Source organism: Parus major, chromosome 24 (assembly GCF_001522545.3).
Source record: "Parus major isolate Abel chromosome 24, Parus_major1.1, whole genome shotgun sequence".
NCBI classification, from domain to species: domain Eukaryota; kingdom Metazoa; phylum Chordata; class Aves; order Passeriformes; family Paridae; genus Parus; species Parus major.
Window position 1 is genome coordinate 6,553,624 of NC_031792.1, and position 64,470 is coordinate 6,618,093.

The following is a 64,470-nucleotide window of genomic DNA, read 5'->3' on the forward strand; positions in this document are numbered from 1 at the left end:
CCCTTTGTGATGTCCTGTCTAGGTTACAGTAAATCCCCCGCTGTGCATAGCGACTTTGGGGTGGATTAATGAGTGGAAAACCTTTCGTTAGTGGGTGTTTGCTGGGGCAAACAGCCCATGACCATTTATGGTCTAGACATCCCACTTGGTGCGAGAATGCCGGGAGTCTGCGATAATTCAATTATGTTGCATTTAAGAATTACTGAGCAATCAAGACGAAAAAAAATTTTGAAATGTCCTTTCTATAAAAATGAATGCTCAGTGTTAACAGCCCTGATTTTTTACCAGAAGTTTTCAATCAGAAACCCTTGTTGACAAGTCAATGCTTTGCTGATAAAGCCATTAGCTATAATTTTCTTAAAAGACACTGACATAGAAAAAGCCTCAAATGTTGAAAAAGGATCAATCTGAGCCCTTCAAAATACTTAACTTTCATATTATGATCTTCTTCTTTTCCCCACAAAAGGAAGAACTTCACCTCCAAGCCAGTTACTTGTTTCCTTCTGTCCACCTCCAAACTCTCCCATGTTTGAAAAACCTGTTCTCTTCCCACAGAGAATTTTAATTCCATCAGACCAGCATTTCCCAAAATAATGAGCAATTCTAGGCACTGTTAAGATGCTCTCCTATTTAAATTTACATCTAATTGATTTCCTCATCTCTTCTTTCTTCTTCTCACTCAGCCATTTAGTTATTAAAAGTATCCAGATAGTCTTTATAACCCCTTACATAAAAATGATCTGTAATTTATTAAGGATTAAGGTTTACCTAAACCCCACTACTTTAGTCACATATCCATTACATCACTCTGAATTTGTCTTAGAAGTGCTTTTTGGCTTGCTGAGCTCCCCGTGGGAGGAAGCTTAAGTTCAGACCAAATTTATCGTGTCCTAAATGCCTGGTGGGAAGGAACCAATGTCGTCACTCAAGATTTCCTGAAGATCACTGTGATTTAACAGGGCTTAAAGTCCACCATTAGAAATTCCCAGGAATTTGTTGTGCAAGTGAAATCTTGACCCAATGATGTTTGTAGGTAAATTTTAGTTGGTGGCTCAGGAGTGGGTTTTCAGGAAATGCAGGTCTTTTGGAGTCAGGAGGGATGTAATGCTGTTCCAAATTAGAGTGGACTGTTTTGGAAGGGACACATCCAGGAATCCTGGCTCTGGAGCTCTCCTCTTCCCTCCCTTGCAGAGCTTTGGCCCTCCTGCCCTGCTCCTCACTCCTCCTCTCCTTTTAAATAGCAGCTCTGGGTCGTTGGTTTTCACCCTCATTCCTCCGAGCTGCTCGACCAGTCCTCCCACCTGGGAGGCAAGTGGGAACAAAAAGGCTTTGTCTGTTTTCCAGAGGACTGTCAAAGCCCCACGGCATAAATATTATTTGCCTGAAAGGAAAAAAAGGACTCTAGAAAAAAAGGAAAATAAATATTTTCTCCTTCCTCTCTTACACCTTTGTTTTGTTCCTTGATGTGTTTGTTGTACAAGTCGTGTGCTCACTTACTGCTTATCTTCCCAAGGAGTCTTGAACTATTTTCCTCTTCCCTTGATTTTTTTTTGCTTTCAGTGTCCTTGGGGGAAGAAAAGGTGAACAATCCTCTGGCTTTTAAAATGTTTCTGCAGGCCAGGTTGGACAGGTCTTGGAGCAACCCGGTCTAGTAGAAAGTGTCCCTGCCCATGGCAGAGGGTGGAACTGGATGGGCTTTAAGGCCCCTTTCAACCCAATCCACTCTTGGGGATGCTTGGGGAGGCTGGCCAAAAGCCTCTGTGTTTGAAGAGCTTTTCTCTCAGGTTCACTGCTCACCTTATGATGCTGCAGCTGGATGTTGTAATTAGGAGGTGTTGATTGACACACATCCTAATATTGAGGAACAGACAATACAGGGCTTGGCAAAATAAGTTTCAGGTTGTTTCCTGCATTCCTACTGTTTCTTGTGCTGTTCCAGGCACATTTTCTAATTTTTTTTTCCCATGGGCACAAAAGATGGGAAAATAATTGTGAGCAATAGCTGTTTTTTTTCCTTTCATTCTCTCTCCTTGCAGATGTGAAGGCTGTCTGCTCCTTCAGTGCTCCTCCTCTGAAGAGGGATTTACTTGTTTGGGTTTGTGTTGTCTCAGTGCTTGGCACAGAGGGTCTCTAAGGCTTTATGGGTTCCACAAGAAATACCATAACTCATAGTGCTACTAATGCTCATGTAACTCCAAGAACTGGGATGTGATGAGAACCCCTTTCTGCCGCGACCTGAGCAATGTCATCACAAGTCATGGCAGCATCACTGCAGAAATGTAGGTCATTCTGCAGCAGAAATGTCATGCTAGAACCTGCACTCTCATTTGTATTCTCCTCCATTTTCCTGGTCTTTTCCTGTCTTTTTTTCTTGTTTACTCCACATCCTCTGCCAGCAAAGCAACAAAATAAATAATCCCAGGTGGCATTTCCTCTCTCCTCAAGAAGAGATGCTAGAACTCCTCAACCCACCAGTTCGACTCAAAGGCAGCAGGACTTGGGGTGCTGCATTTAAACTGCCAGAGGACAGAGTTAGGTGGAATATAGGGAAGACATTCTTCTCTGTGAGGGTGGTAAGGCCCTAGTACAGGCTGCCTAAAGAAGCTGCAGCTGCCCCATCCCTGGAAGTGTCCAAGGCCAGGCTGGACAGGGCTTGGAGCAACCTGGGATAGTGCAAGGTGTTCCTGACCAGGGGAGAGAATAAAACAGGATGGGTTTTAATGTCTCTTCCAACCCAAACTGTTCTATGATTCTATGTCACCCCTTCTTAAAAGGGGTGGAATGCTCAACTATAGGTTGACACTGACCTCCTGTGCAAATCCTCAGGGTGGGTTCGATATCACAACAGATATATTTTTTCATCCCATGAGTCAAAGCAGCAATTTGGGGCTGCTGAAGGTTGGGCACAACTCATCCCCTGTGTGTGTCACACCTCGCCTGCGCTTTCCAACTTCCATCTGCCATAGGGCTGGACTAAATACCTCACAGAGCTTCATTGTTCTTCCACAGCACTAAATAATTCACACCCCGGGGCTTCATTGTTCCTGTGCGCCAATTTCCCTGTTGCACTCCAGGGCTTCCTGTGGATTTTGTGGGCACCGTTCATAGAAATGGAAGAGTGGGGACAGATAGGGAAAGACTTTCCCCCTCTGCCTTCTCACTTTCCAAGTCTTTCTCTTTCCAGGCACACATGTTGGGGCAGTGTTCACAGTGATCAGTGATCTAGGTGAGGAGCTGGCAGAACAGAAGCCCCAATCTCAATTACCTTCCTCCTTGTCCGTTTGCACAGGATCCTTATCTCCCCCCATGTAACTCTGTATTTAATTATACATATAATACTTCATGCACTAAGTGCATTATTAAGCAATTCCTAAGATAAGTAGCTTTCTGGATCCCAAATTATGATTAAATATTGGCAATCAAGCTGTCTTCCACTCTTCCTCCTGCGGCTGGACTGCCAAGTCAGGCTTGTTTGGGTAGGTGAGACCTATGTGAGAAGGAGAAATTTAAGTAAGAGACTGTTCATGGGCAAAAGGTATAGTTGTCCACACAGGGCTCCATGAAGCTTGATCAGACAGGATTTGGGGATTACTTTGCTATTCCAGGCTGGCCAGGTGCAGCCAAGTGTCCTCCACAAGTGTTACACATCCTAATCCATCGTTTGAGTTGTGGCAGCCACAAAGCTCTTGCAGCTCTTACATTCCGAGGTTTCCCACTGTTGTGGTTTTAAAGCATTAGCTAAAAAATTACTAGAAAATGTACTCATTTCTTGCTGTGAGATATGGATTAGGAGAAGGGTAAAACAGGCTTAAAACATAAAAGGAATAAATAAAGTTTAGTAACAAAACTACAAGAATAAGAAACCAGAATAAAACCTCCAGGAACCCTTTTTCCCCACTATTCAACTATTCCCTTGTTTAACTGACAACATAGAGACAAAACCTGGTGTTTAAAATAGTCTCCACTTTGCTATTGTCTTTTCATCAGTCTCTGTAGAGAAAATTAAGTTTTCTTTTGTCAATCTATGGAGTCTTTCACAAGAAAACCACTTTTTCATGGCTTCTTATTTCTCTGATGCCAGACGCCTGGAAAACTCTGCCATCAGTCATTTTCTCCAATTTCACACTACTCTAAAGTGTGTTCGTGAGCCGTAATTCAAGACATGTCATTTTAAAGATGAGTTATTCAAAGACAAAAATTTCTTCATCTGTCTCTGTGATCATTTCTGAAAACAGAAGTTTTCTCTTTGTTTCTCTTTGTTAAAGGCCACAAACTTTCAACAACTCTCACTTCTCCTTTTCTGTTTCAGCATCTCATAGGATCACAACTACTACATGATTTGCTTAAATACACATTTTTAAATACTCCATTCTCCCCAAAATACTCTTTCATGAATTAAAAGTTTTTTCAGAACATTACCGTCCATCCTCATAGCTTTAACACAAGAATATTTCAGCTTATTAAAACATTTCTTTATTTCTCTCTTCATCTGAAGCTTAATTCCTTTCTTCACTGTCTTTAATAGTTTATGTTGTCTCTTTACATGTTGATCACTCTCTCTTCCCTTCTCTCTAGAAAAAAGATTAATCTGCAAGTCTCATCTAAGTAGTGAAAGAGTTAAAATCTGGCTCAAGCCGCAGCAAGTATTCAAAGTGCCGAGTTTCAGTTCAGCAGTGCTTAAAGCCGAGAACTTCCCTGGAAAAGGCTTCAGGCAGCCCGAGAATCTTCCCGAAAGGCCGCAGGCCCCATCTCCAGCCGGGAGCTGCGGCAGGCCCAGCCCAGCCCCGGCCCGGCCGCACAGCTCTGTTACCTTTCAACACTGGAAACCAAAGAGAAAGAGAAATTCCCGGACTAAAGTTCTAAAGGGTAATGTTCACAACTTAATCTCACTTTTCAACAGTAAAAACTACTGTCAATTCTCAAAAGTAGCTAGTTATTTGCCAAGAAAAAACACCCCCATCGGCCTCCAGCAGCCTTAACTTCCTTAGCCGTTTCCCTTTTTTTCTTAAATGCCAATCTATCTCACCCATGCAAACTTTGCCATGGCAGGCAGGATGGGAGAGATTTCTTCTGGCAGTCAGGTTGTGGTGTTGGGTTTGTTGCAGCTTGATGCTCTGAAATAGAGGACCAGTGGAAATTAGTTTCTTCCATTTCTTTGCATAGTTTATGTTCCCTGGTCCTCGCACCATGTCTGTTGAGCTCCTCTACTCCCTCCCAGTATATAGAACCCTAGAACAATTTGGGTTGGAAGGGAACTTAAAAGACCATCCAGTTCCAACCCCCCTGCCATGGGCAAGGACTTCTTCTATTAGAGCATGTTGCTCCAAGGCTCATTGTACCAGTGCTAGTGTTAAGAACAATTAAAAGATTGTTAGCCATGTTTCTTGTTGGCCATGTTAGCCATGTTACTGTTTGTAAGTTAATAGAAACCCCTTATCTTGTGCCCCTGTCCCAAGTTGCTGTACTCTGTGCTCCTTGTTCCTAGTTGAGCCAGGCCCTGCCTCCACGGCTCCCCTATACTTCCACATGGCAACAAATGGCTCCACCTGGTATGCTAACCATGCCAACTCACAGGAGTCTGAGCCACAACAGCGAGACCACCACATGTGGACCCCTAGAGCCAGCGAGCCATCATACGACAACTCACCGGACCACACCGGAGGACTGACAGGACACCAAGCTACCTTGCAAAGCCATTTCATTGTGTCACCATGACAGTGACAGGACCCTCTTACAGTCACCCCCCGGACTTGCAGTGAGCCAGAATAAGAAAGGTTCCCTATGAGACTCCTGTGAGGCTGGACACCCCAGTTCTGCTTTTGGGCAAAGCTGTTTGCACTTTCTCCTTGTTGTCCATAGGGAACAGTGCTGGTGAGTGTGACCTCTTGAGCTCCCAAGCAGGCTGATCAATAAAGGTTTTATAAAAAGGAGAAGAAGGTCTCCTTTCCCATTCTTTTCACTAGGAAGATGAACTGAAAGTTTTGCAGCTTGGTAAAGTCTTTGGCACTACGGAATGTTTAATTTTTCTGGAGGGGTTTCTCCTTGCCTTCCTAACTTTTTCCCTTCCAAATACAGCAGGGGAGGGATGAGGGTCAGCAGAGCATGATCAGACTGGCAGAGGAGCTCCCTGATATCCAGCAATGGGGCATGAGCAGGCTCTGTGGCCAGTGCATCCCTTGGAGCAGTCTTCCCTCTTTTGCCAACAGCATTTCTGGTGCATTCTCAAGTTATGTCTGTGCAGTTCCCTCATCCAACTGATCTCCCACCCTGCACGCAGGCATGGGATTGCTGTGCTGCAATGGCCAAGGGATTACAAAGACTGCTTCCAATTCTGTGAAGGAAAATGCTGTTTGTAAGTGTAATTGAGAGCATGGCTTTAGAGTTGATGGCTCTAAGCTCTTGTTTTAGATGTATCATGTTTCACCTCTTTAAAAGCATTTAAGAGCTTACCAAAAAAGCAAATGTCATTGCTCAATCTGTGAAGTGCAGATATGCACTATAAAATGCAACTTGCTGTGTCAGTTCCTTCCCTCCAAGACACAGTGGAAGCAGATTTAGTTTGCTTTCCAGGCCCTTCAGAGGTCACAGCTGCCCCCACCTTCAGTGTTAATATGTGTGTATTTGTGTATGTGTGTAAGGTGCACACGGTCCATGTACCTGCTAAGACTGCATTCATCCACTCTCCAGTTATTCCTGGTGAAACAAATATCTAGTCTTAGCTGTTTTAAGGAAATCTTCAATTTTAATTTGTACCTCTATCATTTGCTTAGAGCAACCTGGTCTAGTGGACATGGCCATGACAGGGGGTGGGACTGGATGAGCTTTAAGAGATCTCTTCCAACCCATACACACTGGAATTCTGTGTACGGAGGCTGTCCAAACTTTAGGGACCTATGTAAATCACTTGCAGCGCCTGCAGCTTGCAGGTATTAAACAGGGATTCATGGACAAAAGAGCCAAACCCCTAAAATTTGATGCTGGATTTGCTGCTTGAAGATGAATTGCAGATTTAGAAGCAAAGATGTCTCTGGCAAAGATCAGTAATGCCCCTAGTAAGGCATTTCTTGCTCTCCTGAGGATTAATTTTGAAGTGGGAGAGCCCTGGTTGGGACATGTGTTTATCCCACAGTCAAGACCAGGTCCTGCCATGCACCTGAGCTCTGCACACCCAGCATTCTGTACCCCAGCACCACCCTCTGTGTCCTCATGCAGCTCCGTCATTACCTCCCTTAATGAAGGAGCAGTTTGCTGGCAAGCAAATAATCAGGTTTCACACCCCACTTCCCTTTGGGACGATAACATTTGTGAAACAGCAGGTAAGGTGAGAAGATAGAGCTCGAAAAGCTGTGCTAATGTGCCCTGGAATGCCAACAATAATATACCTTCTCCCTTAATATCTGTATTTTGTGAGTGCATTTCATTGTGCCTCTCACAGCATTCTGCAAACATTAATTAATTACAGTCTCATTACATCTCTGTTAGATCCATTTATTTATAGATGGAGAACTTTCCATCCCCAAGCACTCTGGAATCTGTTAATCACCTGAAGGCAAACAGCAGCTCTCTCTGGAGAGATGAGCTTTGTTGTGGAAATGTTGGGAATAAACACAAAGATGTTCTTGTGAGCAAGGCTGTGTGTTAGGAATTCAGTTGGAGTTTGATTCTTGCTTGTGCAAACCATGTCGCTTGAATCCTGCCATGGTGTAAATGGACAGAGTTTTTTGGAGAGGATGATGGGATGATGGTCCCATCCCACACACCACTGTCCAAAGTCCTGTGATGAACTTTTGTAAAATGTGCTGTGGCACAAATTAAAAGAGATTCATTTAAATCACAGCTGAGACAGTAACTTCCCAGACCACTGGTTCATGTCTGGCATGATAGTCTGAGTGAAAAGATCATTTTTCTTTCCATCTCTTGCTTTGCTCTCTGCACTAAAAGGTCTTTGGGATGAGAAGAGGCCATTCCTTATTCTGTGTCACACAACATGGAAAATAGTTTTGGGTTTGTTTCTCCATGGCACTATTTACTGCTTTAATCTTCCAGCTTTGAGCACTGAAGGTGGGGAATACCATTTGGAGAAGCTTTGGTTGATAGTGAGTAGTGAGGCTGGCAGAGGTAACAGCAGAATTATCTGGATTTACTTTATGTCATCTCCTTGCCACATGAGTTTTAATTCCCACGTCAGCAGGGTTTGTTGAGCTGCAAAGCACAGATGCATCTGCAAAGTACCCCCCAACTGTAAGAGTGGGAAGAACTGAATCTGGGAACAGGCTGAGCGCCCTTGGCTTTCCCACAGTACTCAGGTTGTGCTGGAAGTTAGCTGACCTGATATTATCCTGATGCCCTCACTGCCCAAGAGGTTTGATCATTACATGGACATATTTCTCCAGGTTCTGGAGAAGTCCCTGGAGAGAAAGCAAGCTGGGACATGCTGGAATAAAGCCAGCAGCACACCCAGGAGCAGGTTTCCAGCCAGGCAGGGTGGTACCCAGAGTTGTCCCAAGGACTGGGCAGAGCTGAGGCTCCGGCAGTGCCCTCACCGCTCCCGCTTCCAGCCTGGTTCTCCTCCAGCACCAACAGGCCTCTATGCAGACGTCCTGAGAGGCACCACAGCGGAGCAATTAGCTCCCATGAAATTTTCCACCATTAGGAACAATGGCTGGCTTAGTTCTCATTTGATTGAATTAATGATATTCTAACAAGTGACATTTTTTTCCCTTTTAAATTCTCTCATTTGGAATGAATTGCTTGTTGTAAATTACACTTATAAAAATTAGGCTGGTGTTTTGTATTGTTTACAACAAGCACTTCAGGGTTATGGATGTTACTCATTGATTTATAATGTTTAATTCTTCTCCCTTTCTTTCCCCCTCCTTTGAGCTGTTCATAAATCAAGCAGCCCTATCAAACCTGTGTCAACATTTCACTCAGCCTGCAAGTTGTGGGCAAGTTGGGACAGTGGATCTTACAGAGAAGGTTGACTCTTCTCCTTCACTGTCTCTCCCATTTTGATGAAACAATAAAAAGGTGAGGCTGGCACTTGTCAGTTATTTCTGAGTCACTTTTCATTAGGCCTTTTTCAAACACTCCAGAGAACAATGTTGGAGGCAAGTGATGCAAACAACTCATGTTCCCGCTTGTGCACTTGTGGATTAGGGCAGCAGCTGCTGTGGAATTACACTGAGAGGCTCAACAGGTGTCTGATGGTCCTGGACCAGATCCGGATGATGTCAGGCAGCCTTATCTGACAGCCTCCTCTTCCCCACCAGCCTGAGGTCATCATTTTAAAAGCATGGGGAGGTGGTTGGATTTTTTAAAGGGTTCTCCAAGAACTGATGGGACTTCCAGGAGTATCCAAAGTTGGGTAGAGTCCTTGGGGATTTTCAGGTGCACCAGAGCTGGTGCTTGGGTAAACCCCAAGAGAAGGAGAATTTAAGGGGTTTTAGGGACCAACACAGAATCCTAGATTGCAGTGAGTGGGAAGGAACCTCAAAGAGAATCTAATTCCAACCCCAAGCACTGTGGTTCCAACATGAGGGTTTCAACATTGAGCAAGTGGTCTGTGGTGTAAGGGACTGACATTTCAGGGAAATGAATGGGAATTAGGGACTAAAGGTCCTCTGAGACACTCTGGTAGCAACTTGCTTAGTCATACGATAAATTAGCTCCTTTGGAAATCTGGGAAGAAAACCTTCCTTTTTGTCTGCTGAGAAACAGCAGAAGTCTGGTAAAGAATATCCAAAGATGTGGGTGCATTATAAAATTCCCTGTATCAGGTCAAAACTGAGCATTTTCAGACCTCTCCTCAGGTGAAATATCAGGGAGTTGTTGCTGCGCCCTCAACACTGAACTGCCATTGTGAGAATTCCCAGTGTCTGACCTCCAAAAGTCAAAAGGTTGGTAGTCATGCTCCAGAAAATCTATCCTACAGAATAAACATGGATGTTTCTGCTGGGATTGAATGTAACATGAACAGCCATGTCAGCAGGGATGGCTGACTCCCATTTCTCCCGCCCATCTGCTCTGTACCCATGTCATCATCCATGCTTTGGGAGGAGCAAGGCGTCACATCAAGCCCAAAGTGCCTGCTGGATGCTGGTGTATGTGTGTGTGGGGATATCTGGGGTAATTCCTGCCCACACCATGCCTACACCAGGTGATTTTACCAGCCGGCCCCTTTGCTAAGCATAGGACTCACCCAATTGTAATAACAAAAGTGAATAAATACATTTTAATGATCCAATGGTGGTAATTAACAATGCTGAAATACAGATGTCTCCCCAAAGAGCTCACGAGGCAGCCGATTGCATAAACTGCCCCATTATGTGGATATGAGTTGATTATTAAAAGAAAACATTTAGCTAATGCAGAACAGGATATTCATCTGCTATTACATAATGGTAATAAGCAACTGGATCCAGGCAGAAATAGTCTTCCAGCCCTTACCAAATGCCAAGTAAAGTGCGTTTATGGCCTCCTCTGTGAAATAGTCCTCCTTGTTTTTCCAAGAAGAGGAGAGATCTTTCAAGAGATAATAAATAAAATAGAGTCTGCTTGCTTTACCATGAAGCAAGATGAGTCCTTGGGATTAGTTTGGATTAGTCTGTTGCCAGTGGCATGGAGCTTTGGCACTCAGCCATTTATTCACCTAGAAGACATACAGCTAATTAGAAAAGCACCTGTGAGGAGATGTAGCTCACCACCTGCGCTTTGCTGAAATGAAATAAGCCTATATAATTGACTACATTACCTATTAATCTTATGAAATCACCCTGAGGCATTTTCATTATTATTATTATTATTATTATTATTATTATTATTAATAATAATAATAATAATAATATTATTATTATTAATATTATTATCTCCTCTCTCCCCTTTTCTCCCTGAAGCTTTTAAGAATCAAACTTTGGTGTCTTGCTGTTTCCTTGGAAGCCCCAGGACTGTATCAAGACCAGGACTGCTCTGACTGACTTGCTTCTCCCTGCAGGGGAATCCTAGGAGATTAATCTGACCTTAGTCTGACATTTAATTCCTTTTTCTCATGGGACACAGCTTCCTCCTGGTCTCTACCTTTTTCTCTAAAAAAAAGTCTGGTGGGAGTCTTTTGAATGCCCTACCAGTTGTTGGGGTAATCCAGAGCCTCATGATGATAAAATAACTCCGTGTTGGCTTTTTTGTTGACCCTGGCCAACAGCACAAGGTGGACTTTGCCCAGACACTGTTGGCAGGAGCTGTTGTGAGCTTGGTTTGAGGGTGGACAGGTTCCCTGCCTTGCAGTGAGGGCATTGGAAAACAGATTGGCCACATGTAGGAGAGCATGGTGCTATAAATTGCAAAATCTCCATGTAACAGAGGGTGACAGGCAGGTGGTCACAGGGACTCCATGCTTATGACAGCTCTGCTCCTGGCAGTGCATTAAAAAAGCCACAGAGGAAAACCTGTTACTGCATAACTGCAAGGGAAGTGAAGACAGAACTGGGAAGACTCATGGTGAAGAGCCATCAGAAATTCCTCCTGTTTTATTTTCTCCACCTCCTGGCAACTTTGCCACAAAGTCAAACCAGGCTCAAATCAAACCATCTCAGTGTGTCTGCAAAACAGATGATGAGTTTCAGGGCATTTCCTTGGCTTTTGCACATCCTGATTGGAGAGAAAGGACACCTGAAGTTCCCGTGATCAGAGACACCATGCCAAAATGTGGGCCTGGCTTACAAAAGTTCAGAAGCCATGCTTGTTTCTAAGTTAGCCAAAGTGTTTAGCTTTGCTCATGAATCCTTCATCCTCATGGGCTTCAAGTTGACTGAAAAAAAACCAGCTGTTCTTTCCCATTTCACATCAGAGGGAGTGCCTAATTATTGTCGCTGGTTGTTAATTACTGCAGTTCTGTATCAATAATTACTCATGTTACTGCACAAATTATTGTGTTACTTTTGGCCAAAAATAATCAGTGCCAGTGGGAGGATTGGTTTAAGCCCTTTCAGGCAGTGAAGGAGAGTAAGACAGAAGCCTCCTGCCCATAGCATGGAGCGTATAGGCAGGCCTGAGGATGGTGAGTTTGGCATGTGAGAGAACATACAGAGTGGAATTTTGGATTAAAAACATAGCAAACAGGTCTCTGCAGACACCTGAACTCTTAGAAGCACTAAACTTGTAGTGGTTACAGTGGGTGCCCAGGGAAGGAAATCTGTTTTTTTTTTCCATTCTTGCATTGGAGAAAAAAAGGGTTTTCTGCAAATAATTTATCTATGTACACGTCAGCCCTGACTGCAGAAACTAGTTGACATAGCTCCATGGGAAGGGATCAGAGTCCCACCTGTTGACTCACTGGTTAGAATGAGAGGTGACCTTAGTGCAGCTCCTTGAAGTTCAGAGAAGAGTTTCAGTGGGAAAGAGCCTCAAAATCCACCACACACCTGGATAAAAGGGTTATTGCCACATAGCCTAAGAAGTCCTAATGTATGAGGGGTCCTCTGAAATAAATGGTGCTTGGGTGTGCTTACTGGGGGTCTATAGGGGATTGCTGTTCCCCTCAGTCTTGTGCCCAGCCACTGGCTTGGTTCTGCTGCTTGCTCTCCTCTCAGCAGGGACATTCCTGGCAAATGCTTGGAGGTGCTTTTCTCCCTAGGCATGTGTGCATGTGGCAAACTCCAGTTTGGATCTGGATTAAAACATATGCTGCTTCCCGTGCCCCTCCAAGTTTGCATTTTGTGGACAGCACCTAGATATAGTACACAAGGACACCAACAAGATCCCCGGGGGATCTACCTTGCACAGCTAATCCTATCCCAGATATGTGGGCAGGACTCAGAATCACAGAATGGTTTGGTTGGAAGGGAGCTTAAAGCCCCACCCAGTTCCACCCCCTCTCCTGGGCAGGAACACCTTCCACTATCTCAGGCTGCACTAAGTCCCATTCACCCTGTCTTTGGACACTTCCAGGGATGGGACTGCCACAGCTTCTCTGGGCACCCTGTGAACCATGGCACGAGGTGCTCAGCACAGGTCTGTAGAAGGCACCAGTGGCATCTCAGGGTACATCCAGGCAGGAAATCAGAGGTGATTAAGCTCTGTTTTTAGCAGTGCTCTGATTTAGCAGTGCTGAATTACCAAGGTTCACCTGGAGAAGAGAAGGCCCCTGAGAGATCTTAGAGTCCTTTCCAGCGTCTAAAGGGGATAAAAGAGAGATGGAGATGGACTTTAGATAAGGGCCTGGAGTGCCAGGAAAAGGGGGAATGGCTTCACCCTGCCAGAGGGCAGAGTTAGATGGGATATTGGGAAGGAATTCCTCCCTGTGAAGGTGGGGAGGCCCAGGCACAGGATGCCCAGAGAAGCTGTGGCTGTCCCTGGATCCCTGGAAGTGTCCAAGGCCGGGTTAGATGGGTCTAGGAGCAACCTGGGATAGTGGAAGGTGTCCCTGCCCATGGCAGAGCTGGACTGTGATGAGTTTTAAGGTCCCTCCCAAGCCAAACCATTCTGGGATTCCAGGATTACCAGCAGGAATGTGGCTGCAGCAAATCCATTTAATCCATTGTTTGCATCCCATCCCTGGGACAGTGATGTGTTCATGGCCAGTGTCCACCTTGCAGTTGCCATGGCTTTTCTCCATCTCTGATACTTAGATCTCACCTGCACCTTGGGGAAGATCCAGAGATACCAGGAACTGACTTAGACACACACAGAAGTTCAGGACTTCATACCAGGGAGACTAGAACCAAGCACTGTGAGGTAAATAATCCATAACTCAACCCCCTGCCATTATTGTACTAGTTTTTTTCTTCCTGAGGCTCATAAGTATTTTTGCTGTCATTATTTTAATTGACCTCTGAAAAAAGAACAGTATCAAAACAGTATCAAAACAGGAGCTCAGATTACTGAGCATCAGATTAATGAGAACATTACCCTGTTATGTGCAATGAGTGATTATTTTATATGTAGAGAGATATAGGTATGTATAAACTTTTTTTTTTTTCTATAAAGGGAGCAGTTCAATAAATAATTAATGTTTCCCAATCCTGTAGCTGTTTTTCTTGCTGTAAAAAATTAATTGGTTTTCCATTATCTGTTTCCTTCTGACCTGGAGGTATCTGGCACAGCAGCAGTGCCCCTGCTTAAACATGCTCCTTGTAATCTTTGTCATGCCCATGGTGCAGAATCTGAGGGATAAACAAACTAATCAGAGATATTCAAGGCACCTCCAGGAAGATTTAGTCATCGTAACACTTTGCGCTTATGCAGCATCCATCCATCTGGGAATAATTAAACCTCTCAACCCCTCATGAGGTAAATGCTGTGCTCGCTGCTGTGGTGGCTGGTAAACAGTCACAGAGAGGTTACATGGTTTTCCTCAGACCACACAGAAAGGCAAAATGTTTCTGAGGTAGAAAATGCTTTTGCACCACCAGTTTACAAAAAGTAACTGAAATATGGATGTGGATGAGTTGAAATGATGAAGACATCCCAGACAAGCCTGGAATGAATTGAGGACTATCTTCTGCTCTCTTGGCTGGTCATGAACCCGTGACCTGAGCCACTGCCTCCTCTCCTTCAGTGGGAAACAACCAGGGAGGATACATGGGCTCTTTGGGAGTGCAGGTCCTGACCCCTCTCCCAGGGGTTATCAGGGTCAGTGTGCTCATGTCACACAACAAATCCCCCTCTCAAGTCCTTGCATGAACCTGGGGCCTATTTGGACTTCACATTTGGAGCCCATTGCTGCTGAATTCTCCTACTCTTAGCCCCAGTCCTGCACCACAGCAACATGTGACAGACCCAGCAGCAGCGAGGAGCTGTGGCAGGAAGGTGGCATTTACTTTTTTACATACTTATCAATAAGCGTGTTTTGTTTAATTTTTAAGAAAAAAAGATATTTTGGGAGGAAAAAGGACTTGTTCTCACTGCCTGCCAACTTATTTTCAATGCTTCAGGGCTGCTTTCGTCCCAGCCTGCTCCCCAGAGCATCTCTGGTCCCTGTTCTTTCTTTGTAAACACTGTCACCCTTTTGATCTTCTGCATCCTTCAACTTTCAACCCTCTTTGACACAAATTTTACAGGTTGGTGAGGGAAATGGGAAGCCCTCAAGGTCTCTCAGTGATGTCTCTGACAGCCCTCAGGTGTTTGCTGCAGAGTGACTTTCAGATGTGTTTTCTCCCAGCTTCCTTTTCCTCTTAGCTGTAGGCAGATGCTGAGCATCCCCTTCTCTAGGTGGCATTCATAAATCATCCCCAAGTGCTCCTGCCCCGCTCCCAACAGCAGTGCTTTGCCTGAAGCCTTTGCCTTCCCCTGGAGCATCCCCTGGATGCAGGTCCTGAGAAAGAGTAGGATAGCTTGCTGTAGCAATGAGCTACTGCCCCCATTAAACAGGGAAAACCGTGGAACTGCAGGGACAAATTAAGTGCTGGAAAGCTGGAAAATATAACATTTACACCTAATAATTCATGTCTCTGGCTGCTTTCCATCAGCTGCAGAGAGTTAGTCTTGGGGTCCAGTGTCTCCAGTGTCATAGCTGTCTCCATCTCCTGTGTCTTTAAGTGATGGCTGAAAACTGCCATCACTACTGTTGCTTTACTGGTGTCATGGAACTTAAAAATGGGATGAAAGGTGCTATTTCAGGCTCCTGTGGTCTTGCATTAGCTGGTGCTGTCACTCCCATTTCTTGTGGGAGACTGGAGGGCTGAGCTTGCTGAGGTGCCTGAGGAAAGGAGCTTGCTGTGCTTTGCCAGGGGGATTCACTGGTTGGTTGTGCATGGATTGAGCCCAAAAGAGTTAATTGATGGGGAAACAAGAGCCAGTTCAGCCTAGGGGAGCCAGCAAGTACAAGCATTTTCCTAATATGAAGCTTTGTTTAATTACATCTGACGAAGGTTTCGGTAGGACCCAGTGCTGCCATTGCATTTTCTGGAGCAAATTCCTTCCCTTTGATTTGTGATCTGCTCACATCCCTACCAGCCAATCTTGTACAAACAGCCCCATGGGCTGTTAAATCAAATGGAAAATGTAGGCTCACATGGCACAGTTCAAGTCTGAGCTGAAAGGGCAAGACAGGGAGGGCAAGGAGGTTACAAGGTAAATATTCATGCTCCAAGTGGCCTCTGCATGTGTCCAGACTGAACTCACACAGATGTCTGGAGATCAGGTCCAAAGCCCAGCACCCCTGAGACCAACAAATTCATCCAGATGTTCCCAGCATCCCCCAGGCCCACAGGAATCACATGGTGCCCCAGTGTGGGCCCTAGGCATTGTGTCACCCCACAGAGCAAACTCATCAGCCTCATCCCTAAAGCACAGCTTCAGCCTGAGACATCTCTGTAAAGCTGAGTCAGGAGGAGCTGAGACTGGTTCAGAGCACAGATGTAGTGGCAGAAACACAAGCTGGTTTGGGTTGGAAGGGACCTTAAAACTCATCATATTCCAGCTCTGCCATGGGCAGGGACACCTTCCACTATCCCAGGTTGCTCCTAGACCCATCTAACCTGGCCTTGGACACTTCCAGGGATCCAGGGACAGCCACAGCTTCTCTGGGCATCCTGTGCCTGGGCCTCCCCACCTTCACAGGGAGGAATTCCTTCCCAATATCCCACCTAACCCTGCCCTCTGGCACTGGGAGCCATTCCCCCTTTTCCTGGCACTCCAGGCCCTTATCTAAAGTCCATCTCCATCTCTCTTTTATCCCCTTTAGATGCTGGAAAGGGCTCTAAGGTCTCTCAGGGGCCTTCTCTTCTCCAGGTGGACAGCCCCAGCTCTCCCAGCCTGGCTCCAGAGCAGAGGGGCTTCCACCCTTGGAGCATCTCCATGGCCTCCTCTGGACTCCTGCCAGCAGGTTGAGGTCCTTTCCACGCTGGGACCCCAGAGCTGGAGGCAGCTCTGTAGATGCTCATAAGGGCAGAGTAGGCAGGGAGCCTCTGTCACATAGGATGAATTCTAGCACAGCTGTCTTCCTGAAGCAGGAATGTTAGGGAGATGGATGCCCTTTATCAGAGCAAAGAGTGTAAGAGCAGTAACAGTACCAGGCACCTGGCATGGGCCACTCCCCTCCTACAAACAGGGCACTCAGACAACAGAGGTTTGAGCCAGCAGGTTATCAACAATGGAGTTGCTTGGACCACCAGTTTATAGGTGTTTCTTGGCCAGTACAAGTTAGACAACCTGAAAGTTTTTAACTCAAAATTCCATAGATTTTTTTTTTCCCCTAGTACATTGACCCTCCCCAAATCACAGATGACTTTGCAATCCAGTGAGCAGGAAGTGCTTAATATGGTCACACTGGTTTTACAGCCAGAAGCTGAGCAACACAGAGTCTCCAGGCAGGTGCAAAGGACAACTGCTTTATTGCAAAAACCAAGCCTTCTTAAGCAGTTAGCTCTTTATCAGTTACATTCCTTTTAAGTACAACAAATATAATTAAACCAACCACCATAAACCATGTGAGCTCATAATGGTTATAGTAATTTTTTTCTACGTCCAATTCAGCTGAGTCACTTTCCCATAGTCCTCTTCTGCTTAGCCAAAGTAGCAGGCCTGAGCCATGATTTTACAAGGGTAACAAGGCCCTTATTTTATAAGGTATATACAACAAGAAGCAAATGTAATTGGCATCAAGACCAGCTTCTTGCTAAGCTCAGACCAGCAAGGGAAAATATGAATCCCTACATTAAGCCAAAAGCTTTGAATTAATCTATAGTAGCACAATTGAAGAGAACATTTTTCTGGGAACTGGCAGAAGTACCTTGTGCTAGATGAACTCTTGATTACTGAATTACTTTGTCTTTTACCACTTACATCTTACTGCTACTCCTGCTTCAGTTTTTGTCCTCAAGCAACTCAGATCATCATCCTGGATGTCATGAAGCACAAAGACAGCAGCATTTGCTAGTAGGAGCTGAGATCATAGCATCATTCCCCATGGGAAAACACATCTAGGAAACATCACCCAGACACAGAATTCATAGGATCATTCTAGATATATTTATATGTTAAAACATAGCAGAAGTGGCATATGCTCACATAAATAACTGCATTCTCAGTTGAGTAATGAACTCATACTTTGCCTTTGGATTTGTTCACCTTATATTGCTGTTTTACAATAGTAGCAGAGTAGTAGCAGTAAATCTACAGCACCCCTTTCTAATTACATCTTGATTTAATTATTGCCCTTCTTCATGTCTCCATCCTAATGAGGTCTTCAGTTTGTGACAGTTGATGATGAAGTGGCTGGAAAGGTGTTATCTGCTCTTCACCTGAACAGAGCCATCCAAGCCAGAGACCAGAGAGGGCCCTTGACAGGGCACAGCCTCACTCTGTCTGCCTGGTACACACAAAACAATCCACATTGTGAAAACCTGTTCAAAAGGCAGATAAAAGATTTAAACAGCCACAGGGCACCCAGGTTGGTGGATGGCTTCCAGAAAAATTAGGTCATAGATAATTTCCACCCCCCTCCCAAAATACACTCCAGTACCTTTCCAGCAATTATCAAAAATCACTTTTTATAGCAAGCATGTCTTCTACAGCACAGTCCTCCAGATTCTCTTTCATTTGCTTTGTTGTCATCAGATTTCAAAGTTTTTCTTTATTTATTTTTCTTTAAGGTGGAATGGTTCTAGAGGTAAAGTCACTAATTTCCCTCCAGACCCCCCACCAGTCTATGCCCAAATGAACACCCCCAAAGAGCAGTACATTTCTACCAGAACAAATTGTCTTTTCTGGAAGCAGGGTAGATACCTTGCTGTGCTTGCTTGGCTCATGCTTTGTCCTCTGGCACTTGGGACTTTTCTTCCATTGACATCCCAAAGGCTAAATAGCGAGTGAGGAGGAACTTGTTCCATTTAAATAATTATTCCCTTGAAAAAGCACAGACCCAATTAACACTTATTGCAACAAAAGTGTGGAATTCACCTATGGTGTGTTACCACACTGAGCAAAATCTGTTGCAAATGCAGAGCAATGAGATTCCTTTCATTCTAAATAGTGTTGGTAAAGTGCTGCTTGAACTAGGAGTTGTGGTGAGCTTTATAATGCACTTCCAGTCTGGAAAGTGGGAGAAGTGAAGTGGTTTGACAAAGCCAATGGGAATTAGTGTCAGAATCCAGGGGAAATCCACCAGTAAAGGAGTAGGCAATGATCTCAGAGTTCACTTCTAGCACTGCACAGTCAACAATCTTGTGCTGGTGTGTAGGAGCAACAATCTCATTTGTGGCTGTTCATAACTCCTTCTGTCCCTAATGGCAGGGTGACATCATTCAACTCAAGTAAGGAATCACATTCACAGACCATCACTGGGTGTTCCATTTCAGAACTTCTAAAATCCAGTGAAGATTTCAGGTCAGAGGCAACATAACCATCCTAGTTCTTATTTCTGAGCAACATTCCTGTTGTGTTTTCCTACTTTAATGACAGATCAAAGGAAGGAGGAGGGATGCTCTTATAATATCTGCCATTCACTTTAGCAGTCAAAATCTGCAAGACCAGTTAAGAACATGTCTAGCCATAAATATCCACTTCAGTCCCAATATTGATAGTGTTGTGGCCAAATGATTTCTTGCCAATTTATGAAGCAGAGATGAAGAGCAGCCTTGAAACACCACCTAACCTACCTGTCCCATGTTTTTGTCTATTCTATCCTAAAAACCTATCAATTGCTCAAATTCTGTATTTCCAAATCTCTTCTGTTTCTTCATTATACTTAGGTGTTTTGCAAAGTTCAGTCTGAACCCCTTTGTTCCATTTTTACTTTATTTCTTACTCAACTTATTGAGAGTCAATAGAGGTTATTTCACTACCTCAAGTATTTTTGCATATATTAGCCCTCCCTCTCCAGCCCCCCTTTTCTCAGCTGAGCAACACCATCTTTCTCATTCTTCAGATGTCATGTTTTCTAACTTCCCATCAATACTCTGTTGCACAAAACACACAGATGATTGTCCTCAATCCACACACTTAAATTTGTTTAACTCTAAGTAGATAATTGAGGCTTGTTGGATCAATATCAGGTAATGATCTGATATACTGACTAGAGATCTCTATCTGTGTAGTAGTGGGTTACTTATCAATACATGCAGGAATGACAGGGCAGCTGTGGCCAGATCCAGCCTGGGCTTACACCATCTTATCCAGATCATCAACATCTGTGATTTGAGTTCCCTCTGAGTCCACAAGGATTTGCCCAGGGATGGGAGTAAACCAAAACCTGGTAGCCATCAAAAAAAGACTGCTGATATCAAAGATAATCAGGACAGTTTGAATTACTTCCTATCCATCTGCTACAAAGAGAGCCCAAGTTTTGGGCTACAAAGAGAGCCCAAGTCCTCAGATTAACCAAGGCAGCATGAACCTGATGAGAACCGTGGGATTTGGGAGTGCTTTCACACCTAGCAAAAATCTTCCCCAAAAGTCCTTACTCCTTTCACCCTTAGTCTGGGCTGAGCAAAGTTCAGTAAGAACCTTTCCAAAAAAAAACCCCAAAAAATTGTGTTGCATGCTTAAAACATCAAATTCAGGAGCTCAAAAGCCACAGGGTATCTCCTCCCACCTTAAGTAGCTGGTGAGACACAGGAATCTGAACATGACCCAAATAGCCTGAGATACACATGATGTAGATTTAAGAGAAGGAAAAAAAAAAATATTAGCATACAAAATATTAAGTCATTCATACTTTCTGCAATTAATTTATCTGTCATCAATAGACTCATAAAGTATTTGACTTTATGACAGCTTGGAAAGAGAAGATGCCAACTTTTCCTGCAGGTGTGCATCTGTTTGGGAAGCAATTGTACGTGCAGGGAGAGAAGATGATAGGAGAGTGACAGAGGGGTTGTGAAATAAGATGAGAGTGAAAGGCTTGGCAAAAATGCTGGCTTGCTGCATTTGTCCTCCTTGGAGATGGGAAGACAGGGTTTGCAAACCCCCTTACTGTGCATTTTTATTGATCTGGCTTCAGGAAATGAACCCATAAAAAGAGCCCAGAGCACTATAGAAATGGTTCAGCACATTTCCTATGTTCAATTTGATACTTCAAATATTTATTAAGGTACAGACAGCAGTATGCAAAGGTGCTTGCATACTGCTGTGATGGTAAATCGAATTTCGTAGGATGTGAAACCTTTCTGTGTTTTGCATAATTGCCCTTCAGAGTTTCTCCCTTGGCACCTGTGGGAGGTATCTCCATGCTGGCCCTGTTTAATGGCCATGAACTGGGGCTTGGGAGATTGGGAAAATTATCCAAGTCAAGGCAGATTTGATGGGTCCTTTTAAAAGTCAAGCTGGGGTGGGTGAGAAGGGTGCTATAAAAACACTAGGTAGTATTGTGACTGAACCCCTACTAGGCTGAAAATATGCAATAACCCCAGAATATCAGCCCAGAATGTTTTAGCTGATTTCCAGGGTTTTCTCTGAGCCAGGGCAGCATGGCTTCAAGGGGATGGGAGATGAACATGCTCAATGGCCTTGGTGTTTTCAAGTACCTCCAGGTGAAACCCCTCTCTGGCAGCAGCTACTAAAATGTGAGTCAGCTACAGCCTGCCTTTCCTGCAAGAGCTGAAAAAAACCTGGTAGGCAGGCTAGGTTTCATCCTTTCCAGATTGAAAACACCCCAGACAGGTGATGGAGGAGACCTTTGGGGCTGGAAGTGGGACCAGAGTATGCTCCTTTCCCTGCTTGTGCTTGGCCAGAATTTGTGTTTTCCAGAACTCAGTAAGCTGAAAGTACTCATAAAGGTAATTCAGTGGCTTTGTGGAATATCTTGAGGTAAAAGTTTCTTGACCTCCTTTTCTCCTTTTACTGAAGTTAATTAACTTTATTAATCTGAAAGGTTCTCGTCCCCACACTGGGTTTGTGTACTTCCCTCATTCCCTGGAGGAAAATTGTGGGGTTGTGGCAATTTTTCCTCTCTGGAAATTTTGGTAACATAAAGTTCTAGATAAACACCTGCTGAATTTTTTTCATACTTTTTTTTTGTTTGTTTTCTTAAACATAACTGGTGTTTGAATGAAGCTGATGCTCAAAAGATTGAAACAGTTCTATTTTCCAATGGTGAAAAGTCATTCTTTGCTCACTTGGTGCAAAAGAAGGAAAAAGCAAAGCTATTACAGCCACAGAAAGGAATAACTGGGGTGGAAATGTGGAAAAGTCCTGGTTTGAAAGCACTGTCCGGAAATAAAATGCATAATGAATTTCAAGGGCCAAAGAAAAACTAGTAGTGAGTAGTGTCCTGGCTGTCTTTTGGCAGAAGATGAAGGGGGAAGGTAAGAGGGGACACTGCTGGGGTTTGCGTACCAGAATGGGGAAAGAGGAAAAATCCACAGTGAGAAACAAAGAAATTAAGATTTGGGCTTATGAAGTAATGAGGATGTTTCATTTCTACTGAAGCTCAAGCAAAGCTAAGGGTGCTTTAAAGTGAAACCTTCAAATTGTTTCAGTCTGCATGGTCTTTTAACAAGGGCCTTCCTTGAAGGACAGGACAAGGGGCAATGATTTTAAACCAAAGAGCATAAATTTAGGTGGAATATGAGAGAGAAATCCTTCCCTATGAGGGTGCTGAGGTCCTGGCACAGGGTGCCCAGAGCAGCTGTGGCTGGCCCATCCCTGGAAGTGTTCTAGGCCAGGCTGGATGGGGCTTGGAATGACCTGGGCTAATGGAAGGGAACCCCACACATGGTCCCTTCCAACCCAAACCATTCCGTGGACCTTTCCCATTTGTATCAGCCATAGAAACATGCAGGGAACCACTGCTTCCTTCAGTCCCCTCAGCTCTAGCAGCACATCCTACCCTCATAAAGGAATTCAATAAAAACTTGGGGAAAGGGGAAAAAGTGAGGAACCAACACAAAGAATTTTGCTCCACAACTAGGGAAAGACCCACACTGGCGTGTTGCTGCAGACAGCTTAAGCCACGAGAAAATTCTTTGGCAGTGACATCAAATCAGCAGTAAGTAATGCATTTTCTAGGGCTGAGTTTCAATTTAAGGTCTCTCCAGTGAATGGAATGATTGAATGGTACTTGAAAAAAAAAAAAAAATCCAACAAATGAGAATTATTGTTAAGCTAGTGTCAGCCCATAATTTAAAAGTGGAGGGTTTTACCCTCTTTTTCCACTTGAACTGTGGTTTATGTACTAAAGTCTGCTAGAACTGCCTTTAACTTGGCTTTCTCTAGAAATCACCCCCATCCACCAAACACAGAAGTTGACAAGAATGGGTTTAGTGCTCAGTGATTCATCCAAAGTTCTGAGGACCTTTAGCCCCTCCACACTCACCCCTTCTACTTACAAGCTGAGACCCAGCATAAACTGCAGATTCACTGAACATCAAGAAAAGGGACAATTTTGGGCTGTGCATCTTTGAGAAATATGGCACAGAACAATTTTTTTATTTCTTTTTATTTTTATTTTTCTGGTAAACTCTGCAGCAGTCAATGTTTTACAACCTCCCTAAACTGAAATCTGCCTGCAGAGCTCTGGGTTTAATAACCCCCAGCAAATCTCTCCTCCAGATTTTATCACAGTTTTCCCTCCACAATAAAAAAAAAAATCAGAAATTGCTGAAATTTTACAGGGAGCTCTCACTGCTTATGAATTAAAAACTAGCTTGAATAATGCTCTGGTGAAAAGGCTGTAAAAAATAATTTTGTACCAGCAAAGCAAGGGCTTGAAAATTTATTTTCTTGCTGAGTGACTGGAGTTAGGCAAAATAAATCCCCAACGGTTTCCTTGCTGGTGATGCAGCTCTGAGGATTGCCAAGTACATACCAAACAGAGGACTACTTTTCTAAAAATAGTGATTAGGTCATTAACTCTATCCCCCTGTCCAAATGAATCTGGAGTGGTGGGAAAGGATGAGGGGATGGCACTGAGCACTTCTCACAGTTCTGTCCTCTTGTCTCCTGCAAATGAGGGCTTGGAGGGAACCTGCTGTGATCTGTTGACACCATCATATCCTCATCATTAAATACAGCGTTGTTTAGGCAAAGGAGAGAAATGGGGAGAACCTCAGATTTGGGTTGTTTTGGGGTGAAGACATGTATATGATGTGGGTTTGGAGTGTATGCTATGTCATGCAGGTGACCAGAGTCTGCCTCTGGCTGGGAAATGCGGTTTCATCTCAGTGTTGTTTGAAAATGAGTTCTTTAATCAAAACTTCTTCACTTTAATCAAAACTTCAAGTCCTGGCTGCAGCAAAGGGGGAGACAGAGGGAGAGAGAGAGCAAGCGGTTAAGCGAGCAGCACATCCTGCATCTGTCTGGCCATGGTGTGCTCATCCCTGGTGATGCTCAGTGGGTTTCACTCTTCTGGGTGTCTGCTGGTGGATTGAGTTGGGTTTGTAGTGGATTCAGATGTTTTGAGGTGGTCTGAAGGTGGATTGAGTGGGCACAAGGTGTGCTGGAGGTTTTCCCTGGGCAATCCCCAATTCTACAGTGACATCTCTGTGTCACTTGACCTCTGAGCAATGTGAGACCTGACTACTGAAGGCTTCTGACCTTGTAAACTGTGCCTGAAAAATCCATAATCTTGGTCCAAGTCAGAACCAGAACTCTTTCAGACAGGTTTAGGAGGGCCTGGTTCAGAGCCAGTGCAGCCTCTGCCTTTGGAGATGGTAATGTGAGGTACAATTGGAATGATCTCTCCCAGACATGATCCTTCAGGTTGAGTTTGGAGCACTCCGTGGGACAGATCGTAGAAGCAGTTTCCATAGCTGAGCTGCAACCCACTCCCAACGTGCCTTATCTTCATCTCTCACTGTATCTATTCACATGCAATCAAAAGCAGAGGGGGTTAGGGATTAAACCTGCTCTGACTTACCCTGGGGGAAGCAACAGCTGGGTGTAGAGTGTTTGTTTTGGGTGTTTGTGCCATGGCAGAGAAAGAGGAGGCTTTACTGTGAAGTGGCTGCAAGGTAAAGCACAACCCAGCTTCATGTTGGGGCTCAGCTTTGCTTGACAAGTCATCTTTAATCCCTCCTCGCTTTGCTGGTGGCTGCTGTGAATACTAGACGTGGAAGTTCTGGGCAAAAAATTGTAATGCTACTGCCAGGATTAGATCAAAATAAAATAGGAAAACCCCATTTAGGAATTAACTACCACTTGTTAATTCATCTCGTTGCCATGGACCCCATTTTCCTTCCTTGTGCTTCAACAACTTAAATGTCCTGGTTTGTGGAATAGTTTGAATTAAAAGGGGGTGGAATGAGAGAAGAAATTTGCTTTAAAAGTAAATCAAAAGCTCTAACATGTGTTCTTGGCTGGTTAAATTCAAGATGAGGGGTTTAGGCTTCCCGTGGGACCTCCCTTTCACAGCTCCCCCCTAATCCTCTGGAAATCGCCTGTTACCTACAGCTGTTGAGTCACCACACGAACTATTCTTTCAATTACTCTTGGTCGCACTGGCCCGGGCTGCCTCAAATCTGCCGGCTCCAGCCCTCGGCCCATTTCAGTCCCGTCCGGAGGAGCCCCAGGCCGTTTGAAGGCCTCTGTCCTGCTGCAGGAGCGTGTCCGCTGCCGCCCCCGCTTCCCTTTTTATCCCGGCCCGACATCCCCGAGAGCGGCCGCCGGTGCTCCCGCGGCTGGGAGGGCGGCTCCGGTGTCGGAGCGCCGGACTCAGAAAATAATTACAAATGAAAGAGAGAAGATTAGTACAGGCTGTTGCGACAAATGCTGCCGAAATGATTTCTGGAGCGCCGGCGGTCCCTTCTAACAGGAGCAATCGGCTGCAGCTGCCGTCCCAATGGCGATGCGGAGAAACGCGCGTCCCGCTGGGATTCCGGAATGAAAACCTAAAACCTGGCAACCCACAGCTCAAGGGGATGAGATGACGGACCGGGGCAGCTTCACGTCATACAAATGGACTGGTAATTAACAAAAAAATTTTTCCACCTTTGTCTGCCCCCTCTGCCTCCATCCCCCTGCCAGAAGTGTTCAAACCCGCCTAATAAATGGATCACAGCTGCTGAAAGATGGCTCTTGCCTGGCTCTGGGAATCCTCAGAGTTCACATTGCAGGGGATCTGAGTCTTCGGCCTGTTTGAGATGTCATGAAGTTTCTAAGTGGTTTGTCCTGGCTTCAGGAAAAGCCCCATTTCAGTTCACCAAACTTCCATCTATCTAACCAAATGGTTAGGACAGCACATCACAGTTATCCAGAAATTCTGGGTGTACAGGACATGCAGGAAAAACCATGATGGTCTTTAGATGAGACCTGAAATAGCTGATTATTTATGAAAGGATGGGAGATGGCTTTGGGAAGCTGTTCCTGATGGGTGCAAGGCTGAAGGCATCCCCACATATGCACGTGCACGGAGTATTTGGAGGCAGAAGAAATATACAGACAAGAGGAGCTGTTCTACATTAGGCACTTCAACTCCTGCAGTAGTTGACTTGGAGAACAAATTCACTGTGATGGCCAAGGCAGTGGTGCCACATAGTGAATAGGAAGGTCACTGGGATGGATATGCTGCTGACCATCTCTGGAAAGCTAAATGTGGGAAGCGTGCATGCAATGGGCTTTAGCAGCTTGCAGAAAAGTGATGGAAAATAGGGAGCTGGGTGATAGATCTGGAAGAGTTGCCCCAGCTGAGTATCCCCTTTTCAGCAGGTTGATGCCCCATCCCTGGAAACACCCAAGTTTGGATGTGGCCTTCAGCAACCTGGTCTAATGGAAGGTGTCTTTGTCCAGCGCAGGGAAGGGGAATTAGCTGATCTTTAAGGCCCCTTCCAAACCAAGCCATTCTGTGGTTCTGTGAGTGAGCTCTCAGTGACCATGCTGACACTGGGAGGACAGTCCTGCACACATAAAGGCAGAACAGAAGAAGAAGAAGCAGAGCAGCAGAACAAGAAGAGGACAAGATAACAATAGAATCCTTGTCTTCTCAGCCATCCAACCCTTAGCTAACCAGAGGGAATGGCAGGTTGGGCCCTGATTATATTCTAATCATTAGCTCTTACATTAGAGGCAGCATCAAAGTTTTCTCTCTTCTCCTGGCGCTATGGGGAAGCCCTGCCTGGATGGCCAAGGCATGGCCAAAGCTTGGTTGTCCCATGGGATTGTGAGCTGTTAGTGTTTCTTCTTCCAGACTCTGAGCTTTGCCCTGGTGAGCAGAGGCATCACCTGTGTCACTGTCAGAAATATCACAGGGCAAGGAGAAATGTTTTGATGAGATGTGCTTCCTTTGGGTTCACAGAATCCTAGAATGAATGGTTTGATTTGGAAGGGACCTTAGAGATCATCTTTTTCCAACCGCCTCCCCTGGGCAGAGACACCTTGCACTATCCCAGGTTGCTCCAATCCCTGTCCAACCTGGCCTTGGACACTTGCAGGAATGGAGTAGCTACAGCTTCTCTGGACAACCTGTGCCAGGGTCTCACCACCCTCACAGGGAAGAATTTCTTCCTAATAGCCTAATAGCCTTCTCTCTTTCAGTTTGAAGCCCGTATGTCTCTGTTTCCCCCATCTGGGACTTGCAGCAGCGGAGCGGAGGCACTGCAGCACTCCCTGCTTTGGTCCCACCCCCCGCCCTCCACCAGTTTCTGAAGTCAAAAGAAATATACAACATCACCGTGTCTGCATCCCCCCTCCAAACCCTCCTCTCCTGTCTCCCCATCTCCCACCCCTTCTCCCTCCATCACCCCCAGGTCTCTTCCAGCTGCTTCCCACATCTCTCGAGTCCCAGCAATTGCTCTTCGAACATGTCAAAACACCATTAGCCCGTGGCAGGCCAGCCTGGCTGCTTTTCCCCGGCCGAGTGGGCCAGGACAGGCTGGCGCTAACACATCCCTCCTGGCACTTTGAAGTCCCCGGCCGCGCTCGGCGGGGACAGCTGGGGCGTGCCACAATCCCCTCGGCCCTTTGGGCTAAGCCGGGCGTTTTAAAATAGTCCCCCCTCCCCTGCCCGGCCGTGACAACTGCACAATTATTTCAGACGTGCTTTATGGACCCGCGGCGTAACCGGAACCCGCGGAGGAGGACTGGAGGTGAAGGGGGAGAAGGCGGCAGCCCTAAATGGGTTTTATCCTAATTAGCAGCCCCCTTGTTTTTCACCGGGTGCTGGAAAACTCATCCATGCATGTGAAATCTGCAGCAGCAAAGAGATCCGTGGTGAAAACCGGCATTTTGTCACTATACTGATGTTTTAAAGGATGGTTTGAACCCTTTGCATTTGTTTCAGGGTTCCCCAAAAGGCAATTCTACCTCCGTATGGAAAAGAGATGCTGCCAGGTGGGTTGGGAATTGCCTTGGGTAATGCCTCTCCTTGTGCCTCAGTTTTCCCCATTGGCAAAACAGGGATGTGATGTCTGGTATGAGCCCAGGAAAGTGGGGGAAGGAACTGGGACAGAGCCGGTCTTGAAACCAGTGCGGCAGTCCAGCTGCTGGCCAAGTTCCTTTGCAGGGGGAGGAATGTGACAAAGTGACACGAGGAGCTTCTCACACCTGGAGTTGGTCTCCCAACCAACCCCAAAATGAGTTGCAGCCCCTGCCCCCCCCCTCCCTCCAGGCCTTCACCCTCGCACTCCGGAGCATCCCTTTGTGAAAGAATGGAATCCTTTCCGTGAACCCTCAGCACCACCTAGTGTTCCCAAATATTCCCGAGGTTCCGTTCTGCACATCCGGGACGCGATAGCTGCTCCCCAAGTCTGGGGCAGCATCCCACATCCCTACATCCACAAGGAGCCCCTCCAGCCCCCAATTCCCACCTCTCTTCAGCCGTTCAACACCACAAATTCCCACTGCAAGCTCTCAGGTGTGGAGGCTGCTCCCAAAAACTTCAGCACCTGCTTCCCAAAGCATCTTCCTATGCGGGGATGAATTTACAGGGAAGGCTGGATTGCTTTGACATCCAAAGTTCTTTCTGCAGAGAGTGTGGGATATGTTGGTTTACCATCAGAGCTGTGCTTCCGTTGCTTAAAGGTCAATAAATGCCTTTAGAACTTGCTCTTCTTCTCTGACCCTAGGTATGGTTTTTGTGGTAGTTTTTTTTTTTATGGTAATTCAACTTTTAGGATTGAAAATTAAATGAAAGGTAGCAGAAATTATAAATGTTTGCTTGGGAAAGATAGTTGGAGCAGAAGTGCCGGAGAGGAGGATAAGGGCCGGGTGGGGGGAGGGGAGGGGAAGATTGTAAAGATGATGACTACAGGAAGAAAAGAAAAACAAATATCAGTATGGATGACACTTCCCAATTTTAATTTCAAAAGCAAAGGGCTCAGTGTTAACGTGTCAAGGTGATGAACTGATTTTCTCTCTTTTCAGATGAAACTACCCACCACATCTGAACCTTCTGGTCCCTCACAGCTTCATGTCCCCAGTAATCTCACCATGACTCAGAGGTATTTCTTCCAGTTCAGGTGTTGAAGATGAACGAATTCCTCCCCCCAAATTCCTCTTCCTTTATTAGGTGATCTGGGTATGGGTAGCAAGGCCTAGCCTGGCTGGGGAGGTGATATTCCTCCCTCTGCCACCGAGATGTGCCCTTGCTCCATCATTGCTGAATGGCAGCTGGATGGAGGGGGGAAATCCCCAGATCAAACCTCCCAGGATGTGTTTGCCTGGCTCCCAGGGACAATGTTGATGTCACAGTCCTGAGGACTGTCCAGCTCCCCTAAAACTCCTCTCCCATAAGTGTTGCTCTCCATGTGAGGTGTTTTAGGGGTGTATTTCCTTCCCTTCCCACTTACTATTTTTTTTTAACTGCTCATCAGCTGTGGGTTATTTTTTATCCTGTTAAAATTTCCCACAGAGTTTGGCCACTTTGTGCTTCCTTTTAGGTGCTGTTGTTTTCATCTTTAACCTTCACCACCTCTCCCTGAACCTCCCTCTCTGTTGCCTGTCACTGTTTTCTCATGTTCTGCCTCCTCTTTCTCTTCCTCTTCTTTCGTCTGGCTATACAAATTTCCTTTTCTGTCCCTTATTGATTGTCTTGCTATGTCCAAGCGTGCTACAGCTCTGGCATCCAGCTGGGGCTGATGCAGCTGGAATCACATCAGGGTTGAGCCCTCCCTGCTTTTATTTAATTTTTATTTAATTCTATTTGTTCTTACCCAGTTGGAGTCTTGGATCTTTTCACAGGGGGTTAACAGAAGCACTTCTGGGGGTTGTCTTTGCTTATGTTACCTTTCCTTGCCCAATTCTGCCCCAAAGCAGTTCTCTTTTCCTCCTGGCTGTGCACCAATGCTGTTTACTCTCCACAGCTGCAGATATGCCATACTGGATTTATTCATCTCCTTTTGCCATTTGGCAAACTCCTTCCTCAACCTCTTTGGTGGGAACAGGGCATTTGCAAGAATTAGGTCACATTTTGGGCAGAGTCTGGTGGGTCCCTTGTCATCTCCCCAGGGCACTTTGAACTCCCCATCTTTCTCTATGTGGGGACTGAAGTGGCCCATGGAGAGGAATAAATTTGGGTGATGGTACCGTGGAGCAGCTTCAGGTCTCTGCCCCTTCCCCTGTCCCAAGCTACTTCAGCGTCACTTCAAATCTGGGTTGCACACAGTGGATGAGCACTCAGGCAACAAGCAGCACTGAGATGGGAGGATGCTGTGAAGGATCATTCTCTGCGTCCCAGGAAAGACTTAGGGAGGTGCCACCAGAAGGTGGCTCACTTAGAAATGGGAACATCTAAGTACAAAACCTTTTGCCTGCATTACACAGACAGTTTTGTGAGTGCAGGAGCTGGGGAAGGAAAACGAGACATCATCATTTTGGTTGGAAAATGCATCGATATTGCAGCAAGGGAGCAGAAAAATATCTGTGTCTGGCCAGAGTGGCAGCTTGCTTTCCCATTTTCCTGCCTCTTAAAATTGCAGGCAGCCTGTCCAGCTCCTCTCTCCAGCCACGTGGCAAATGACTCTTTCATCTGTCCCCTCTGCCAGCACAGGAAAATAAGGGAACTAATTTCCTGGCTCTGACACTGCATCATTTCCCCCATTTCTCTGAGCTGCTTGTTCTGAGCTCTCTCTGAGCATCACCCCCACGGCACGCTCCAGCCTGCATCCCGAGCTGCATCCATGGAGACTGCAGGTATTGTCTAACCACACAGCATACTGAGATGATTTGCAATCATCTGTTTTCTTTGTCATTCCCAGCTTTGCATGTCGATGCGAAGAGACTGCCAGGGTGTTATTTACTGCCAGATCTCCTGTGGATATGTTTAGGAGCTGCAGCTCTGAGTGAGATAAGCAGGGAGAAAATAGACATCAGGAGGTGGAAAATTAGAGATGGACAGGACACAAAACAGCTTTTTTGAGGCCTCAAAAATTCCTAGAATAGGAATTCTGATTTTTTTTTATTATTATTATTTTTTTTTTTTTTTTTTAGGACTGATTTAATGGAAAGGCAGTAAGATTTAGAAAAGTTGCTGATCAGGACTGTTTTTTTAAGCTGGATGTGCTGTGCTGACCAGAATTCCTACCTCCAGTGTGAGGTGCCCCCGCCGAGGGAGGCAAAGATTTAGTTTTAGGTAAGCATTGTTAAAGTGAGAGGCGTGGCTTTAAAGCCCAAGAAAAGCAAATTCCACCCTCTGCCTCAGGGGATGGGCCCTGAGAGCCCGGGAAGAGTTGCCCCACCCCGGAGCCTCGTGGGGTGGCAGCCCAGGGTGTTCTGATTGGGTTTGAGCCCCTGGGGTTTCTCCCTTGCTGTGTTCCTATTAGACCCTGACCTTAAACTCCACCCTTCTTCTGTCCCATAAAACCCACTATCCTGCCTCTGTTCTGGGCTTGCTCTCCGTCTCTGGATTTAAGCTGAGTTTGTTCCTGTGTTGAATAAATGGTTTCCTGAGATTAACCAAGCAGAGGCCTGTCTCCTTGAAGTCCCATGCCAGTCAGCAGAATCCATAACCTCCCTGGACTTGATCCTGCAGCAGCAGGACACAGCAGCCCAATGCATTTGGATGGTGAGAGACTGAACTGGACACAGGTTTGAAGAATTTGCAGCCTTTACATGTTGTTTCAAGGCTGTCTAAGGAACTGTGAAGGTTTTAAGAGTGGCTGAGCTCTAGGAAGTTATAGATATAAGTTGGAGATGGTGTCGGTTTTTGATGTGTCTTATCAAGAAATGATTGTTCAGGCCCACTTGGAAATCAGACATTCTGCTAGGGTTTTCCATACCTCCAGATCAGGGATGGCCTTTACTACAAGAAATACACCTAGACAGGTTGTTTCCTTAAAGTAAGATCCACCCCCCTACACACCCCGTGATTTTGTTCTGCAAATATTTGAAGGTGCAAATTTCCTGGTAGCCAAGAAACACCGACATTACTCGGCAGAGTTTTGGGTGGGAACAAACTCCAATTCAGAGTCAGGTTTAACTAAAGTTTTGTCTTTAGCTAAACCTAGCCTTTCTTATGTAACAGCAACTTCATCTCTCATTTCTCTGCGGCGTTTTTTGGGGTCTCATTTGCATTTTTTGACATCCCATGGGGTTTTTTCATGAACTTGTAGCAACTCCCAAGCCTAGTAATTCTTCATTTTTTCCCAGGCCCTACATGTCAACAGTTGTTTTCCTTCCATTTATTCCTCAGCCTCAGTTTTGGGGTTAGTTTTCTGGTGGTAAATCCTTCTGTGTCACTGGAGCGGGGTGAGTGTAAGCCCCTCGATTAATTCTGGTTTATTCCAGGGTTTGTGGGACACAAAAATGTCATCAGACTCCTGGGATATTTGTGAAACAATTTAATAAAGAGACAAGAAATACTTGCAGCTTGGCTTTTGTCTCTGGAAAATTTGAATTATCCGACCTGAAAAATATAGAGGGTTTGGGCATCCAACCCCACCACTGATAAAAAAGAGGATGACTGTGGGATGCTCTCTCCCTTCCAGCAGCACTTACCTCCCTGGGAGGTGAGAAAGGATGGATCAATTGAAAATTATTTATTTATTAAGAACTCATCTGTTTAAACAACACTGTGGGACCAGGAGAGGGAGTAGGTTTGATGTCAATAAATAGAAATAGTAATACAATAATAAAAGAAAAAGACAGGGTTGGCAGACAGCTCTTCTAAACCTCAAGTAATTTATAAATCAGGGTGGATATACTTAAAACATTAAAATCTAACTTTCTTACTACAAATTCCTGGTGGCAGGTATAGCTGGTCTCAGTGCTGTAAGTAGCTGCAGTGCTCCCTAAAAGTGAGTAAAACCCAGGGCTGGAGTACATAAGGCCCTGTCAGAGCTTCCTTTACAAATAGCCATAATAACACTTCCCTCTCTCCCAAGAGTGTCATGAGGGTTAATTATTTAACATTCGTAAAGCACTTGCAGGACTGGAGATGAAAGTGGAAAGTATTATTAAGGATAGATTTGGTTTTATAGGAGGCCTGGTCAGAAAATTGCATTTGGAGTTGAAATATGGTTTATGAGTGGGGATCCTAGGAGGCTCATCCATCAGACCTGGAAAGCATGGAAAATGGAAAATTAAGTGCTTTGAAGGAGTTAATCCAGTTAATTATTAACGCAGTGTTTTGGGGATGAGGGGTGCAGGCACCTGGGAGTGGGAAGGTAATGCCCCACACAGCTCCCCTGTATCCCATCCTGCACCAGGTGGGTAATGGGGAACTCTGATGGAAGGAAATTTAATCATTGTACAAAATCTGAGAAAATTAGGATATGGAGGGAGAAAGCCTTGAGACTTTGCTGAAAATTCAGCAAATCATGGATTACTTTTGTGGGAGAAAACTGCAAATTAAAGCACCTGGTGGGTCCAGGAATGAGGGATTTCTGTGTCACCTTTCCCTTCCAGCTGGGGTTTGGGAGGCAGGGAGGAGGCAGGTGAGGCGGGTGCCACGGGCAGGGGAGGAGCACAGATCACCTGGGAGCAGGTGCAGCACCAGGATCACCAGGACAGGTAAGGCTCTGCTGGCAAGGGCTGGCACAGGATGGGGGCTCTGTTAGGAAGGAGCTGGCATGGGGAGGGGGGAGGTCACCCCACACCAGGGGATCGGAGGGAACCCCCTGCCTGCCCCTTATGGATCCCTCATTTTGGCATTCAAACTCCATAGGGAGAGAAGGGAGGGGTCACGGTGGGTGAACCACTGCTTCCCTTAGGAAAGCAAATTTGGGAGAGATTTAAGGATTTAAGTGTCCTCAGCCCACCGGGATGTCCCCCTGCTCTGAGGTCCCTGTGAAGGGCCTCATAGGGGATTGGCTGCTGTCCCTGCTGGGCTGGGAAGCAATGTGGCAGCCCAGCAAACCCGCAGTTACTTTTTTCAAGGAGGAAGTTGGAAAATAAACATGATATGTGGGGCCCAAAATAGGCAGCGAGGAGAGCGGGGCAGCCTGGGGGCAGCAGGGCCCCAAAAACCCCTCACCACTGTGCAAGGAGCCCTTGCTGGCTCCCTGCTCCATTCCCAGTCAAATTAAATGCAAAACCTCTGCCTCACAGCCAAACCAAAATTGCTGCTGCGTGCACTGAACCAAAAACTCCCTCCCCACCTTCCTCTACCCACAGAAATGCCTAGAAAAGTCACCTCTAGTGCCTAAAACTTCAGAGATTGTATTTGTAGAGTCCCAGAATGGTTTGGATTGGAAGGTTCCTTAAAGTTCATTTTGTGCCACGTCCCTTGCTGTGCCCTTTGCTGCAGAGGAAGTTTTTTTTCCTTCTTTCTTCTGTTCTTCCTACCAGCTTATCATCAAAAAGCTACCAACCCCTCACCTTAGCAGTGCAGGGTGTGATGGCTGAGACTCCAGTCTCTAGTGGAGGGGATGTTGGGGACCATAGCTCTGGGGTACCCAGGGACAAGCTGTGGTACTCAGCAGGCTTAGGGTTATGTGTTTTATGGATATTTTGGGTATATATTGCAATGGAAATGGTTTTTAATCCTTTGTCTTGGATAGTTTTCCTTGAGGGATGTTGAAGACACTCAGTGCTTAACCTGTGTCACATTCTGAAGCAATTGGGACAGTTTGAGGACAAGCATTCATCTTCTCTTTGGAAAATGCCCAAAGAAGTTGTGGAATCCAGCAAAGTTGTGGCTTTCCCACCCCTGGAAGAGTTCCAGGTCCAGGTTGGCTGGTACTTGGAGCAACCTGGTCTACTGGAAGGTGTCATTGCCCATGGCAGGGGGTGGAACTGTATTATCTTGAAATTCCCTCCAACCCAAACTGTTCTGTGATTCTAGGATTTTTGAATTTTGATTTTTGTGGCATTTTTGATGGTGATAATGCTGGGTTTGAGTTTATTTTGGGTTGGTACCTGTGAGGGGTTACTGGAGTCAGGGCTGCCCCATCACACATCATGGAGCAAGGGAGGCAATGCAGGGCACAGATGGCACCCATCCCTTTAGAAAGCACCTTACTCTCTTTACCATCATGTAGAGGAGAAGAAAAATGCCTTTCGAGATGGTGAAGTGCATTTCCTCCAACAGATAATTTTTAAAGTCAGACCTCACTGTCTTATTTGTCCACAAATAAACAAATGCAGGTTGCAAGAGAAGGAATGTCAAAATGCCTGTTCTGAGACCCTGTAATAAGGCTTTGGTTAATTTATTTTATTTCTCAGCTTTCTTCACTGGGATGTAGCTTCTTGCTGCTTCCCTGTTGACAGGGCTCAGAGCAAAGATGGGGATGGAGAATCCAAACCAGAGGCTTATAAAACAGGAGACAAATGGAAGCAGAATAAGGAAGAGGAAGCAGAGCTGTATAAGTTCTCCATCACTAGTTTTTATATTTCTCTTCCTCAGTGTATCTTTTTGGGTGGCTCCATTGTGTCTATTAAATAGACTTCTAGTCCAGCATCCTGAATTTAAAGCTTTCATTCTTATTTGAACTTCCACATTGAACTTTACTGTTTCAGAAGGATTCAGCTTCTGTTCTCTGTCTGCAGCCACTCCTACAATACCTGATGGTGCTTCAGATACTTCCTGGTAATTGAGCCTAATAGTTTCCAATGATGAAAATAATTTTTTAACCTAAGTCCGAAGCCCTTAAGGATCCTTTAGAGGCAGAAATGTTTTTGCAGCTGCAGCTGAGGTCACCAGTATGAGGAAGATGATTGCTCAGTGTCACTGTTAACACTCCCTGGTGCAGACACAAACAGAATGAAAAGAGAAGCTGACGATAATGGGATGGAATGGTTCAGAGTAGGGTTTTAGCCTGGCATTAATGCATTAGGGATCCAGCTCCTGCGGGAGCTAATGGAAGTGCTGCTATGATTATTAGTGTCTCTGCAGACAAGTAAGACAACTCTGGTAATGAGTGAGGCAGCACAGGGTACAGGAGAGTTTATCACTGTCTGATGCCTCTCCTGATACCTTTTGTGTGTCTCCTGCCATCTCTCTGTCCTCAGAGACAGATTTATCTCACCCCTGTGTCTGGACCACTGCCATCCACATCAGGTGCCGGATTTGGACTGTGGGGTTATGTTGTATTCAGGGAGACACACCAAGGATATGCAGAATAGGGAAGGGGCTTACTGAGGATGTTTTTTTGAGTGCAGCACCTCAGTTGCTGTCAGTCTGTAGGTCTGGGTTTGATGTGCTCCTGCAGCTGCAGATTAAACCAAAGAGCCCTTCTGGAAGGCTGGAAATAGCTTCATTATTTCAGATAAACATTTCAGTGGCATTCCTCACCTATGCCTGAGCTCAGCCTGGGTGCTTTTTCTGCAAGTCAATTTCTCCTCTTTGAGTCAGCCTTTCCCTGGGGACCATCCCTGTCACCCACAGATGCTTCGAGAGCCAAGCACAGGTCCTACGGTGAGCAAGCCAGCTCTAGTGTGTCTGAACTGCCTGATTGACATGGGCTGAAGGGCAAAGTTAATTGTAGGGGTGATGGCTGTCAGCTCTTCCCACTGGTGAACTTTATACTCTAATTTTCTAACTGGGGAAAATGGAAGTGATGCCCTGACTGAGACACTATCAATGGACTTAAACCACAAAAATCCCTCAGTAAAACCAAATGAGACATTTGGAATAGTAAAATGGCCCTGGTTTTGGCTAAAAAGAGAGTTTATGTCTGCTAGGGTAGAGTGAGAAGGAGGTGAAAGCCTAATTGGCTTCTCAGGCTCCTTACCATCCTCCAGATGCCTCCCCAGGTGGTTGGTGCATTAGCTATAAACCAAGAAAAAAACAGCTCCTCTGGGAGGTGATAAGAGCAGATGAACCAGTAAATCATTAAGCAGACGCAGCGTAGGGCACTATAATAAACAGGGGGCAAAGAACAGGAATGACAAGCCAGCAGGGACATGGGGGTGTTGCCAAACATGGCTGGGTGATGAGGGAAGGGACAAAGTCATGTTTGGCAGGGATGCCCTGGGATGGTGGCTGTGGCCACCAACAGCAGCACCCACTGGACCTTCAGCTTGGTTTTCTCCCTGCTGATTGTAAGCTTGTCTCAGTTCCTTTGGAGCTACAGGGATAAACAAGAGCTGTTTGCCTCAGGGCACAAACATAACTGTAGTTGGTTTTTTCCTCTGTGCTTACCCACTGCATGTTTTTAGAGGAGGAAGAGAGCAGGAGAAATAGTTTTGCTGGTCACATGTACCAGCTGAGCCATGTGCTCCCTGCTATCAGGCATGATATAATAAACAGGGGCAAGAGAGACCAGCAATCCCAAGAGTCCCCATCACCCCCTGAGCTCAGCCCAGATCACATAAGCACTGTAAGGTGGCTGTGCATATCCCATTTAGCTGATCTTTTAATTGTGATTGATCAGTGTATCCTTCAGGTCATCCCAATTTGACTGCATCAATCTCAGGTGGAAAACCATCAGGCCCCACTTTATATCAGCCCTTAATATGTAACTGCAGGAGCTACATCAGTCATATATTTGACTGTATGTTGCTGTGGTCATGTTATAATTATAGTATTAATAGAACATGATATGGCTGTAATCCTTCTTGTTGTGGTACTCTGGGATGGGTTTGGTTCTGCTTCCAGTTATTACCTTGATATTTTATCTTTCTTCCTTGTACCTAATCTAGATTTCCCCTCTTTCAGTTTAAAGCCATTAACCTCATTTCATGTATATGATGAGATTCTCTACTCACCCAGAAAATATAGATTTTTCAGCCCTCTCCATGGCTTGGGAATGCTGCTCCCTTAATCACAGGGAAACAGGTGGATGCTCCCATTCCCCAACTGCCCCTTTCAAAGGACTGCAGAGATGATTGTATTAACCCACTGGAGTGTGCCAGCCCTGCTGGTAAGCAGCATCTTGCTTTGATTTTCTGTTTAATTATCCAATGCACCCTTTGTCAATAATTCTTTCCTTTTAAGTCATGAGACAAGGCAGAATCCTGCAGTGCTAATAGTGACCTGCAAAGCTGCCAGCTCATACCCCATGCACAGCTTTTCTATTCTTGGATTAAATCCCCCCAAAATTCATCTTCATGAACCCACCGGGATATCTCAGAGGTGCTTGGTGACAGGGTGGAAACCAGCCTGGTGGCACTGCAGGGACATCGGCCCCATGTGCTGCCATGTGTGGCTGCATGTATCAGGGTGATGTTTTCATGTGGAGCCAATGTTTGCTTAGCTGGAGCTGTTGGATTAGCTGTTTGGTTAAACCAGCTCAGATGAGGCAGGTTGGTTGCAGGGATTTAGGAGATTAGTTTTAACCCAGTGGATTTTCCTGCTCGGGGGCAGACTCCTCTGGGAGATGGTATCTGCATCAGCCATGGACTTCAAGGGATGAAACAAGGTGTCCCTGACACAAACCAACCTGAAATCAGATATTAATAAAGCCAAAGAAACAGCTCCGTTAGTCCAAGGCTGACAGCAACAACTCATGTTTAACCCCACACACAAATTATTGCTTGTGCAACAGCAGAATAAGAACTCTTTTTTGGTTTATATTTTCAGCAAGTGGGGACTGAAGCCTCAAATGCTGTTGGGGGGAAGGCAGTTTCAGGATAATTGGGATGTCTGGGATAGGGAGGTCAGATCCAGCTCCAAACCATGCATCTCCTGCAATGTGGAGGGACAGCATCCACTCCACAAGGGAGACAGTTTCCACCCAGTGTTAAGTGTGGATTGGCACAGAGAAGTTATTAAACAGAGAAGGAAGTCCTGGGCACCAGCAGCACAGCCTTTGTTATCAGTTAAAACATTCCTAATTGCCCAGCCTGACATCACCTCACACCAAGGCAGCCCTCAAACATATGGTTGAAGCCACATGAAAGAGCTGGTAAGTTCTCAACCTAATTAAGAAAACAGCAAACAGGAGCTGGCTGGGTTTAATTGCTGTAATTCTCCCAGGGAATGGGTCCCCCAGCATCCTGCAATCCATGCATGTGCACTCTGGCACAGAGGCTCCAGCAGCTTGATGCAAGTCCTGGTTTAGGGATGCTCAGGAGAGGGAAGAAGGAGTGTGAGCAGGTCAGGATGCAGGAAATTACTTGATTTGTTTGCCCAAACCCACAATGTTTTGTTTCCAGCAGCTTTTGGGGTATTTTTGAAGGTAGATTTTTAACAAAATGCTTTGGTTTATAGAATACATGCAGGGTATTTTTCACCTCTTCCATGGCCTGAAATAATTCCAGAGATTTTAAAAAATGTTGGACTTTGCACACCACTTCTGTGGCTGTTCATGGAGCTAAAGAAACACTCTACTTTTTACTCCTAGACATTCCTGTTTCCCTGTGTATTATCTCTCCTATCTGGTCCTGAAAAGCCTGCTCTGTCCTGGTCAGCAGCAGATCCTTGTGCTCATACTTGCAGAAGAGCAATTAAAGCCAGACCTCCTGCTGAGAGGGATCCTTGGAATTAAAGGTTCAGGCTGGGCTGTGTCAGACATTGAAGAAGATTTGGGGTCTTTTTGAAACAACTGTGTCTTTGGCATTTCCAAGTCATGGGGCAAGGACCTCAGAGAGGTCCCAGGGGTTCCCAGTGCTCCTTCCTATTCCCATGTGCTTGGTCAAGCCTACTCCAGTCCTCCCTGAAAGGCAAATCCTGTTTTTTCCTAGTGTTATGCCAAATAACTTGTGTAAATTGAATAATGACATTATTTTTCTTTGCCTTGTATTCAGAGGTTGACAGGATGGCGAATTTTAAGGGTCATGCACTTCCAGGCAGCTTCTTCCTGCTCTTTGGGCTCTGGTGGTCTGTGAAATACCCACTGCAGTATCTCAGCCAGAAAGTAAATAAGAAATCCCACAGGACTTATTGTTTCCAGCGTGTGGATGCCATTGAAGGGGGAATCAAAATCCTCTTTTCTCTAATAGGTAAGGGTTATATTTCACTTGCTATGCCAGTATTCATCTAGCCTGTGGTGATGACTGTACAGAAGCCCTGACTCCAGAGAAACTGGTCAAGATGTGGAAGGATCAGAGAATCTTTGGATTCTCTGCTGGAAAAGACCTCTTATTTCATTAAGTCCAACCACTGACCACTGCCAGGTCCACTGTAAACTTAAACACCACATCTCCATTTTTTGAACACTTCCACGTACTGCGAGTCCAGCACTCTCCTGGGCAGCCTGGATGCATCCTCGATATCCATCTTGACTTGGTCTCTGAAATAGTTTGATGTGGAAAAGCAAGTCTCACACCCCTTCCCAAAGCTGAGCTGCCATTAAACACAGGCCTGATTTTTCCATCTAGTCTTTTCTCCCTGATACAAACTCACCAGCTCCTGCTTCAGAACCCCCAGCAGCTAGGAGTAGTCTCAAGCATTGCAAATAAACCCCCAGAAACTCCATGCTCTTGGGTGGCCTGCAGGGATGCTGGCGGAGCAGTTCGTCCCCGATGGTCCCCACTTGTACCTGTACAGCGGGGAGAAGCGTGACTGGGTGAAGCTGATGAACTGGCAGCACACCACCATGTACCTCTTCTACGGCCTCTCCGGGGTGGTAGACGTCCTCACCTACATCTCTGAGGTGGTGCCGCGGGGTCTGGATCGCCTTATGTTGGCCGTGGCCGTGTTCGTTGAAGGTTGGTAGAAGGTGGTGCTTAATTCAGGGAGGGATATCGGGGACCAAGTCAGAGAAGGACTAAAATTTACCTGGCCCAAATGTGGCTCGGATGCCTCTGGAGAAAGGACACGTTGTAGGGGATATTTTGTTGCAGGCTGGAATATAACGAGATGGGAAATACACTCACGGATAGGTTCTTGCAGTGGGATTTCTGGGATTTGGGTTTGGGATTTCTGGGGCTACTGTGGTGCAAAGTAGCAGAATGAGAGTCTTTGTTATGATAAATGGCTGGTGGACTCTGCATTCCTCTGCCATCCACAGACTGTTCTTCCACCCCATGTTCCCCCTGAGAGCCATTAATTGCACTGCAGGCATCATTAGCCTGATCTACTTGTGTGAGCACGTGGCAATTTGAAGTGATTTATTTCAGCTTCAGCATATCCTGAATATCATTCTGTCCTCAGGCTGCCTTGCAAGTCACCACCCAGGATTCCAGACCCCTCTTGGATCATAGAATCATATAAAGACTTGGCTTAGAAAGAAGCTTAAAGATCATCTAGTTCCAACACTCTCCCATGGGAAAATAAGGTCTTGTTTATATAGAACCCTCAATGAAGGCACAGCTTCTGTTACTTTTCCTTTCCCAATCACAGCAGTTTCTGAGGCAGCAGCAGCAGGAGCAGCTCCAGATGCATAGTTTGGCATGTAAGACCAAAAAAAAACATTTGCAGCTCCCAAAAAAAAAAAGGTGAAGTTTAGCAATAAAAAAGAAGGACACAGCAGAAGCCTGGCTAGAAAGAAAGGGTCATTTGAAGAGGTGGTGGCACAGATGTGGGAAGGCAACTACCCTGTCCTTGGTCACTGTATTGCTCAGATCCTCCTGCCCCAAGGTTGGGCATCTCATCCTCCCAGGATGCTGGGATGCCAGGAGGCCTAGGGGAGGGATGGTGCTATGTGGAGTTCCTTTTTTCCATGATGGCCTGTCTCAATTTGCCATCCAGGCAGGTGATTTACTCAACTCGGTGGCCATGGCTGCTGTTGTTAATGCTGCTCTAAGCAGGACTCGTGTTCTGGCAGGTTGTCTCTTCTATTACCATGTCCTTAACCGCCCCATGTTGGATCAGCACATCCACTCCCTACTGCTCATCACCATCTTCATTGGGGCTGGCAGCATCCTGCTGGAGGTTTTCCTGCGTGACAACATTGTCCTGGAGATGTTCCGAGCCAGCATCACCATCGTCCAGGGAACCTGGTTCTGGCAGGTCCGTTCTGCCTTCTCAGAGCAATGAAGCAAAGGGAAAAGAGGGGAACAAGTTGTATCATGTATCAATCACACATCTCCCAAGGATTATTTTGCCAGGCTCACTTCATAAATAGCTCATAACCCAGAATGAAAATTTACTTATCACAGGTCATCTCTGATGGGTGCTCCTGCTGCAAGAGCTACTTGTTTTGGCTTATTGCTTCTCCAAGGGGAAGAGCAAAAGCAAGTGAGCAACATTTTGCAGTACCTAAGGAACAAGTACTAATTGCTTATTGTGTCTAATGCTCCCTGCAGCCCTCCCTCTGGTTTAGTGGAAAGATACAAACCCCACCATCTACCAAACAGCTGAGTTAATATACAGCCAGCTGCTTGCTTTGGTAGGAGTTGGAAAAGCAAAGAAATCAGTTGGAGATAATTCCTCTCAAAACTAAGCTGTCAAAAAACTCACCGAACAAACAAAGAAACAAAACAAAACCAACCAACCAAAAACAAGCAAAAAACTAACCAAAATAACCACCCCAAAACCAAACCACTTTCTCCTTTTCAAGGCTGCACTAGCTCAAACCAGCCTTTCTTCAGAGGTAGAAAACTGGGCTGAGCTTGTAAAATACTAAATCTGGAATATTATGAGGATGGCTTGGAATTTGGAATGCTGAAGGACAATTATGTCTGAATATTGAGCAGAAAAAATCTGGGCACAGATTGGCTTTGTGTGGCCTGTCATTGCAAGGATGGAGTTCACTCTTTCAGCAAAAACCTCTATCCTGGTCAGGGCTCAATTCTGAAGAAATTTCTCAGTTTCTTCAGTCATTACATGAATAAAGGGAACTCTCTGTGAGAGTGATGAGGCTCTGGCACAGGTTGTTTCCAACTCTAACTGTTCTGTGATTTTAGCATTTTTTTCCCAACATAATTGTTCTACCAACTTCTTGTTCCACCCAGATCGGTGTTGTGCTGTTCCAGCCATGGGGAGGTCCAGTGTGGGATGAGAATGACCACAGCAACATCATGTTTCTCACAATGTGCTTCTTCTGGCACTGGGCAGCTGCTGTGGCCATCCTGGCTGTGAATTACACCCTCACTTACTGGTATGGCTGGGACAGGAACTGGGGAAGGCCTGGTGGGATGTCTGTAGTGAGACAGATGTAACTCAGCCCTTCCTGCAGTACAAAATCACAGCCAAATAAGCAGTCCCAGACTACTGCAGGTTTTAGGGCATGGTATTTGTTGAGTGCACAGAATGTAGAACAGTGTCAGTGAGAGGCATTAAACAGGGAGAAGTCAAACCACCAAGTCCCTAGTGGTACTCCTGGAAGTCACACTGCTTATGTCCCTGTACACTGAGTACTGAAGTCAAACTTTATTTTGATAGAGACATCAAAGCATTACCAGGACCCCCTGACACTTCATCCCCTGCCTTGCAAGGACTTCAAAGCAGTTGAAGGTCACTGTATTCTTGGAGGTACAAAAACTAAAATATTACCAGCCCCCAGTTTGGCTTCTTCAAGGGGATGGGAAAATTATCCCACTTTAAGGGATGTTCTGAGGGATGCTGTGTGAGCTACAGTTCAGTCCATACCATCAAATAGACTTTATACAGAACAAGAACCACTGAATGTCCCATCAATAGCATTTTAGGATGTCTAGAATGAGGGTTCTGGTGAGTGGCATTAGATTGAGGATTTTTCTAATAATGATTTATTGTTCCTGTGCTACAGCTGTCTCCAGAGGTTCCGCAGGGGCACTGGAGAGCCCTACATCAGCCTGGGGGTCCGGCAGCAGAAGTGTGACAGCAGCTCCCAAGCTGCCTTCTTGAATGGCTCTGATGAAGACTGAAGAGGGTGAAAACTCCTGCTCCAAATACATGAACAGTCCTTTTTCTGGAAGAAACCAATATAATGAAATTTTTTTGTTTTGGAAGAGTGAGAGGTGCCCCCATGGTGCTGCTGGGAAGAAGGCTGAGCACACAGGGGTGTCTGCCCTCCATCCATACCTGAATATCTCTGGCTCAGACTTGGGCACAGCTTGAAGTGATTTCTAGCAAGAAAACAAAGCATAGAAATTCAACATGACAAGATTTCTTCATTCTATGGGCTCCTCCATGTATTCTCATAGGGAGGGAGGGCATCCTTTGGCCAGCTGACTTTTCCAAGAGCCTGGAGGCTTTGACCTGCCATGATTGAAGTCAGAGAAATCTCCAGGCTGACGTCATGCACCTCTGGTGCAAGGCAAGGAGGACGAATAAGAGAGTTTTGAAAGTGAGATTATGGCAATTTTTGCAACACCAGGGCTAGATTACAAACAATATAAATCTTATTACTGAAGCTTTGAACTAAAAAGGGGTTTTGTTAATCATTTTCATGTTCACTTAAAGGCTAAGAGAGTAAATAAATGTGAAATTAAAATCCTCACTGAGCTGATCACCTTAAATTTAAGACTGATATATTATAGAGTGTATAATAATAGCTTAGAAAAATCCATCCCTCAGACCTGCAAAGCCTGAAGAACTGCAAGATATACAACTGTGCAGCAGGGATTCATGAGATGTCCCAGTTTTCCATTGAAAATAAACCCCCTCAGCTTGGAAAGCAAGAGGAAAGAGGCACATGGTTTGTTTTTAGGCTGCCTTTACTAGCTAATTTCTTGCAAAGAGTGACTAGAAATATCACCTCCTAGACAGGAGGAAAATATGCTAGTAATATGGGGATTTAAAAAAAAATTGTATATACACATCTGTATATATAAATAAATAAAATAACCACCAGCACAAGGTAAATTGCAGTTGTTCATGTTGCAAACCCTGGGGCTGGAAGGATGCTCTGCACTGAGATCTTCTCCCTAGTGGGGGATGGACGGCAGAAGATTTTTTGTGCTCATGTTCATGACTGCACAGAAAAGCAGCTCCTGGCAGGTCCAAGGGAAGGCAAAGCTCATCCTTGAACCCTTTTCCCCTTGTGCAAAGAGCCTGTCACAGACTATAGACACTGCAGCCTAGATTTTATTGCTTATTAACAGTGCTATAAAGAGTAGCTTTCCTTGAATGCCACTTTTCCTGTGTATCTACTGCTATGCTGGTTTATTTTGCAGGGCTGGATACTGGGAGGTGCAAACAGACTGGGCATGATGAGAATGAATCAGCAGAGATGCATCTCTGTAAATCCATCTCATAAACTCATGACTGGGTCTCATGAGTCGTAACCACTGAACATGAGGAGCATTTTGTAGATATCTTCTTTTCTGCCAAGGCAGAATAGGTTTTCCAAACATCACAAATTCCTCTGGCTGCTGTGGGAAGACACAATCTATTCTGTAGATGCCACCTGCTAATGGCAGATAACCCCAGCCCCCACCAAGAAGAAGGGGACAAACCGAGTTAATGGGAGTGCTGTAGGACAGTGATGGGTTCACTGAATAGCAAAAAGGCTTTGTGTGATGCTCTGAATTATTTCTGGTCTTTTGTGAATTATTTTCTTTTAGGAAACAGCCCAAGCATCCCTTCCCATTAAACAGCCAGGGGAGGGCAGCAGCTGCAGTTGGACTAGGAACAGATCCAAGCTGGATGCAGTCATCTTCCTCCTTCCCACCCCCGAAAGCCAGAGGTTTTTTCCATTCCAGGGCATACAAACGAAAGCTGACTTTGGTTTTTAAAAGCACTCCCTGCTTTTGGAAGTGGGATAGGGTTTATTTAATTCTTCACACCTCTTAATCAAGTTGCTGTCTCCTTTCCCCTCTGCTTTCTTTGGCTCCTGTCACTGTATGGCGACAAAACACCTTTTCCCTCCACAGCATCCAGTGTCTGGAATAGTTTCTGTTTGTCTCATTAAGTCCCTGCTCCCACAAACATCCCAGGACTGTCAGCAAAGCACTCACTAATTTGTTTTCCAGCTCTGAAGCACATTCTTTTCCAAGGTATGAAGGTCAACGAAAGAGGAGAGATCCAGCCTGTGATTAAGGAAGGAAATACAGTTTGGGTTCATTTCTGCATGACTATTAATGATTTTCATTTCAACTAAAAACGGTTTGTAAATAGTTTAGATACCAAACATGGTACGAAGGTGTCTGGATCAGTGGTACAGAGATGGTTTATTATATAGGAGTGCAACCATAAGCCATTCTCACATTTATTTCTTGAGTGATAGATATTTTAGGACGGTCCTAGATGGAGACTTGCTTTTAACAGAACATTAATATCAAACGGTTTCTCTGGATCATGCTTTTCATCATATAATCTTTGGACCTGATGATCTTGGAGGTTTTCTCCAATCTAAACCATTCTATGAAGTGAGTTAAAGTGTCTCTTTACTGGACCCATCAGCCACGCAACTGGAGTGGACTGGGGGTGTGTTTGTATCTATATCAACACTGATTTTAAAAAGAGCAGGATGCCCTATGTGGTGTCTCAGGGATATATTTTTCTTGTGTAACTGTAGCCTGATGTTTGATTTTGTCACTCAGGTGTCCTGCTCATCCATGGCCAGAAGGAGCTGCTGATCCTACCCTTGTCTTACAAAGCCCAGATAACATCCCCAAAGCACCCAAAGGTCTTGGCAGCTGCTCTGAGATGGGGAACATACATGATTTTGAAAATTCAGAGTATTAGAAGCCTATAATATGCTTAAGCAGGTGGAGGAGAAATAGAACACATAGCAGAAATAGTTTGTAACAGACCACATAGGAACTTGGTTGCCAGGGAAAAGCCATTAAGATAAGATATATTGCAAAGACTCAGCAAAGCAAGACCCAGGTATTGTGAAAATCTACAAGGCAGAACCTGTGGCTCCAGAAACCAGCCAGGACTAGACAGGTGATTTTGAGCAGGACAAGATGACCCGAGGGAGAGCCAAACTTCCACTGTGCCTGCCCTAAAGCAGAAGTCAAACAACAATCACCAAGGAAGACATTCAGCCTTCATCCCAGAGACCCCAGCCCTCGACCACCAGGAGCTGTGGCAGCTAATTATAATTCAAAGCAAGAGAAGGCGGAGAATGGGCGGGGAGGGAGGCGTGGGCTTGTGGAATGAATGTGTATTTACACCTGGAACCTGTCTTGACCAGGTATGCATGGTTTGGAGGAGATATCCTCCCATGTGTACCTGATCTGTCACCTGATGGAATAAAACATATCTCTCTGCAATTTCAAGTTAGTAAGTCCTGATTCCCGAAATCAGCTCTTACTGCAGCTGGAAAGACAAACCCTTCACCAGGAGCCAGCACAGCCCATCCAGGAGCCACTCATTCCTGGGGCAGAGATAGGATCTCTCACTGCCTCCCCACACAACCACTTGTACATGAGGCTGAAATGGAGGTGTAGCAGCAGAACAAGCCCTGCCTCTGCTTTTACCACCTGCTTATGAAAGCTGGTGTTAGCATTTGTCATAATAATAACAATAATAATAATAATAATACTTTGCACTTCCAAACAACCCTCCATCTGCAGCACTCGAGCTGCTGGCAAACCTTTAATTAGACTGTGCCTCCCACCACCCCCAGGAAGGAGACAAACATTATCACATTTTTTCATTAGCATCGAGGCTGATGATCAACCTTCAGGGAGAAGATGTTGCTGTTACAGCTGAGAGAAAAATAAAAAAAAATAAAATAAAAAAAAATGAAATCAATTCAGTGTTTAGCTTTAGAAGCTGGAGGGGGTCAGATACAGCTCTGCCACCTTCAGTCTTTTCCTAGGAGTAAGAAGGAGGTATATTCCCTAAGGAACTGAAATGGAATCACATCCATTTGTGCCCACAGTGATTTTAACATGCCCAGCATGGCAATGACCTGCTAGGGGATTTGGAGGGATTTGCTATCTTTTCTCTCAACCACCTGTCAGAGTTAAATCCTCATTTTTCTCGTCAGGATGGTTTAAAAGAAACCTCTTTTTCTCAGCTATTTAAGGCACTGAAAACTTCTTTCACTGTCTGTAACTTAAGTTGCCCTTTTTATAGAGGCTTTCTCTCTGGCCTTTACTCTTTACTGGCCCTTTATGGAAAAAGGCACATTGATCCTCTGTGTAGATACTTTCCAGCTGGGCCTTGTTTCCTCCTGTCACTCTCCAGCTGTTGCATTCCCACCTCACTTTTCCCTGCTTTCTCCAAGGGCTTGACTCCTACTTCTTGGGAAGGAGCTTCTTGCCCTTTGGGGTAGTTGTTTGTAGAGGTGGGTGGTTGTAGAAAGGAAAATTGAGCTGAAAGAGGTCCCCTTCAGCAGATGGTGATGCTGCTTTTTTTCCCAGAAAAAAAGGTATGGTTTTTGTCCTGCATTATTTTCAGGGGTAGGTCTGTAAGGAAGAATTCCTATGAGGGTTGTATTTCTCCTTATGCTTGGATTTAATGTTGTAACAAGTTTCCTAAGCTTAAGCTTAGGTGAAACTGCATTTGTGGAATTTGCTATTGTGGGCTTCCCAGGACTCTTTTGCAGGTGTACTCATCCCTGTTCCAGTCATCCTGCTTCTCAGGCACCATTGGAAGTGAATAGTGATGGATGTAGGGTACAGCCTCTTGTTTTCCTCCCTTTCTCCCACTTGATGTGAAGATATGGGAATAAAAGGCTTATGGCTATGGCTTGGTGGCTTTTCTGGCCGTGCTGGACCACAGCCCATCATCCTGGGGAGGCTGCTTTGCTTCTGTGCTGCTCCAGCCTTGGGTTTCTGTGGGGCACTGGCGCACATGTCTGGCTCTGGGCAGGGCTGGTCCTGAGGCTTGCTTGGGGTAGATTTGGCAACAGAGTGAGAGAAATATACAACTTCCCAGGAGAACTGCTGGTTTGAGAATGTGGCTGCCCCAGGGTCGGGGGCTTGGGCAGTGCTCTGGGGCGATGCTGAATGTTTCTGCACCATCACCTTGATGCTGTGGAAGGACATGGGGTCACTCGGGTGGCCTGAGGTATTTATTTGCCTGAAGCACTTGCACTGTTCATCTCTGCAGCCATCAGTGGGATGGGCAGCAGCTTTAAGGTGGCTTGTGTCTATGGTTGTTTGGTGAAGGGCAATTCTGTGTATTGGAGAGGAAAAAAGGCGTGGAAACAGGCTACTGTGTCCTGCCTGCCCATCTTTTGGGGGAGAGAAGGCCATGGCCCCTGCCTTCTCAGCTGCTGAGGGCTGGGAGGTGAAGCTCTCAAAGGCTCTGCTTTGGTTTGTGAGTTCCTGGCCCAAAATCTCCTGTCCTCAGGCAACTTCTATGACACTGGACCCCCTAAAAGAGTTATCGTGTCCCTGGCAACCCAGTTCACAGACTTCCAGCAGAGCCCTGTCAGACCTTGCTGCTGCCTTATCTCTTCTTGGCTCTTTCCCCAGTCATTCCCAACCCTATCCTAACAACTGAATATACATGGTTGGCATGGGAACAGGAACTGGCTGCTTATGTGGATTTTTGTGGCAATCTACAGGGGAGTTGTTGGCTGTTTTTTTAACAGCAGGCAGGAGGTGGCCCAGGTTGTGAAAGGTGGTTGACTCAGGGTGCTTTGAACTGGCCCATGGGATGTTTGGCTCCAAACATCCTGTCTAAGGGGCACCTCCCCGTGGTGGCTTCTCCCTTTATCTGCCTCTTCTGAGTAATAACCTCCTTGTTGACACACCTGGTGAGGGAGAAGGACAGGCAGGAGTTACAGGTAAACTCTTCCATCCATACATTGGTGAGCACCTGTGCCATGGGATGGACATGGCTGCTGGAACTTGGAAAGAAGGGATGTGGGGAGAATATCCATGAGAGACAAAGTTTCAGTGTAATGACAGTTGTGGGTGAGGCTGGTGGAAGTGATGCTGATGGTGCCAGAAATCTCTGGCTTTAGATCCTTTTTAGGGGGGCTATTGTGTTTTGGAGCTGCATCATAGCAGAGGATGGGAGTTGTTCAGGCTGAAGAAGAGAAGGCTCTGGAGAGCCCTTAGAGCCCCTTCCAGTGCCTAGAGGGGATCCAAGAGAGCTGGAGAGGGACACCAGGAGTGTCAGGACAAGGGAGAATGGCTTCCCACTGCCAGAAGGCAGGGTTAGATGGGATATTAGGAGGAAATCCTTCCCTGTGAGGGTGGGGAGGCCCTGGCACAGGTTGCCCAGAGAAGCTGTGACTGCCCTGTACCTGGAAGCATCCAAGGATGATGGAAGATTCACAAAGAGAAGACCTTCTCAAATGTCTGCGGCCAGGTGTTGACCTTGCCCCCTGCACACAAGCTGTCTGTCCTGGAATGCAGATGGTGAAGGGCAGTTCTGTGTATTGGAGAGGAAAAAAGGAGTGGAAACAGGCTACTGTGTCCTGCCTACTGTAGGGAATGCTGGAGTATCCAGAGAGATGGTAGCAATCCCCTCCACTAGTGCAGGTGGGGTCAAAATCATGGATGGTGATGGATCTGGAGCTGCAATGGCTTCAGGGGAGAGCCTGGAATTTGGGCAGGAATGCAGTCCAAGCCAAGCCTGAGGAGGCTGCAAGCAGTCAGGCACAGCTCTGGAAGGACAGCAGGCAGCTCCTGTATGGTGATTAGGCAGGAGCATCACAGCCTGGAAGCTGTGGAGGGAGGAAGGGCAGCTCAGGTTATAACTTCTGTCTGCAGCCACATTTCAAGTGCTCTGACAGACAGACCATCTCCCAGGAGGAATAAATAACCTAGTGTCTCTGCTCTTTCCTGGCTCCACTTACTTGGAGCTAAATGAGCTTTTGTGTGAGTGTGGGCTCCAAAGCTGGAGTGGGGAAAGTTAGCAGGTCAGGGGTGTCAGGGTTGGGCTCACTGGGCTGGTCAAGGGGCTCTGTGAATGTTGTTTTCCTGTGCTTCAAATATGTGAGCTGTGCAAGTGGACTGGACTGTTGCTTGGAAACGTCTGATTTTGCTGCAGAGTAGTGGCTGTTTAATAAGAGGTGGGAATTTTTATTTAATTTTTTTTTTGTGAGTTACATGTGAACTTCTGCTTGTCTGATGGTGGTTTGGGGCATCTCTGGTACAAGAGAGATGTCACAGGACATGACTGGATTCTTGGAATTGTTCAAGGCCAGGTTGGATGGGGTTTGGAGCAACCTAGTCCAGTGGAACATGCCCCTGGCCATGGCAGGGATTTGGAATGAGATGAACTCTAAGGTCCCTTCCAGCCCAAACTATTCTGGGATCTGAACTGGTTGTTGAAGGGCTGTTTCCAGTTGCTGGGAAGCAAAGGAGACTCATGACAGCTCTCCAAAGCCTTGCTGGATTGGGCTGCAGAGGGGTTGCAAAACAAGAGGGTCCCTGGCACTGCAAGAGCAAGGCTGGGGAGAGGGATGGTCATGGTAGGAGATTTCAGGGACAGGTCTCAAACAGCAGGTTGGGTCTGCTGGTAACTCAGGTGAAGGGAGAGATGGAGGGTGAATGTGGGGTGACAGATCCCCAGGTTAATTCTGGATGCTGGCATGGATTGGAGCAGCCTCTGGAGCTGCAGGTGGAACACGTTTGTCATTTCTGGGCTCTGGAATGTCTCTGCTCTCCTCTCTTCCACTTCATCACATCAAATTAACGTTCCTGACATGTCTCTTCATCAGGGTGCACTCCAACTACAGGCTGCTGCCCTTGCAGTCACAAGTAGGACAATGGTAAAATTTGGTTATATATCACACAGTTGTGCTATGCTTAAATGTGTTTTATTGTTGGTTACCTCAGATGTAGATGTCTCTGCTGGGAAGATGAGTGTTCTGGCTGGTGTGCCCAGACTATAATCAAGAAAGATGTGGGCTCTCCTGAGGCATCAGCCACCTCACCGTAATGCAGGCACCCAAAATAGAGCAGACAGCCATCCCTGATCCCCAGATCCTGGATAGGGCATTTCTCACCTACTAAAGGCTGTTTAGTAATTTCCATCCTGAAAGGAAACCTTTGCACAGATTTGAGTCTTTCCCAAATTGCATGTGTCCCAGAGATGCAAAGGATGCCAGTGGCTTCTACATTCCAGTCCTGTGTTTGCCACACAGAGCTGAGCCAGTCTGACCCATGTCAGTTCTGCAGCTATAACCTGATCTGGAATGTCTTGCAGAGCTCTCCCTCACCTCAGGCACTTGCCATGCCACATCCTATCCTTGTTTTGCAGAGCCTAATTACTTTCTAGCGTGGGAGGACTCGGAGAACGTGCTGGAGTTGTTCATCCAGCCTTTGTGATTTGCTTTGGTATTTATAAACACAGTGAGGATGTGATTTGTGATGCAAGGCCAGGTCAGTGTGGAAGCTTTGGGGTGAGTAATGCCTTCCTCTGCACATCTGAGCTGCAGAAAAGGACCAGAAAACCCATGAGGAGGAGAAAAGTGAATCCTCCTCAGGTGGTAGAAGCCTTACAGAGAGCAAGGAGAGAGGTCTTTCTGGAGGGAGCAAGACAATCCCCAGGTAAAACAATGCTGGAAACACATAGATCATTATTTATTCCTTTCTGTGCTTGCTGCAATTCTAAGGAATTTTGGTATGGGCTGAAATACTTTGTATATATAAAGATATAAATTTTCTGTACCTTTGCTCCTCATCATCCTTCTTGGTTGGTACTCTGTCATTCATCTGACTTAGTCAAGGCTTTTTTTATGCCTTCAGTCTTTGAGCTCTTCCTATGGCGAGGAAATCTCTTGTGTCAAATCACCACTTGTGTGCCACATGCAAGTTGTGTGGAATATGCATGAAACTCTTTTTCCAAATGCTAATGGTTCCTAGGTTGCCTTGTCCTGCACAGCCCATAAAAGCCTTCACTGGCTGGAGCTCCTAATCTAGCACTGAATTTGCGCCCTGGAAATTGCCTAATTTGAAGCAAGTTTATGGTCTAAGGCAATAACTGTCATGTTGCTTTTTATTGGTAAAAACTTTGTTGTGTTTCCTCTTCTAATAGCTGTTATGCTTTCTTGGGCACTACTGTATTGTTTTCTGGCATGAAGTCCTGATGATTTTATGTGCAGCCACATAAATACATATATACACAGTAGTAGCTTCACTGTGCTAATATCCCATTTCTGCTATTCCCCGTTTGCAGCTGAGCCATCTGCACCTGCTCTGTCGGGATCTGGGATGCTGAGCAGCCCAAGAATCCCTTGGTGATGCTTAGGTCGGTCCTCAGGCATTGTTTTTCCTTGCAGGTGCAGAGAATGAGTCCAGTGCCAACAAACTTCCTGGGCAGTGCCCTCCGGGGCACTTTCTTCTTCACCTTTGGCCTGTGGTGGTCGGTGCGGTACCCCCTGAAGTTCCTCAGGAGGAAAGGTGACGCCGAGGGCCAGCCGGGCCATGGGCGCACAGAGGTCTTTGAAGGCGCAGTCAAAGCTTTCTTTGCGTTAGTAGGTAAGGGAGGGTGATGATGAGTCTCTGCCTAAATATCTACTAGCACAGCAGCAACTCTCTCCCACAACACTGGGCCTATTTGTAGTGGGAAACATCTGGCACAGGAGGGCCTGAGGACATGTACAGATGCCCTGGGATGAGAAGCTTGCTGTCGTTTTCCTGGGCAAACACCACTACTGCTTCACACCTGCAAAGGAACATTCCCTCAGGCTTGTCATTTCCCTATGTATAAGGAAAAGTGACCTTTTCTCTCTTTGCCCAGGGATACTGGTGGAGCAGTTTGTCCCCACTGGTCCACACCTGCAGCTGTACAGCCCCAAGACGCACAGCTGGACTGACCTCACCCACTGGCACTACTCCACCATCTACCTCTTCTTCCTCCTCTCTGGCATCACAGATGTGGTCTCACACTCCCCGCTCAAGCTGCCCCCTGGCCTGGACCGGCTCTCGCTGTCCCTGGCTCTGCTTGTGGAAGGTGAATTGCACCTGATGCTAGGGGAGGAGGGGACACAGAATAAGGAATTGCTGCAGTGCTCATGGGTATGACAGCTCCTGGGCAGTGTGGGAGCCACAAAGCCAGACCTGAAGAGGGTGTGGATGCACAATGGCACTGGATATGTGACAAATGGCCCTCCCTGCTCCTCTTAAATATGGATCTAGCCATAGCTGAATGCCACAGGGGATGCTTGCGGGATCTGTGCTTCTCCTGGTTGCCAGCAGCTCTCTCACTCTAGAGTAAAAAAAATGTGCCATCCCCCCACCTTGGCTGGATACAGAGGGACAGACCCTGATACAGAACTCCCCACCATCTTTTGAGCTCAAGGTTCCCATCCCCGTGCTCCTCCTGCAGCCCTGGCTGGGACACAGGGCTCCCCGCAGGTACACGGGCACAGGGACTTCCACAGATACAGGGGTTCCTCAGGAGCAGAACAGAGCCAGTGCTGGGGCTGCCTGGTCATTGCAGAGGGAATGTGGTGACTGCAGCTGGTGGCTCTCTGGTTCTTCCCCCCAAGGCAGATCATGGCAAGGCCTGGAGCATAAGAGTGAGTTTTCAGATGATTTTTTCAAAAGAACAAATGCCTGAGTGTCCTTTGCTAAGACAGGCTGGATCTTGGCAGGTTTGCTCTTCTGTTTCCGTGACTACAGTAATGCTCGGCTGGACCAGCACCTCCACTCCCTGCTGGCCATGGCTATCTTTGCCGGAGCCCTCTGTGCGCTCCTAGAGGTGTTCCTCCGAGACCATATCATCCTGGAGATCTTCAGGACCATCTCCTTCCTCCTCCAGGGCTCTTGGCTTTGGCAGGTCAGTGTGTATCCAGCGTTCTCCTCAGATCTTTGCACTCAGGAAGGTGAGTGGAGTAGGGCTCTCTGCCCCTTTAGGCACATCTGTTGGAGTTAAATTTGTAGGTTGTTCAAATATCTTTGTAAATAAGAAGAGGAAATGAGGCTTAATGACAGAGCTGCCATCGTGAAGAAGTGCATTTGTAACGTAGCAGCATGGACAAATCTGGAATGGAAAATAGAAATTGGAGCCCACAGGGAATGAAACCATAATCGTGAATTTCTATTAATTTTATTAGGTCCATTTTCTTCCTCTGTTTGTTCCAAGTAACTGGAAATATGTGGAAATCTCTCATGTAATCACCCAGCTTTTGGTCTAGGGGGAAATGCACAGACTGGTAATGTCACCTTTTGCTATGTCACCTTTTTCTAGGATGATGGGCTTATACTGCAAGCCCTAAGGATTATCTGCAGAGAATCCATCTCCTCCTGACTCCCTAGTGTCAGTAGTTGGGGAAGCCAAGGGCAGCACCCCAGGTGTTATTTGGGGTTATTGTCCACAGTCAACTGCAGCAGATGAGCTAAAATCAGGAGGAAAACAGGAGGGATGTACTAAAGCCTGACTTCTCTTTCATCTGGACCAGATTGGGTTTGTGCTGTCCCCTCCATGGGGAGGACCAGGCTGGGATCAGAGTGATTCCAGCAACCTCTTGTTCCTCACCATGTGCTTCTGCTGGCATTCCATGGGTGCTCTCGCCGTTGTGACCACCAACGCTGCCGCATCCCGCTGGTATGAGGGGGTTCTGGCACTGTGCATGGGCTGGGGTGGCCAAGAGCCCAATAGTGGGCTGGGAAATCCATGCACCAATGTGCCATGGGATAAGGAGTGTGGGTGTCCATGCATATCTGAGCGTGGCTTGTCTGGAAAGGGTGGGCTCCATGCCACCATAGAGCAGCCTTCTCAAGCAGGGTGGGGGGAGCCAGCAGCTCTCACTACCCACAAGTCCCTGACCATTGTCACTGTCTCTCCTGCAGCTGCAATGAGTCCTGCCAGCTGAAATTTGGGGATATCGACGTGGAGTTGGACTGTGGCTTGTGCCTCCATAGAGGGAAGAAGATCTCCAGTGGTGCCTTGCTGCCAGAGAGCAGCTCAGATGACAAATGAGGTTGTGGTGGGCATGGAAGTCTCTTCCCTGATGGTTTAGAGCTCTTGAGATGAGGTTTTTAACTAGTCTTCATAAACTACAGCGGCACTTGACAGTGGAGCATCAGAAGCAGGTGGCAGGACCCTGAGGTGGAGCATGGCAAGAAATGCAAAGACTTTCCTTCTGCATCCCTTTGGTAGCCACAAGTTCTTAATTCTCTGAGCTGCAGCTCAAGCTGCAGGCTGCAGGACTGTTTTGCTGTTGGAGTCCAACTGGTGTGGAAAATCTGACTATTTTTGTTAACATTTTCCCTTCTGCTTCCTCAGAAGGGAGCCAAGCCAGCATTCAAAGCTCCTGGTGGCTGTCACTCACTCTGGTGTTAATAGAGAGGGCTTTGTGCAAAGCTGAATGTACAGAGTATCCGTGATCACCAATAAAGTGCTTTAACACATCTCCTCCATGGATCTCTTGAACACCATGCTGCAGGCTAAGGCAATGTTGGCTTCAAAATGCTTGGGACAGTGGATGAAATATCTGAGGAGTAGGACTATGTGTTAATGTGGACAAATCTGCACAGGGAAGGGTGTGTGCCCAGTGGATGGAAAGGTGGCTACTCTCCTGCTTGCTTATCATCAGAAGCTGAGTTAGGCACATGAGCCAGGGGTTTGATGTTCCTGGGAGATAGGATGTTTGCTGGGCAGGGTGCTCAGCTGAAAGAGAGACCCTTGAAGCAAAATGATGGTTTCAGCTGGCTGGGGGTGGGTGTATGGATGGTCTTGGTAAGTCTCTGAGAGCCCTGCAGTGATCTCAGCTTTTCTCCAAGACCTTTATTCCACCTTGGTCACTTCCAAACAAAACCTTCCAGTAAGGGGCATCACCTTGCTTTTGGGATCTCCTTTTGTTTGCAGAAGAACAGTGTGGGGAGAGATTCTTCCTGTGGGGAGAGTTGGGAGCAAAACCAATTTTAAAAGATAGGATTAGGAAGATTATTGAAAGAACATCACTAATTGTTGTCCAAAAGTTAATCATCAGCATCTAAAAAGTTTTTGCCATGCCCTTGGCTGAGGGCTGGGCTGGGTGAACAGGGGAGTACAAACAGCATTGATTTTACTGTCTTCCAACACCTTTACTGTATTCCCCTAAGAAATGCAAGAGCCATTTTAGTCTGAACACATCCCTGCTGTGCTGCACAGGCTGAGACAAAAGAAAAATTCCCCCTGGCTCAATCAAACCTGTTGCAATTCCCAGCCCCATGGGAGCTCTCTGGAAGAGTGAGTACTGTCTATTTAGTTTTTTATTTTGCATTTTATTTTTATTTTTGTATTTTATTCTTATATTTTCTCCTTTTGGAGCAGAGCTGGAAGAGGACCAATGCTTCATGTCCAGAAAAAAAGCCTTGAGGAGCAGAGAAAACCAAGTAAATGCAGTATTTTGGGCTCCCATATTTGGCACCTACATACAGAGGATGGCTAATTTGGATTCTGAAGCAGACAGCCCTCCTGAGCAATGGTTTCTCCAGGATCTGGTTGCCTTCAAGTCAGGCTGATGTGGATCCCCAGTACTGGAGTGAGAGCTTGTATTGTGCTCCATGAAGGTGATGTGCTCCCGTTGTTAATAATCCTCCTGGGACTAGAAGTGGGGTCATTGTGTCAAGTTGTTATAGACTGACTGCCACTAATGGGAAGCCCAGTGCAGAGATTACAACCTTGTGTACTGAGCTTGGCTTGGAAAGAAGGGGAAAAACAATCTCTTTCCCCTTTGATTGACTGATGTTACTTTTTTCCTGGGTTTTTTTTTCTGCCCAAATGTTATCTTTGCAGTGCTGAATCTCTTACTGAGGATTTTGTGACATAAAATGTCCATTTTGTTGGTGATGTTTCTTCTTTCTTTGAATAAATGTAAGAACAAATAGTAATCATCCTGCTGTATGTTTTGACAAGTTCTGTGGGATCACACTCCAAGACTGAGAGGGTTTCCTTGAACAGGGCACCAAAATTACCTGTTACCATTTTAGGTGCTAGAGCTGCCCCATATTTGAGATATGATTAATGTTTGTCATGTCAATAGAATCAAAAGAAGATATGAGGTTGTTGAGGCTGTGGCTGTTTGTTGAACAGTTCCCAGCTAGCCTGGCTGTGGGATTGAGATCTTCTCTAACATCTCTCTGAGTGAAGCCTGAGTGGAAGGGTAGAGAGTCAGCCCATGGCAGGGGGTTGGAATGAGATGATCTTTAACATTCTTTTCAGCCCAAACCATTTTGGAATTCCATGACTAGACAAGATGCAAGTGATCAGTAATGTCTCCATTGTCCACCCAAAACCATTGCTGGTCATGTGCTCACACAGACAGCCCTGAAATAGGTGGGAGCTGGACATGTGTTCTGTTGCAGTCCCTGCCTCTCCAAGGTGGATTAGGATGTGTGAGTTTACTCACTGGGGACCTTGTTATTTATCATACATAGACCTGACAGAGGCTGTTCCTGTTATTTTCTGACAGAGCATTCAATTCCTTGTGTAGCTCCTGTGGTCTGTCTGCACTGCTGGTCCCCAGGGAGATGCAGAGATGTGGATGATTTTCCTTTTCCATGGGCTGTGGGCTGTGATTCCCTGAAAATACCTTGGCCAAAAAGCAACGCTCTCTTTGTCATTGCACACATTGTTAAGCTTTAAATGATGCTACAGGATCTAAGGTAATTCTTACCTGCATTTTACCCTTTTTTCTTGCCTATTGGCACATAGAAACACTAAGACTGGTGGTTTTGATGACAACTATTTTCTGCTGCACAATTAAATTTGGAGAATTGATTGAGATATCCAGAACACAGGTGCTGAAGTGTTCAGAAGGAACAGGGACCTTTGCTCTACCAGATTGAATTCACAAGCTGTTTCACAGCAAGGACTGGGAGAATGTCATGGTAAGTTTTCCCATTTCCACAAATCCTCTGCTGCTGGTAAACATCAGAAATAGGCTTTTACCTTGGAGGAACTGGCCATAGAAACCTTTGGAGGATGACTGGGTGTAATTTTGGGTATCCTCTTGCCTCAGCAAGAGAGACTTCTTGAGACCTGCTTTACAAACCCTCCATACTAAGGTTTGTCTGCAAAACCTTTTATTGTTATTGATGAGAGATTTGCTGGAGATTCACAATTTGAAGAGGAGCTGAAATTAGCACTTTTTAATTAGCACTAAAATTCATTGTTTCAGCTTAATTATTAAACTTAGCTTCCAAATGTAATGCAATTGCTGTTCAGAGGAGGATTGGATTTTCTAGGTCACTCATCTCTTCCAGAACTTATAAATTTTCATTACCTTTTTTTTTGGTGTTTTTTGTAAATCTTAATGCATTTCTTGCCTATTAACTCAAGTGAAAGAAACAACAGTCAGCAGTACATGTTTATTTTCCCCTGTGGATGCACAACCTGGATCTCACCCAAGGCTGTGGTGAGGCTGCACCTCGAATTGTGTGTTCAGGTTAGGGTCCCTCACTACAAGGAAGACATGGTGGTGCTGGAGATTGTCCAGAGAAGGGAACAGAACTGGAAAAGTGCTGCCAAGGAAAGGGAAGTTTTCCAACTCTGGCTGGAGTAGTTTTCTTGGGAAGCTGGAGGTTCTGGGATTGCCTGGGTGGTGATCATGAAGTGTTTGGTGGAGAGGAGGCTGTTCCTGCTTCAAGGATTCTCTGGGTTCCAACAAGAGTTACACACTGTAACAGGGGTGATAAACTTGCTGTCAATTGCTAATGTATTTCCACTGTACTTGGTGAAACTTCAGACCAGCAAACCATTTGCTGAACGCATGTGTATAATGAGATGCTCAAATATAATGAATCTTAAGAGTTAGAGTGGCCTTATTGAAAAATATACAGTTACTGATGTATCTGATAGTATAGATACTGGATGTATCATCTGTGGAGTCTCATAGTGCTCACCTCTTTCCTGACATGTCTATGAATTCCTGGTAGGTGTTTCTTTTCCCAGCACTGCTTTGAAAATAGATACCAGTGACTGTGTTTCGTGGGGGGAAAGAAAATTTAAAAATCCAGGTGTGCCAATGTGTTTCACCAAAAAAATTGTCCTGTTTATTAACCTTAATAATATTTATTTTCTCTGAAGGCCATGGGGAGGTTCATGCACTGTGTGAGTAGTGAGGCTGGTGTTAGGATGCCTCCTGTACCCAGTCTCTGCTGCTTCTGTCAGGTGTTTTGTATTCACTAGGAGCATCCTTTTCAGCACAGTGGAGTCTGGTGAGATGGTTATTACACATCCTACTGATTTCCAGAAAGAAAATTGGAAACACCTTCCATGCAGCTGTTTAAATCTGGTGAACCTTTTGTCCTCAGGACACCTCAGCAAACCTAGCTCATCTTTGGAGTCTCCAACTGCAACAGCAGCCAGGCTTCTCTCTGCCTTCTTGCCTCAGTTTAAAGTTGGATATAAAGAAAGTTTTTTCTAATGCTTAGTATCATTATCCAGTACTTTCCTCTGGTTTGACTGTGTGTGCTGGGTAGAGATACCCACATATGGTGATATTGTGGTGGGGGCATGAGTTACCTGGATTTGAACCATGAGCTGCCAGCACTACTTGTCTACCTAGCTTTAAGCCATCAGTAGTGTAGCAAAACCAGGAAAAGCTGCTCTCCAGAACTGGTGCTGGGATGCTGAAAGAATAGAAAATTACCTCTTGTTCACCTTCCTATACTGGTGAGTTCAATTGCCCCTCATTTCTCAGGGTCATACCTCTGCAAAATAAAGTATGTAGTTTTTGCATTGATGCGTGAGCATAGTAAACAGGTGTAATTTGAATCTAATAACATTTTTATTTGATTTGCAGAATATTGTGATGCATCTTTCTGCTTACATGATGTGTTGCTCTACAATGTGCTACCAGTGCTCCATCAGCTGCTGAGTGTTGTCACTGCCACGAAAGGGTGGAAAAAAATGTCCTTTCTTGCTGGGTTTAGGTGGTTCTTTTTTCCCCACTGTGGGCTGCTGGCGTTTGATTGACACAGTACAGCTCTTGTTTCTTCCTTTGTTTCTTCCTCTGTTTTTTCCTCACTGGGAGACTCTATTTGCAACACAATGGACAAAACCCACTTAATTCTGCAATTCATCAGAAAAAAAATTCTACCTGGCCAAGCTGTGGCACAGCTCAGGTGATGGCTGGGTCTTAACTACACCTTGTGCCCCAGCAATGTCACAGAGACAGAAATTTTTATTCTTAAATGTGAAACTGATTTAGTTTATCTTAAAATTGAAAGGATTTGTTTTAGATTGTGTGCTGTTCTACACAGGGCCAGGAGTTTGAGTTTATTTGGTTTTAAAAAGAGCTTTAGTTGGGTTTTAAAAGGGCTTTAGGGGTTTAAAAGAGGCAGTTTTTTAGGTTTAAGAAGTTTTTGTATTACGCTGTAGTTCTACTTTAATCTAATGTCGTATCAAATATTTTTGTTACAGAAGCCTTTGGAGGGTGGGAGCAGAAAAGAGTTGGCCTTTCCTAGAGATCCAGTGAAGAACGGAATATGCTCAGCTACTGGTTTTAATTAGTTTTTCTTCAGTCAGTAAGTTACTCTGTACATGTCTATGTTTAAGTTTCCTAATGTTCTGTAGCAAATTCCAGGTAAAATTTGGATTTAAAAGGGAAAATCAGAACTGGAGATATACTTCCCAGCTTAGCTCTTGGAGGCACAGCTGTAGAGTTTAATTAACCAATTGATTAGTTATCCTGAGCACATGGATCACTTGATTGAGCTTCTGTAGAAACCAGTTTTATATTTAAAACCAGCTTTAACGACAGAGCTGGAGCCTCTCCAACAGCGCTGGATGTGTAAACATGACTGTCAAGCTGTTTTGTGGGCAAAGAAATTCCTGTTCTTCTTTGGGTAGAGAACATTTATTCTGTGTTTTGTGTTTAATTGGAAGAGTAGAAGCTTCAAAATTAAAGATGATTTAGATGATGGGATCTTTGTTCAAGCAAAATGCAACATCCTTAAAATAAAAATAAATATTTTTAATTTTATAATAAAATAATTTTTAAAATAAAAGTAGAAATAAAGTAACTTTTACCTTAATTTTAATTTTTGCTTTAAGCTTTGCTTACTTTTATTTTCATTTATTGTTATTTACTTTAATTTTCACTGTTTTCTTTTTGCTTTTATTTTCAATTATTTTTATTTTTACTTTATTTTTTAAAAAAATATATATTTGAAGAGAAAAAAATTAAAATCCAGACACCACCAGCTCCCCCCAGACTTGTGCCACCCCTGCCACAATCCAAACAGCTGCAATAGGTTCCGCCCTGATGTTTACTACTGTAAAAATGAAAATTGCAGCTGTTCCCCCCCCTCACCTAGAGTTTATACATTAAAAAAAAAGCCCCCCCCAGTAAAAGAAGTGAAACACCAGTTACCTCAAACTGTAGTCCTCTTTGGAATATCAAAAAATTCTTCCATGTGAGCCAAATTCTGTCCCTCATCAGAAAAAATTGACTATGATTTCCATTCTGAAGCTCCTTTTTTAAGCAAGATATTCTGAATGTACCAGTAAAGTGTCATGGTGGATGGATGCATCCCAGGTTCTATATAGCTTATATATATATATATATATATGTATATATATGTAAACAAATATGTATACTCATATATGTATAGTTTGTAAAAGTAAAGAACACTTGAACATCCTCAAATACCCAGTGTCTTGGAAAAATATGAACTTTATGTGAAATGACTATTCATATCTATCACTATATGTGAGTATGAATATGCACAGGAATAAATGCACCATCTACACTCAGAGTGTGATTCAGGGCACAAACTGGGCCATTGGAAATTCAAGTGTTCTCTGCTTTTTAAAAAATACACCTTGAGCAAATAGGCCTGAAATTATATTACAATAACTTTTCTCATCTGTGGCTTGTAGTTCTTAATACAGCATCCTGAAAAACAAAAAGGATGCTTCAAGTTCAATCCCAAAAGCTGGTTTTGGTGCTCACTCTTCAAAACAAGGAGAAGGCAATTAGCAAAAGATAGAACAAACAACATTCCCAGAACCATGAGCAGAGAAAAGCACAAAACACATAATCTGCACAAAAAGGATTATTAATTAAGTAACTGGAATAGCTGAAGGCTGGATCTGTGACCAAACCTTGGGATTGTCCCAGTCTAGTTCTTGATTCTCAGTACTGGAGTGAGCTCCAGTGATTTACTTGTGTCATGAGCAAAGGGGTAAACCCAAAATTCAGTTCTCAAAAAACCTCAGACCACTGGGAGTCCATCCCAGCAGAGAACAGCTGGATCATTACTTTACCTGCAGTTTATTTCTTTTCCAGTGTCAAAGTACTCACATGTACTTAACATAATGAGTGTTTCCTTCCTTGTGCCTGCTGAAAACTCATGCCCATAATTACATATTCACAGGATAACACCAAATCTAGAACAGGTGATCCTGTTATATCCAAAAAAGTGACACCAAAAGGTGGCACAGCAAAGGCTGAGCCTCAGGAAAAGGGCTGCACAAAAATAAGCTTGTCTAGAGGAGGAAAAAAGGACAATATTTCCCTGTGGCCTGCCCTCAAGGTGGAGTAGCGATTCCCCCTTTAGACTTTCCTGGCCTCAGATAATCACATAGTTTTTTCTGCCCCAAAATCCATGGATATGGGCAAGAGAGCTGCTGCTGAAAAAGGCAGCGTAGTACTCGACCATGCAGAGACCTGCTCTGACCCAAGCTGGGAGTTCAGTGTGATGCCCTCCAGAAGCTCTTTCCAGTCTTCATTTCTCCATGAGCCTACACCAGCTGCAGGATTATTCCCTGCTGGACCACCACACTGAGAAAACAATTATTCCTCACCTTGCATTTGGTGAGGTAGTGGCAGCCCCAGGAGAACCAGCCCCACTCTGTTCTCCACAGCAGGAAGCAGAGTCAACACACAGGAGAACAGTTTGTCCTCTCCCCTTTCAAGCCTTTACACCCCTTTCTCCCTGCAGGTGCCTTCTCTGATGTCCCTGTGTGTGGGAAGTGATGGACAGAAAGCTCCCAAGGCCTGTGTGCGCAGGCTCAGAGAGAGAGAAGGGCACAGAGTTTGACTTAAGACCTTGGAAAAGGCTTGAAGATTTGGAACAATGAAGTTATACAGACATGAAGCAAGAATATGGGTTTATACTTTAAGCCAAAATATGTTTTAAGTAGAACTGTGCTTTACGTAAGTGAAAAAAAAGTTGAGCAAAATAGTGAAAAATTTTCAAGTTTAGCAATAGAGCTTGCTCTAGAGTTAGTAGGAACCTTAAGATGTAGCTGTGTAAGTTTGTGTAGCGCTATATGATTTACATAAGAAAAGATGTATTGCAGTTGAGTCACGTAATACAAAACAGTTACTGATTGCTGTAAAAAGTTATCAGTGAGTTTTGTGGAAGTAGTTCTGTTAGGGGTTAGGTGTCCTTCCTTTTGTTCCTTCTCAGCTATGGAATTTTTACCCATCAGTGTCGGGAAAATCTGACTGCTGGTACTTGAGAAACTGTGCTTGAGAAACACAGTTCAGCTGGGGGGAGGTGAGGGGAAGGGAAGCAGAAAAAAGAGAGGGCAGGGGCAGCTGGAGGCTGGCTGCTTTCTTGGGCTGGAGAACAAGACACTCTCTCAGAGCTGCTGTGGTCTTGGGAGAAGGGAATTCATCATCACCCAGATGGAGCTGCTGCTTCTTCCTCTTTCTTCATGGGCCTCGCACC

General features: G+C 45.4%; 2 protein-coding genes across 3 annotated transcripts; both read left to right on the forward strand.

Moving 5' to 3' along the window:
- Positions 1-33,768: 33,768 nt before the first annotated feature.
- On the forward strand, positions 33,769-44,851 carry LOC107214286 (transmembrane protein 45B-like). 2 transcript variants are annotated; one of them, XM_015649536.2, is made up of 6 exons: positions 33,769-33,816; positions 39,934-40,128; positions 40,624-40,836; positions 41,895-42,079; positions 43,024-43,169; positions 43,800-44,851. In XM_015649536.2, exons 2-6 carry the CDS (start codon positions 39,945-39,947, stop codon positions 43,915-43,917), a joined length of 846 nt encoding a protein of 281 aa, XP_015505022.1. In that variant the 5' UTR covers positions 33,769-33,816; positions 39,934-39,944; the 3' UTR covers positions 43,918-44,851. The 2 variants fall into 2 exon arrangements, with proteins under 2 accessions (XP_015505022.1, XP_015505023.1); XM_015649537.2 differs by lacking the exon at positions 33,769-33,816 and adding an exon at positions 35,073-38,108 and having other exon boundaries at positions 43,800-43,917.
- A 3,358-nt stretch (positions 44,852-48,209) lies between these two features.
- Positions 48,210-56,211, forward strand: LOC107214326 (transmembrane protein 45B-like). The gene is made up of 6 exons (XM_015649604.2): positions 48,210-48,320; positions 53,136-53,334; positions 53,597-53,809; positions 54,453-54,637; positions 55,260-55,405; positions 55,651-56,211. Exons 1-6 carry the CDS (start codon positions 48,288-48,290, stop codon positions 55,778-55,780), a joined length of 906 nt encoding a protein of 301 aa, XP_015505090.2. The 5' UTR covers positions 48,210-48,287; the 3' UTR covers positions 55,781-56,211.
- The last annotated feature ends 8,259 nt before the right edge of the window (positions 56,212-64,470 follow it).

Coding starts and splice junctions, on each gene's coding strand:
- LOC107214286 (XM_015649536.2), top strand. CDS start 39,945: ATGGCGAATTTTAAGGGTCATGCACTTCCAGGCAGCTTCTTCCTGCTC. Junction 40,129..40,623: donor AATCCTCTTTTCTCTAATAG/GTAAGGGTTATA, acceptor GGTGGCCTGCAG/GGATGCTGGCGGAGCAGTTC. Junction 43,170..43,799: donor AATTACACCCTCACTTACTG/GTATGGCTGGGA, acceptor CCTGTGCTACAG/CTGTCTCCAGAGGTTCCGCA.
- LOC107214326 (XM_015649604.2), top strand. CDS start 48,288: ATGGTGATGCTGCTTTTTTTCCCAGAAAAAAAG. Junction 53,810..54,452: donor CCTGGCTCTGCTTGTGGAAG/GTGAATTGCACC, acceptor GGATCTTGGCAG/GTTTGCTCTTCTGTTTCCGT. Junction 54,638..55,259: donor AGGGCTCTTGGCTTTGGCAG/GTCAGTGTGTAT, acceptor CATCTGGACCAG/ATTGGGTTTGTGCTGTCCCC.